At 37.7% G+C, this 60,948-nt stretch overlaps 2 protein-coding genes across 2 annotated transcripts; one reads left to right on the forward strand and one right to left on the reverse strand.

The window, feature by feature from the left end:
* The first annotated feature begins 43,926 nt into the window (after nucleotides 1–43,926).
* Nucleotides 43,927–51,910, forward strand: LOC127075066 (DNA-directed RNA polymerase 1B, mitochondrial). The gene is made up of 19 exons (XM_051016516.1): nucleotides 43,927–44,979; nucleotides 46,177–46,431; nucleotides 46,531–46,667; nucleotides 46,764–46,830; nucleotides 47,074–47,132; nucleotides 47,408–47,525; nucleotides 47,625–47,738; nucleotides 47,972–48,103; nucleotides 48,203–48,619; nucleotides 49,221–49,271; nucleotides 49,528–49,598; nucleotides 49,802–49,886; nucleotides 50,024–50,176; nucleotides 50,258–50,332; nucleotides 50,416–50,505; nucleotides 50,633–50,680; nucleotides 50,790–50,904; nucleotides 51,004–51,107; nucleotides 51,195–51,910. Exons 1-19 carry the CDS (start codon nucleotides 44,170–44,172, stop codon nucleotides 51,303–51,305), a joined length of 3,012 nt encoding a protein of 1,003 aa, XP_050872473.1. The 5' UTR covers nucleotides 43,927–44,169; the 3' UTR covers nucleotides 51,306–51,910.
* Nucleotides 51,911–52,014: 104 nt separating this feature from the next.
* Nucleotides 52,015–54,155, reverse strand: LOC127075067 (amino acid transporter AVT6A). The gene is made up of 5 exons (XM_051016517.1): nucleotides 53,624–54,155; nucleotides 53,291–53,443; nucleotides 52,980–53,183; nucleotides 52,431–52,896; nucleotides 52,015–52,344 (listed from the first exon to the last, which is right to left on the reverse strand). Exons 1-5 carry the CDS (start codon nucleotides 54,054–54,056, stop codon nucleotides 52,167–52,169), a joined length of 1,434 nt encoding a protein of 477 aa, XP_050872474.1. The 5' UTR covers nucleotides 54,057–54,155; the 3' UTR covers nucleotides 52,015–52,166.
* Between the last annotated feature and the right edge of the window lie 6,793 nt (nucleotides 54,156–60,948).

A 60,948-nucleotide genomic window follows, 5' to 3' on the forward strand; every position in this document is an offset into this window, starting at 1 on the left:
TCTGCTACTTTGTCTTTGTAGTCATTTGTTATTTTGACCTTGTGTCTAATGCTTTGCTCTAAGTTAATCAAGGAATGTTTCATCTGATACATGAGAAGACAAAGAAGACTGCTAGCTATGGGAATTGCTTGCTTGGATGTGGCTATCTTTATTTGATGCCTTGATCTTCTTAATATATGGATATTTCTAATTGCTCATTGATTATTACTTGATTCAAAGTCCAAAGGGAAAGTTGGTTTTCTATATGACATTCTTGTATGTTGGATTGCATCCCATTGGTTAGATCTTTTCAACTCTTAACTTTTAATTTGTGCTTAGGATAACTTCTTTATATCCTCCCACTTCTTAAATTTCAAAATCTCTCCCCCTTTTAAAAAAAAATCTTTGCTTGTGATTTCAAACTTATACCTTATTTTAAATAGAAACTTTGGTCTTATGCCAATGGACATCCAAACTTTTTTTTAAATCAAATTTGTAAATGAACTTAATCATATTAACTTAAAATTTCAAAAGAAAAAATAACTAACAACTTCATTCAAATTTTTAGCCCTTTGTTCCCTTTCCATTTAAACTTTTGATTAAAAGCAATTCACCAACTTTGAAATTGTTACCACAAACTACGAGGTTTTGATCCCTCATTTTTATGTTGGTACGTAGGCACAAGTCCGAAGGTCTTGTCAAACACAAAAATATAATTAATTAATTCTTTTCTCATCTCCACACTCTATTTTTCTCAAATATCTTTTATACCAAACACATATGTACACATAAAAAAGGGCTCCCTAGGAGTACCTAGGATACTTTTGGTGCTAACACCTTCCCTCTGTGTAACCAACCCCCTTACCTGTAATCTCTGGAATTTTATTAGTTTTGATTTGAAAACTTCTTATCTTTGGGTTTTGTTCGTACTTTTCCCTTTTCCTTTGGAATTAATAAAAGCGCGGTGGCGACTCTGGTTTTATTAACGTTAAGCTTATCCATAGCTTGATGGTCATGAATTTACCGCTACATATGGAAATGCATAAAACTTTGTGCTTGATTAGTGATTGTGAACATGATCATGATGGTTGTGTTATCTACAGTGTTAATACACGAGGATGTATGATTATCAAGAGGGACATTCAGAAGTTGATGGATGAAGGTGTGATTCAGATCAATCAAGATAGAGATATGGGTAATGATGTGAATGTAATTGTGCCAGTGTTCAAGACTCCGGAGCGAGTAGTAATCCAGTTTGACAACATCAAAAGAAGTGATAGATCGGTATCACCGTTGGTAATACGGTTAGCAGGCCCAGTTCCGTATGCCTCCGATAAAGCTATACCTTACAAATATAATGCTACTATGATTTAAAATGGGTAAGAGGTTCCTCTTCCCACAACAAATTCAGTAGTGAGCATTGTTGATGTTGTTAAAGTGACCCAAAGTGGTAGAGTATTTAGCCTTGTGTCCCTGAAAGTTGTGGAGGATGTTGGGGTTGTAGCACCTCAAATTTGCACATATCATTGTACATACATTCTTATATTAGGTCATAACATAACATGGTCCACTGCATAACATTGCATTGTCCCCTTTGCCCCAGGTGCAAGTCATCAGAAGAATTAGGTCAAACTGATCAGGAGATCAGTCAGTCAAGCAAGCAAATGCATTTCTCAGGGAGCCAAGGCCCTAGGGTTGGTCCAACATGTTCACATGACTTGGGGATCCATTTGAAGAGTTTTGGTCAAGGATTGGATGTTCAGAAGTCATTAGTCAATGCACAGTCAGTCAGAAACCCTAAAAAAGTCAAACTTGGTCAACTGTGTTTGATTTTATGGTTTTGATGGATGGATTTGGTTTGAGAGAGCTTATTCATGTCCAAATAGGCCTCATGTATCATGTCAAACAACATCATTGAAGAATTTGAAGCCAGATCAGAAATTTCCAAAAAGGGAAACTTGACCTGTAACTGAAATTTACCAAAAATGGAAAGTCTTGATCCTCAAACTTACATCATGATACAAGCTTCAAATGAATTTTTGCCCAACATGAAAGTTGGAGATCTTGTTCTCCCATTTCCAAAAAGTCCAAGAACACTCAATTCCCATGTATGGTTGGCAAGTTATGATCAAATCATTTTCAGAAATTCTTGAACTTCAAAAGGCCATATCTCTCAAACCATTTGGCCAAATTTGGTGAGGTTTTTTCCAACAAGTCACATTTGACCTCCTCTTTCCAAAAATGTAACTTTCATGTACCAAAACCTCATGGATCAAAATGGCATTTTTGAACCTACTTGAATTAATTTTAAGTGAGGTGAAAAAGTGAAGTTTTAAATTAACCATTCCCAACCAATTTTGCCATTCAAATATATTCAGATACATTGTTTATGACTTGTTGCAAGCCCATTTTCGTGCAGTACATACACCCATGCCAACTTGCTTGAAAATTGGAAAAAAGTACACTTTTCACCAACTCTACTCCACATTTTCATGAACCATGATTAGCATTCCACTTAGCAACATCAAACAGCATATATATTCAACATATTCTCTCTGAAACCCTAGCAGCAGCCACACAAACTCAGATTTCATTCACTCTCTCAAACTTCATTTTTCTTGCCATTTCCAAAATCCTTCCAAAAGCTCCAAAGAACTCGACCTGGCCATTGTTGTTTCATCATCCAAACAACATTTTGGACTCATTGCAACCTCATTTCACCATCTGTAAGAAGCTTTTGCCCGACTGGTTTTCAAAACATCATCCATGACAGTTGGGATTTTGAGAAGAACCAAGCATTATTGAACTTCATTCCTTCGTCCATTCGTCTACTGGGGTATTGAAGAGCTTCTATTTTTATCTTTCAAGGCTAAAAGACCCCAAACCCATCACTGCCATGGATAAAGCTTCAGGAAAAGGTCAGAATTCGTGTGGCTCATTTCTTGTTTTTAAGCATGTAATCATGAAGTTCCTTTCACCCTGATTCCGTTGATATAAAATTCAATTGAAATAGTGCACTGTAGGCGAAGTTAGGTGCGTTTGAAGTTTTGGTACCATTTTTTTCTTCCCTTCGATTTGAGAAATTGGTGTTGAATTAGAGTGATTGGGCCTTGGATTTGGAACCTAGGGTCGATAACCTTTCGTTTGGTATATTTATTTTAGGATTCTGGAAAATTTTAGAAGAGGAGCACTGTTGCTCCGCCGTCTCCACGAAGGAGACGGTTGTTTCAGCCGCACCGGCCGGCGCCTGCAAACCAGAGCCACTGTGCTAGGGCTCGGTCACTGTTGGGCCTACGTGGACGCCCAGTGGCCATTCCATTGGCCCTGCGTCCGTTGACCAGGCCACGCGGGATAAGACCATTTAAGTGGTCGCCACATCAGTAAGTGGATTGGATTCGTTTTGGCCCCCAGCTTCTTCACTTAATTACAATTCTGCCACCGTTTCCATTTAATTCTCTTAATTCATTTCATTTCAAAATTTTTATTTCATTTTTGTCACACAACTTTGAAAAATCATAGAGCCTTCAATAATTATCCAAAATTCATGGGACTTGTTGCATTGTGATCATATGGATCCCTAGTTTTTTATCATGATTTTTGCTGATTTTTTGGATGAGTGAATTTTAAATGGCATTAGGGTTTTGTTCATGTGCCCAATTTTTGTACATTTTGCCAATTCAATTGTGAAATGATGATGATATATCCAATGGACCTGAAATTTTTTGTGCATAAAGTAGACTCATCCATGTTTATTTTGATGTAAAGATCATGAATTTATCTTATGTGGTTTGAGAGTTGTGAATTTTTGAAGTAGGGTGTGACAACTTGTGTCACACCATTGATGTGCAACTTGCTGATTTTTGTATCCATGCTTCTTGACCTCCAATTGATCTAAAATTTTGTATGAACCTACTCTTGTATGTCTAGTTTGTATGTGATTTTTTGTGGAATTGTTTGTGCCATTTTCCGTTTGTTTGAGATTTTTTCCCCTGTTTGACCAAAATGTTGACCTTATGTGATGCATGTTGCCATTTCATTTGTGAAATTCTCATACTTTATTAGATGGACATGAAATTTTACATGAGATAACTAGACATCCTCATATTTGCCATGGTTTTAGTCCCATTCATTTATCATATGCCATCTCTGATTTATGAATTTTTCAAGTTGATGCGTGATTGGTTGACTTCTTTGAGCATGTTCAAAATTGCTTTGACTTTCTGATTTTCATTGACTGCCTTCCACCAGTCCAAATGAGATGAAATTTGACATGCTTACCATGCTGTGGGTTGTGATTGATCATGATTTATTTGATGATTTTTGGAAATGTTTGAGATTGGTTTTGATGCAAGTCTTGCTGTTGACTTCTTTGAGCTTCTAAATGCCATGTTTTGACCTAAATTGTTCATGAAATGATGATAGTGATTGATATGAATGTGAACCCAATTGGTATTGATTCTTGATTGCTTGAACATGATTTTTGTTGTTTGCCCTTTGCTGTTTTGACTTTTTCATCCCTTTTTGACCCTAGGCTTGTCCTAGTGGTCTTGTGACTTATGTTTGAGTTCATGTTTTCAGGTTAAGCTACAAATGCTTCAAAGAGATCATTACAATTTGATTGAGTTCATTCGATTATCATGAGCTAACCTCTTTGTTTTGTAGGTTACTTGGCTCATATGCCTTGAGCTTTGTGCTTTGCACATTTGCCTGTTTGTTTTGACTGTTGATTCCTACTTCCTGTTGCTTTAACTTTTGAATTGTGTACTGATCTGTTTGACTATTTCAGGTACCATTAGTTGCTTAGTTCTTTGAACTTGCTTTGCTTTGTTTATATAAGCAACTTGCATTGAGGTATATTTCTAATCTTCATGTAGTCTGGAAGACCTGGTCTGTTACTTGGCCAGGCAACTGTCTGAAGTCCTCCTTAAGAGGCAATGTTTGTGGATGTTTAATTTTGTCCTTGTATAGAGTCAAAGACCTCCTAAGTGAAGAGGCAATTGGCAGAACCCAAGGGATATGCAATCTATCCCCTGCAATTCTGTGTGTCATCTGCTTTGCTCACACCACTGTGTTGATGCATTGTAGATACAAACCCAAGATCTTGTACAATTGTACAGTTGAGTCAGTATCAAATGTGTAGAAGGGTTCCCACTTTCTGAACCCACACATTCTTGTCTTGAGCTCTCCCAGGCCAGGGATAAGAGCTGTGAAGTCTTATCTTCACTCACCTTTCATCTGCTTCACCTTAGCCCCTCAATGGCAAGGTTAAGAGCACATTCACCCAGTTCCAGAGGTTTGTTTGTTGAGGTTGATATGACCCCTCGACTAAAACCTAACCCTTGTTTGAGCCACTTGCTTGTGTATAGTGTGTGCTACCTGTGCTTGTATGTTTGTTTGACTTGCTTCCTGTGCAAGTTAGGGTTAGTTTAGACTTGTTTCCTGTGCAAGTTAGGTTTTGCTTGGCTTGCTTCCTGTGCAAGTTAAGTGCGGGTTTGGCTTGCTTCCTGTGCAAGTCATGTTTAGGATAGGCTAGCTCCCTGTGCCAGTTAGCTAGAAACCTTAACTTAGGGATGATTTTGCATGATAACATCTAGGCTCGAGTCGTAGTCTCCCTAGTTGTGTCTCCCTCTGTTATCTGGTTAGGCTAGTCCTGTATCCCTCCGTAGGGGAACTACGTCGCCCTGATCCTCATACCAGATGAGGTACGTAGGCAGGAGATGAGCAGATCTCTCCGGGCGCCTGTGTCTTTGTTTTGCCTTGTCGTGTGCTTGGAAGCTGATGTAAGTCCATCGAGTGGCATTCGGGTTCCAGGGTGGGTTTTTTGGTTCGGATGCCGACGTAAGTCCAGTGATTGGCAGTCGGGCTCCATGTTTGCCTTCTTGAGTGCGGTTTGGTTCGGATGCTGATGTAAGTCCAGTGATTGGCGTTCAGGCTCCATGTTTGCCTTCTTGAGTGCGTTTTGGTTCGGATGCTGATGTAAGTCCAGTGATTGGCGTTCAGGCTCCATGTTTGCCTTCTTGAGTGCGTTTTGGTTCGGATGCTGATGTAAGTCCAGTGATTGGCATTCAGGCTCCATGTTTGCCTTTGCCTGTGTTTGTTTGTGTGCGTGTCAGCCGAGCTACGAATGCTCTGATTCTTCTCTCGTCCGAGAAGATACGTATGCATAGGATGCGACATCCTAGCGAGCATGTGTCGTTTCCCCAGTCCGAACTACTTCGACTCTGATGTCTATGCCTGATAGACTAAGTAGGCCCAGGATGCGACATCCTGCCGAGTCAGTTTCAGTCAGTTTCCTTTGTCTCTTTTCAGCCAGTGTGTGTGAGTTTGAGCAGTGTTTAGCAACCAATTTTCCTTCCTATTGTGCGTGGATCCCGTCGAGTACGACGGATGCGTAGGGGTGCTAATACCTTCCCTTCGCATAACCGACTCCCGATCCCATTCTCTTTGGTCGCGAGACCATGTTCTTTCCTAGGTTTACTCTGAGCGTTTCCTTTCCCTCTTTTGGGATAAATAACGCACGGTGGCGGCTCTGTTGTTCTTGTTTTCCCGCCGGTTTTTCGCGTGATGCGACAGGGGTTGGTAAGAAGGTGGGTGTTCCTTTGGTTAATCTTGTTAATGCTCTAATTTGTCAGTATGGTGAATCCAGCGGGTTAAAGGTTAAGGTTGATGATGACGAGGTTCTCCGATTGATTAAGAAGAGTGAGTTTAATGTTATGGAACAGCTGCTCCAAACACCTTCCAAGATCTCTGTCTTATCTTTGTTGACGAATTCTGAGGCACACCAAGAGGCATTGCAGAAGGTGCTTGAGCAAGCATATGTGGAACATGTTGTTATGGTGGATCAGTTTGATCATATTGTTGCTAATATCACTTCATGCAACAATTTAAGTTTTTGTGATGAAGAGCTTCCCGAGGAAGGCAGGAATCACAATCTGGCTCTCCATATATCCATGAATTGCAAATAATATGTGTTGTCAAATGTCTTGGTAGACACCGATTCATCATTGAATGTGCTACCCAAATCTACTTTGGCAAGGTTATCTTATCAGGGCGCACCCGTGAAGTACAACAGTGTGGTTGTGAAAGCGTTCAATGGTTCTCGAAAAACTAATATTGGATGACTGACTCATCAACCCATAGTATTCTTAAGAGAAACTCATCCGAGTGTAGTGTCGCATAACAACTGTTATTAAGTCTACACTTGAACAATCTTCGTACTACGTCCTAAATAAGCCAAATTGGGTTAAATGTTCTACAGTTCGCAGCTTCTCGGACTCCCAGGTCGAAGAAAGTAATGCATATCCACGACTTACTCGTGTGACATCAGTAACTCAAAAGGGGTCTCCATTGAGTGGATGAATCTCAAGCCAACTCGTTAAGGACTACTCCACACGAGTCGAACATGACTATACCATCTTCCTATCTTAGATTGCACTCAAGTTCGGGTATAGAACTTATCTCACCACAAAGAGATCACCAAGCACAACAGACAGACAGTATCATACAATATATACAAACACACAAACATCAATAATCAACAAATATAGTACACATAAAAAGTAGGCTAAACCCACTGAGGACTACTCCCAAACATAGTCGACACTTTCTTTCTGTAGCAGTAAATTCATGACCACTGAGTTATTGGTTAGCTCAACGTAAATAAAATCAGAGTCGCCACCACGCTTTTATTATTTCCAAAGGAAAAGGGAGAAAGTACAAAAAAACCAAAGATAAGAAGTTTTCAAATCAAAACTAATAAAATGTCAGAGATTACATGTAAGGGGGTTGGTTACATAGAGGGAAGGTATTATCATCCAAAGTGTCTTATGTACTCCTATGGAGCCCTTTTTGTGTGCAAGTGTTTTGGTTGAAAAAAGATGTTGGTTTTGAAAATAGAATGCGGGGATGAGAAAAGAATTTATTATTTATATTTTTGTGTTTGACAAGACTTTTGGTCTTATGCCTTCGTACCAACATAAAATGAGGGATCAATTCGTGGTAAAAATTTCAAAGATGGGTGGATTGATTTTAACAAAAGCTTAAAGGTCTTTTATTATCAACGGGAGAATACTCAACCAAACATCCACCGATAATGGGGGCTTTACAACATTTAAGAGGGAGGGCTCCAACTTGGATTAAATCAACAAGTATGCCACTAACCCCTGGTAAATGGAAAGTCTTATACTCAAAATATCATGGAATGGGAGAATTACATCTCAACTAAAGATAACTCAAATCTAAATGCTTTCTTTTGAAAAGTTTAAAAGGAAAAACGCGCAAATTTGCCAAAATGACTAGATGAGGTTGTAGTTCTTTTTTGTCTTTTTGAAAATAAAGTCAATATGATTAAGTCTTTTTATAAATTTGATTAAGAAAATGGTTTGAAGATCAATGGCATAAGGCCAAGGTTTCTACTTATTAAAACATGTTTAAGTTGAAAAATAAGCAAAGAAGTTTTGAAAATGAAAGGGAGTTTTTGAAATTAAAGAAGGAGGAGGAGATGAAGGGACTATCCTAGACAAATTAAAAGTTTAGAGTTGAAAAATCTAACCCATGGGAAGCATCCACCATACAAAAGTGTCAGATAGAAACCCATTTTCTTTGGATTTTCAAGCAAACAACAAATCCATAATCACCCAAGCAATTAATAAGAAGACCAAATAATACCAAATAAAGATAACCAACCATAATCTCTAAGGCTTGTATTAGATGAATGACATTGACCAAGTTCTCTGTCTCAAATTAATGGCATTGGCCAAGTATTTCCCATAGTTCAGGGATGTTGTCTACTCTAAGTCCATAGGTCCAAATCAAGTCAAAGACAGAGGTCCAACAGTCCACCAATTATTTTTTAGGGTTTTTGTTTTTATTAAGTATTTTAAGGTCCTAATACCACAAAAAAAACAAAATCACAAGCACAAACATATCACAAGCACAAATACAATGGCTCAAGTGAGCAAAATGAAAATGACTGAAGTATAAACACAAGCCCAAATGGGTAAAGAGTAAATATGATATGAGATGCTAAAATAAAAGTATAAAGTAAATAACAAGAAATAAAAGCAAGAAGTAAATGACATTAAAATAAAGCCAATATAAAAAGATGTTAGTAAATGTTAGTGAAAGGATAAAAGATGTATAAGTCATTTTTTGGAGAACACTCAACTATCCACTCACAAGCATGAAGATATGAACTTATGTATCATTCATGAGAAGGGTTCCAACTTGAATAAAATCAACATGTATGCCACTAGCTCTTACAAATGGAAAATGAGCAAAATCTTCACACAAGACCATGAGGAATATGAGACTTACAATCTCACTTACAAAAATGTTATTTCCTTTGGGACAAATTTAACGTTATGTTAAGCAATCATAATTGAATTTATATAGAAGTCACAATTATCTGAGGTCATTCAATAATAATATCGGTGTTGATGCATGCTAGATACAAGGTATAAAGACCAAGCTCCCAAAGCATACCACATATAAAAATAAAAGGGGATGTGCCTATCTCAATCAAGCTCATGTTGATTCATCTGACACAAGGTCATTGCTGAATTAACTAGCATTTGATCCTAGAGAAGTCATTGGCCAAGAAATGATTGGGGAAGAAATGAGATGAATATGAAAAAATGAAGTGAAAAGGATCCCAAATTGGTCAAGGGATGAACCTCACTTGATCAATATCATTCATTCATCTTGAGGGATAAAATTCAAACTTCATCAGCCCCCCTAAATCCAATGGTATTGACCAAGTCAAGGTCCAATTCAACCAAGACCAAGGCCAAACAAAAGTAGAGTCAACACCAAGTCAACACAAGAGCGCAACAAAATATTAAAGCAATTAAAACAATTTAAATCAATTTTTAAAATGAAGAAAATAAATTTATAAAGGTCAAAAACCTAAAACCCCTTCAAATCACTGAAGAAATGGTCAAGGGATTTATCATAGGTCAAACAATGTCAAAGGACCATTGACTATTTTTTTGGCATTTTTGAAAAGTTAGAAGTATTTAAAAATTAATTAAAACAAATAAAAAATCACAAAATTCACTAAGAATATCAAACTCAATCCAAAAATTAATTTTAAATCAAAAATGGGAAAAGGGAATTATTTGTGAAATTTTGGTGTTGGTCCCATAATTTTTGTATTAAAAATGAAATTATAGTGAATTTTGAAGAAAATGTTAATTAAAAAACAATTTGGAAAATTAAAATAAAAGGAAAAACATGGGCCATCAGATCTCCCTCATTAATTGAGGTGGCAAATCTGATGGCCACACGTATGTGTTCCATCGTTTGCCTGAGTCAACGCATCATACGCTTGGTAATTAAAAACAAGGGACCAGATTAAAATGTGGGATCAAGATTTGAGGGTGGGGATGAGCCAACACACCCCGGAGCCCTAGCTTCGGTCATCTTCTCCGGTGAACCCCGTCTGACTGGTCAGACTAAAAAGGTTCAAAAAATGAATGGATCATATACCATTTTAAAGAGAAAAATGTAAGGAAACCGAATATGACCTCCAATTCTTCCAACTCTCATTCTATAAGTAGAAAAGTGGAGTTGAAATTTGAGGTGTCAAACCTGAGTTGCTTCAATTCAACCTCAAAATAACTCAGGAACATTGCCTACATTGGTAGGACTTCAGCCATCCACAAATTGAGTCAAGATCTTAAGAAATGAGAGAGAATCAAAGAGTTTAAAATTGAGAAAAATCACCTTTGGGTAACAGCTTTGGAGCTCGATCCTTGATGCAATTCCACTAGGTTCCTCTTGCTATTGCTTGCAGGAGTTGAATGGAATCAAAATGGCAATGAATCCTTGGAGTTCTTGTTCACAAACAGAAACTGAACAAGAGATCGATTTCAAAGTAAGATTCAAGGTATTCTGTAGAGGGAGGCTATGGGATTGATTGGCAAAGCTGGGGCAAGGTTCATTCTTCAGTCTGAGGCAATGCACTTCAATATTATAGGCCAAGCATTTGATTTCCACACCATTCAAAGTTTGAACCAAAAATAGCAAATCAATATGCATGGGTGCATGAGTGCATGTTCAGGCCCAAATGATGATTGCTATCCACTCAAATTCGTGCCAAAATTCTACTGAGGTCATCACATGAGGCCATGCAAAGTTGTATATCAGTCGGAGTTCAAAAGTTTCTAAATTAAGCCATGAAAAGAACCTATGTCTAAGTCCTCCAATTCTCATCCAAATGGAGTGATTTTGGTCTCTTTGAAAAGATACCATTATGGGGAAAAGATTTTATGTTGGGACCTTTTCCATTTGAATCTTGGAAAATGGAGAATTATGGCCTTGAAGCTAGAAGAATCAAACATACTTAGAAATTTTCTAAGTTAAAAGTCAAATGAATCCTTTTTCCACCTTGAATAACTTTTTATATGAGCTTCCAATGACTTTTGTTACTTATCCAAAGTTGTATCCCTTTAAAATATATTCAGTTTTATCACAAATTTTACACCATTTGGAGCTTGCATGATGGAGTTATGGATTTTAGAAGTTGAGGAAAATTGCTTGTTCAATGATGAGGACCAAAATGAACATATAATGTTTCCTCATGGAACATGGCCTTGCAAATGGAATTTGACATTCCTCAAAGAATAAAAGTTGAAGAATACATATTTAAATTAATCATGAAACTTGTATCATCTTCATATAATAAAAATTGAGGAATTTATGGTTCTTGTAAGTTTACCTTCTATCTAGGGCACAAACAAAATGACCTATAATCTTTCACCATAAAAAATGACTTTACAAGAAAATTTAGCTCTTGATGCCAACACGAAAGATGTTTGGAATGTCATAAATATTAACTTTTATCTTGGAATCATTTTCATATGACAAAAATTGTAGGAGATAAGGTCTAGGAAACCCTAGATTTGACCAATTGACTTTTCTGGTCAACCTCCTTGAACCAACTTGCAAACTTGAAGTTAATTTGATCCTAGAGGCTCATGGAGGATCATATATGCTTATGATGATGTAAAATGAAGTATATCTTGATGTATTTGACCAATTGTTGAATAAACTTGCTGAGGAAGGCACACAAGATACTCATATGAATTAGGGCTTCCTTGACAAACAAGCTTCAAACTCTTGACGAGTTATTATTCAAAATGACAAATAAAGAACATGGGGATACAAATATGATGCTTATAACCAATGTGCACCTTTTCTTGCATGGTCCCTTGCACTTAGGGTCTCAAACCCTAATTGTAAGCTTGAAGATGCACAAATGGGCACACACACTACCTACAAAAGAAACAAAACTACACTAGACATATATTTTGTATTTTGGTTAGTAAAAAAGAAAATAAAGTATGATACAAACAAAAGTGCTTGGTGATCTCTCCCAGTGTAAACCCAATGAATGACAGGTGAGGAGGATACCAAAGTGTGATCCTAATGCCAATGAAAAGTTTATGAGATGGCGTGAGGGATCTTAGGGGTCAAAATTGGGGTCTTTCAGTACCTCTGTCAGATCTTTGCATCATGTTTTATTTAAATAGTTGATGTAGGTTTGGTGAGTCCAGAGGTTTAGGTAACCATTGTTTCAAGAACTTCATCCCCGTCATCTGTGCCTGAGGGACGATATGAGGTTTTCGTGCCTATTTGCAGAGTTCCCCACCTGTCAGAGTGTGCTAAAGCCAAGATTCAACTGGAAAATCCCCTTTAAGTCTAGGTTTTACCTAGCAGGTCTACTCTTTGTTTTTCCTTATGAAAATGTTTGTGTCCTTTCGTCAGTTACTTAAGTTTTGTAAGTACTCCCCTGCCTTTTTTATGGGAGATAGTTCCCTCCTTGCTTACCTTTTGTGAGTCCCCTTTGTGCCTTTTGCATAAAGACTATCATCTCCAGCTGCTTACCTTTTGTAAGTCTCCTCATCCTTTTGCTCAAGTATTTCTATTCATAAATATGCTTACCTTTTGTAAGTATCCCTTGCCTTGTGCATTGGAAATCTTCTCTTAATAAGGAGTCGTTGCTACCTTTTGTATGAGATGATTATCCTTTCCAGCTTTCTTCTTAACCTTTCATTGAGAAATTTCTCATTAACTTTTGTATGATAAATCCACTCCAATTTTCTTCTTAACATTTCATTAAGAAGTTCTCACTACCTTTTATGTGAGAATCCCCAACAGACCTTGTGTCTAGGAGCTCTCGTTACCTTTTGTACGAGAATTTCATCCCCAACTTTCTTCTTAACCTTTCGTTAAGAAGTTCTCACTACCTTTTGTGTGAGAATCCCTAGCAGACCTTGTGTTTAGGATCTCTTATTACCTTTCGTACGAGAATCTCATCCCTAGCTTTGTTCTTAACCTTTCATTAAGAATTTCTCACTACCTTTTGTGTGAGAATCCCCAACAGACCTTGGGATAGGAGTTCTCGTTACCTTTTGTATGAGAATCTCATTCCCATTTTCTTCTTAACCTTTTGTTAAAGAGTTCTCACCACCTTTTGTGTGAGAAATTCAACCATTCTTTCTTCTTAACCTTTTGTTTAGAATATCCCTTTGTCTTGTACTAAGGAGCGGTTGCTACCTATTGTACGAGAAAATCGTATTCCCCAACGAGGTCATCCCTCATTCCCATCCCCTTCTTAACCTTTTGTTAAGGAGTTCTCATCACCTTTTGTGTGAAAAGTCTATCCCTTTTTCTTAACTGTATTTGAAGAATTCCCTTTCTCTTGCTATGGAGTCGTTGCTAAGACGCTCATTTTGCCTAAGCCGCCCTTTTGGATTTTCAACTTAGTGAATTATTCTTTTATTTTTTCTAGGTGAAGTATTTCTTGACTACATCAACATTCACAAGACGAGGGAGCTCCTCACCATCCATAGTTGTAAGAATCAATGCACCACCAAAGAAATCTCTCTTAACAACATATGGCCCCTCGTAATTAGGAGTCCACTTGCCCCTAGAATCAGTGTTGAAAGACAAGATATTCTTGAGCACAAGGTCACCTTCTCTGAATACATGAGGTCAAATTTTCTTGTCAAATGCTTTCTTAATTCTCTTTTGATATAATTGGCCATGGCATAAAGTTGTCGTTCTTTTCTCTTCTATCAAATTTAACTGATCATATATGCTCTGATAACATTCAGCCTCAGACAAACTGGCTTTCATCAGGACTCACATTGATGGGATCTCAACCTCCACAGGGAGCACTGCTTCCATGCCATACATAAGAGAGAAAGGGGTTACCCCTGTTGAAGTGCGGACAAACGTACGATATCCATGCAAAGCAAACGGGAGCATCTCATGTCAATCCTTATACGTCACAACCATCTTCTAGATAATCTTCTTAATATTCTTATTTGTGACTCCAACAACTCTATTCATCTTAGGCCTGTAACGAGAAGAGTTATGATGTTAAATCTTGAAGTCATCACAAAGTTCATTCATTATTTTATTATTCAAGTTCGATCCATTATCAGTAATGATCTTACTAGAAACACCATATCGACAAATAATCTGATTCTTGATAAATCTGACCATAACCTGCTTGGTCACATTAGCATAAGATGCTGCTTCAACCTATTTGGTGAAGTAATCAATGGCTACCAGGATAAAACGATGTGCATTCGAAGCTTTTGGCTCAATCATATTAATCATATCAATTCCCCACATAGAGAAAGGCCATGGGGATGAAATAACACTGAGAAGCGTCGGAGGCATATGAATCTTATCAGCATAAATTTGACATTTATGGCACTTCTTCACATATTTACACCAATCATACTCCATTTTCAGCTAATAGTAACTTGCCTTTAACATCTTTTTAGTCATTGTGTGTCCATTTACATGAGTACCAAAGGATCCTTCATGAACTTTTTGCATTAACATGTTTGCTTCGTGTTTATCCACGCATCTGAGCAAGACCATGTCAAATTTTCTCTTGTATAACACATCTTCATTCAGAAAGAAGATGCCAACTAGTCTTCTCAAAGTCTTCTTATCTTTGCTAGATGTCCCAAGCGGGTATTCCTGACTTTGTAGGAAACACTTAATGTCATGATACCAAGGCTTATCATTCATAACTTCTTCTGCTGCAAACACATGGGCAGGTCTATCAAGGTGCATAAGCGTGATACTCGGTGCGTCACTCCAATGATTTACTTTATACATAGAAGACAAAGTAGTCAGTGCGTCCTCCATCTGATTCTCTTCGCGAGGTATATGATGAAACTCTATTTTATTGAAGAAAGTCGACAACCTCCTTGCGTAATATTTGTAAGGAATTAAACCAGGATGCCGAGTCTCCCGTTCTCCTTTAATCTGATTAACCACCAAGGCTGAATCTCCATACACATAAAGTATTTTAATTCTCAAATCAATGGCCTCTTCAAGACCTATGATACAAGCTTCATATTCTGCCATATTATTCGTACAATTAAACATCAATCTTGCATTAAAAGGGATATGAGAACCCTTAGGAGTAATAATTATTGCCCCAACTTCATTACCATAAGAATTAACAGCTCCATCAAACACTAAACCCCAACGGGATCAAGGCTCTGGACCTTCTTCAAGCAATGGTTCATCGTTATCTTTAGCTTTTAAGTACATAACGTCTTCATCAGGGAAGTCATACCTGATGGATTGATAATCATCAATTGGTTGGTGAGACAAATGATCTGTGAGAATACTTTCTTTGGCCGCCTTCTAAGTACGGTACTCAATATCATATTTAGACAATGACATTTGCCAACGAGCTATCCTTCAAGTCAAAGTAGGCTTTTCAAAGATATACTTGACTTGATCCACTTTGGATATCAACCAAGTGGTATGATTAATCATATACTGGCGTAAATGTTTGGAAGCCCAGGTCAAAACACAATAAGTCTTCTCAAGCATGGAATATCGAGACTCGCAGTCTATAAACGTCTTATTCAGATAGTAGATGACACGCTCCTTCCTACCAGTTTCATCTTGTTGTCCAAGCACACAGCTCATGGACTCTTCTAACACAGTCAAATACATAATCAAAAGTCTTCCTTCCATTGGAGGAGACAAGATAGGGGGTTCAAGCGGATACTCTTTGATTTTGTCAAAATCTTTTTGGCAGTCTTCTGTCCAAACACAACCTTGATCTTTACGGAGAAGCTTGAAGATTGGCCCACATGTGGCAGTCATTGGAGATATAAATCTGGATATGTAATTTAGACACCTGAGGAACCCTCTGACTTGATTTTCTGTCTTTGCTGTATGCATCTCTTGAATAACTCTGACTTTATCAAGATCTACTTCAATACCTTTCTGTCTGACAATGAAACCCAATAGTTTTCCCGAACGGACACTAAAAGTACACTTATTAGGATTCAACCGGAGTTTAAACTTTCTCAACCGCTGAAACAACTTCAACAAATACTCAACATGATCTTCTTTAGTCTTTGACTTAGCAATCACATCATCGACATAAACTTATATTTCTTTGTGCATCATGTCATGGAAAAGAGTAGTTATGGAGTCGCACCTCGGAGAAACACGCATACAAAACAAAGTCGCCACCAATATTATTTATCCCAATAGAGGGAAAGGAAACACCGAGTAAACCTATAAAGGGATGAATCTAATGGTCTCGCGACCAAGAGACGGGTAACAGAGTCGATTACGCAAGGGAAAGGTATTGGCACCTCTCACGTATGTAGTACTCTACATGATCCACTCTTGTTGTTCTAATCAAAGGGTGTGTCAAGTCCAAAGCTAGGTTGCAAAGGGAATGCATGAGAATGAATTATTAATAGAGAAAAAGAAAATATTTTTATAATTGCGCTCACTTAGGCTTTGTAACCCAATGCCTATGTATCTCAAAAGAATCAGAGCACCATAGTTCTTCTAAAAAATTTGGTTTGTTGGTGTTTTTTTATGGGTAACAACCCTTATTGAAAATTTTCATAAGAAAATCCAACTAGCAAAATGAGTTTTGATTGGTTGGGTATTTTTGTTGAAAGAATACATCAGATGGTCCCTTAGAAGGTGGGGGTATCTGTGTACTTCTTTATTAATTACGAAAGAGTTCCAATAATGTTAGAGTGTTTTTGAATTTTTTATTAATAAAAGGTTTTAGTTTTGGAATGGATGAAAAGGAGAAAAACACTAACAAAAGAGGAATCTCAATCCTACTTGTTGTCATGCAATGTGGACCTAAAGTTAGGATCAAGAAAACTTCTACCTAATGTTGTCATGGATGGATATCAATCCTAAGGTCTACTTAGTTCAATCTTGACCAAGAAAGAACTAAAGAGTCCTATAAGGGAGCATGCAATCTCACAATGAAAGGAGAAAGAAGAAGAGGAAAGAAAGCAAGCAATCAAACACTTAAACAATGTAATGAAAGCAAGCAAATAACACATGCAAAGTAACCACTTACTCAACAATTAGGCACTTAAACAAGGTACCTAAAGCATACCTACTTAATCAAGCAAGTATCAAAGGAAGAACATGAAATTAGGTAAACACCTATGCAAATAAAAAACCAAGACCATAGATAACACAAAGAGAACTTAAACAAGTAGCATTCATGTCATCAAGGCAAAATAAGAGAAGAGATGACAATTAAGCAATCATTCATCAAATGAGAAGTAAACACTTACTCAGACATAAGCACTTAAACAAGACACTAAAGCATATATACTTAAACAAACAAGCATCAAAGATGGAAAAACATGACATTAGGTGAACACCTAAGCTAGCAACAAGGTATAAGGAAGGATGATTATTGAACAATCACACATTAAAAAGAAGGAAAAATTCAAGGCATGCAAGAGATGAACATCTCCTAAACTAAGAACTACCCTACTTGAACAAGTAAGGAAGCAAAGCACACCAACAAAAGGTTAACCAACCAAAATAAGATGTTGTGAAAACACAATAACAACTTGAATATACTGGTCCAAACATTTTATCAACCTATTCCTACCTTAAACAAGGTAACACATGTCAAGAAGAAAAGAAAATCACCTAACTAGGCAAGTAGGAGATCAAACAAGCAATTAGAAGTCACAACTTCAAATAATGCCAAAACAAGCAAGAAAATAAAATACAAGAGGTAGACACCTAATTCTAAACATACTTTAAGATATCTCAACTTATCCTAAACATTTAATGTTACACATCAAAACTTAACTAGTCATGGTAATGGGAGACAAGACTCAAGCAAATTGCAAATAAAACTCAAGCAAAAAGCATGTCATCAAACATTCATGGGGCAACAACTTATCATCAAAGTAAGCACTTAGACTTTTTAAACAAAACTATAAGGTCATGCACAAGAGGTTTTGGTATTATAAGGCCCGAAATAAAGTAAGCACTTAAGCAAGTTAACATACAAGGCTATAAGTGTTGAGTGATTAATTTAGCATGGCATGTGAAGGTGAATTAAAGTGAAAAGGATGAGAAGACATACAAGTCAGCAACTAAGGCACTATAAACTCATCATCATCAATCAATCATGCCTAAGAAAAAGATATCACAAATTTGCACAAATGTATGGTCACAAACAACTCTAATTGGTAGTCCTCTAATGTAGATGCTAACAAGAAAAGAAAAAAGAGAAGGGACACGGTGAAGAAAAAGAGACAAACATGAACAATATATTCAAATTAAACATGCCTCTATGGCATACAAAGATTCAAACAAGACTTGAGTTCAAGAGCATAAGTATTAGAGTAAACAATCATTCATCCAAGTCAACAAGAGAAGTCAACTATTCCTAACCAGGAAGGATGGGCACATGGCATATAATTAGACAATTAAACAAGATAGGTCATTAGATTAGACATGGAATATTCACACATGAAATACTTATAATCATCACAAAAATATCATATCAAACCATACTAAAAATGGGAGCAAAAGATGAACATAATGAAACCTAAACATGCCTCTAAATGGAACATAGCATCATGTTAAGAAAAAATGAGAATGGAACATGGAAATGAGGTATCAAAAACCCACAAGTCATAAGCAAATAACATATAAGTCAACCAAGCATTAAGAAGCAATAACACAAGATATGCTCAAGGAAAGGTCACAAGATTGACAAACAAACATTAGGAGTGACACTCAATTGTAAACACAATCAAAAGGACATGGAATAACCCACAAAACATAGTAAATGTGATCTACCTCATGGTATCCCAATAAAGAACAAGAGGGAAAAACAAACCCTAAATGGTTGCATAAGTGCATCCTCTAAACAAACAATCAATGTAAGCAAAAGTTAATCAATTAGGCATGCATTGTACCACATAAGAGAAATATTTAGGAGGCTCCAAAAATGGGTGAAAAGCTATCGAAACATCATGAAGTCAGCCACTTACAAGTGTCCTAAAATTTTCCTAAGAGAGTGGTCAAGAAGCAACTCAAACAGTCAACAATTATCCACAAGTACCTTAACAAGTAAGCGTGCAATTGGGCCTCATTAAAACACAATAGCCATGTGTAGCACCTCAAATTTGCACCTCCCATTTGTACATTCATTTTCATGATAAGGTCATTAACATAACATAGTCCACTGCATAGCATTGCATTGTCCTTTGCCCAAGTGCAAGCCATTAGACAAGATTAGGTCAAGATGATCAGGAGAATCAGTCAATCAAGCAAGTAAGTGTATTTCTCAAGGAAACAAAGCCCTATGGTTGGTTCATCAAGTTCACATGACCTAGGGACCATTTTGAAGTGGTTTGACCAAAGATTGGATGTTCAGAAGTCATCAGCCAAGCTGGTTTTCATCTGAAACCCTAGAAAGTCAACTATAGTCAATTGTGGTCAACTGTGCCAAAAATCAAGGATTTGAAGGTGGGGGTTGGTTTGAAAGGCTTCATTCATGTCCACACAAGTCTCATTTGACATTTCAAAGATCAAGATTGAAGAATTTGAGGTCAGGGGAAAAGTTTCCAAAAATAGTAAGTGACGTGTAATTTCAAATTGCCAAAAATGGAAAGTTCTTCTCCTCAAGTTTACATCATCACACAAGCTTCAAATGGAATTTTGTCCAACAAGAAAGTTGAAGATCTTGCTCTCACCTTTCCAAAACGTCCAAGAACACCCATTTCTCATGTGTGGTTGGCAAGTTATGATCAAATCATTTTCAAGAAAAGTTGAACTTCAATGAGGCATAACTTTTGATCCATTTGGCCAATTTGAGTGATTCTTTTTTGAGCAAATCCCATTTGACATGCACTATCATAATCCATCATTACATTTCATCAAAAATCATCACATAAAAAATGCATTTTTCAAGTGATCAATTTAAATTTTGGTAGGAAAAAAGGTGAATTTGAAAAGTATGTGCAATTTTCACTCCAAACCATTTCCAACAGCTTCTAAACAGAAATTTGGACTTGCTTCAACTGGTTTTTCACTGTTCCATTGGTCATTTGTGCATAAGGGCATTTTGGCATTTTTGCATAAAAGCTTCATTACACTAATCTCATTGCATTTAGCTTAATCATGTTTAACCAAGTTGATTAACACATCATATATATTCTTAATTGTAACAGAATTCACATTAACACAATCACTTTTTCAGATCCAAACAGAAAAATCACAAATTCTCTCAAATCCTCAAAAACTTTTCTTCAATTTTTTCCCTCGAATCTTGATTTCTCTTGCAGGTTATCCATTCCAATCATCAATTCATGCACGATTGAAGTTCTGTTGAAGCTCATTTTGGAAGAATCATTGAAGATTGCAACTGTTGAAGCTTGAGCATGTTCATGGCATTTTGAGGTTTCTTCGAGTTTAGGCACTGTTGAGCTGAAACCTTGCTAACATCAATCTTCTACATCATCATGGAGTATCTGTTTTCACCATTGGAGCTTTGAAACCATCAGAATCAAGATATGCATCTCCAAGAGGTTGGAACTCGAATCTTTCAATTGCTAGAATTATGATATGGCTTTGATAGATCTTATTGCATAGAGCATACTGCACTTTGTAGAATCGAATTCCATTAAGAATTGAATGAGATATCTTGATTTGAATGTTTGATGCCAAAACTTCTTTCGATCGATCCCTTTGATATGGTTAGAATTAGATGAAATCATGGTTATATTGTTGATCTATGTTGAAAGACGAGTCAATCCATATATCATTTGTCCATTTCTATGAGATTTGTTCTTGGCGCTTATGAACAGCATGAAGATCGTGATGAATATTTGAATCTCGTGTCCAGAACGTCCTTAGATCCATTTTGCTTCTGTTTGCATGCTTTTAGCTGTTAGCGCGCCATGCACCAATCACGTTTCGCCACGCAATAAAATGAAACGCAGCGTTTCATCCTTGCTGCATCCTAATTACCGAATTGCCATTATGTCCAAATAAATCCATTTATTTCATTTTTTTGATTTCATTTTTATTTCATTTTGTATGCTGATCTTAGAAAAATCATAAGTTCTTCAATATTTGTCCAAATAATGTGGGATTTTTTGTGAAATGTTCCTCATGATCTCTAGTTTTTTATGGTGATTTTTCCAGAATTTATGCACGTGTGGATTTCTGTTTTGCCTAGGGTTTGTTCATGTGTATCCAATTTGTACCTTCCATGCCATTTTGCTTGTGAAATAATGATGCTTAATTGGATGAGGCTGAAAATTTCTGTGCTTATTCTCGACACCTTTAGGAGCATTTTGATATGTGGTTTGTGATTTTTGAGTTTCTGGATTGAGAGATATGATTTTTTGAATAGAGGTATGACAATTTGTGTCACACCATTCATGTCCAATTTGATGATTTTTGTTACCATGCTTATTGAACTTGAATTGAGCTGGATTTTTGCATGAGGATACTTATGAATGTTGAGAATGCTTGTGAATTTTCCTGGAATTTTTGAGTACATTTCCAATTTGATTGATAATTTCTCCCCTGTTTGACCAATTGTTGACTTTTTGTGAGTCATGATCTTATTTGATTTGGGAAATTCTGGTGGTTAATTGGATGGACTTGAAATTTGGCATGTGTATTATAGAAATTTTGAAGTTTGCCATGGCTTTGATTTCATTCATTTATCATGCTTGGTCTCTGTTTTATGATTGCTTGAAGTGGATGCATGTTTTGATGCTTTGTATGAGCTTGTTTGAACTTGGCTTGACTTTATGAATTTAGTTGATTTGCTTCCCTTGGTCCAAATAACTTGAAATTTGGTATGATTGTCATGTTATGAATGCTGTTTGACCATGAATTTTTGGGGGATTTATTAAAATGTTTGTGAATTGATTTGAGTTGAATCTTTCTGTTTGGTTCTTTGAGGTTCTAAATTGCATGTTTTGCACTCTTTGCCTTATGAAATGATAATGGTTGATGATATGAATGTGAAACCACTTGGATTTGTTTCTTATTTGATTGATCTTGATTTTTGATAAGTTTCATGTTCTGTTTTGACTTTTTGATCCCATTTTGACCCTAGTCTTGCACTAGTGGTTTGTGTTCTCACATTTGAGCTTTATTTCAGGTTAAGAGCACAATTGCTTATGCTTGATGACGTGCACTCAATTGGAGTTGGCTTGTTGCTTGTTTATGGCTAACTTTGAGTTCATTTTGTAGTTTTTGAAACTTGAGTTTGTGCCTTATGGCTTGCACCTTTGTGCATTAACTGTTGTTTGACTGTGTAGTTAACTGTAGACCATTGTCTGTTTGCTTTTTGTTTGAGCTGAGTACTGATTATATTGGATTGATTTCAGGTACCTTAGTTGCTTAGTTCACTTGTGAACTTGTGTTTGCTTTGCTTGCTAGCTTGAGCATTGAGGTATAATGATCTCTTCTCCATGTAGTCTGGAAGACCTGGCCTGTTACTTGGCCAGGCACCCGTCTGAAGTCCTCCTTAAGAGGCAATGTTTGTGCTTGTTTATTTTTTGTCCCCAAGCAGGAAAAGACCTTTGTTAAGGCAATTGGCAGACACAAGAGGTGTGTAGTCCACCTCCTGCTATTCTGTTGAGTCGTCCCTTGGCTCACATCACATGTTGATGCCTTGTGGACATTAACCCAAGTTCAGTTGAGTCAGTGTCACAAGTGTAGAAGGGTTCCCACTTTCTGGACCCACACTTCATTGTCTGAAGCTCTCCCTGACCAGGGATAAGAGCTGTGAAGTCTAATCTTCATTCACCTTTCATCTGGCTTCACCTTGACTCTCAATGTCAAGGTTAAGAGCTAACCTCACCCTGATACAGTGGCTTGTTTGTCGAGGTTGACATGACCCCTCGACTAAAGCCTAGCCTTGATGTTTGAGCCCCTTGTTGGTGTGTTTACTTCATGTTGTATGTGTTTGTGTGGTGTGATTGTATCCCCTAGGTTCGCTAGACTCCGTGTAGTCTCGTTTGCATGTCAATTAAGGTAGCACGGTTCCTTCGTATAGGACTTCCTTTCTTGGTTGAGCTTTCCTAAAACACAAATAAACATTATCCCCTCTTAAGGATGCGTCAACTCCTTCTACTACAGGTGAGTAAGTCTCCAAAGGTCGAGCATCCGGTAGATTGCGTAGTGACGTTGTCCACTTAAAAAATACAAACCAACAGGAATAGTTTAGCCGAACTACGGCAACTCTGATTCTCATGTCCAGATGAGATACGTAGGCACGAGATGCGATGTCTTGTCGAGTTTGACTAACAACTAACACTAATTCTTTTCTCTCGCCCTCGTTGCGATTGAGACCTTCCCTTTCTCTTGCCCTAGTTGCAATCGAGACCCTTCCTCTTGTTGTGTGCTTGGAGTCCGGTATAAGTCCATCAAGTGGCATCTGGTTTCCAGTGTGGGTGCGTTTTGGTTCGGAATCTGATGTAAGTCCAGCGATTGGCATTCGGATTCCACGTTTGCCTGTGTCTGTTTTGTTTGCGTGCGTGAGCCGAGCTACGGATGCTCTGATTCTTCTCAGTCCGAGAAGATACGTATGCATAGGATGCGACATCCTAGCGAGCATATTTTCCCCTAGTCCAAACTACTTCGACTCTGATGTCTATGCTTGATAGATTAAGTAGGCCCAGGATGCGATATCCTGCCGAGTCAGTCTTGTTTGTTTTCCTGTGTCTCTTTCAGCCTGTGTTTGTTTATGAGCAGTGATTTGGCAACCATTTTCCTTCCTTTTGTGCGTGGATCCCGTCGAGTACGACGGATGCGTAGGGGTGCTAATACCTTCCCTTCGCATAAACGACTCCCGATCCCATTCTCTTTGGTCGTGAGACCATGCTTTTTCCAGGTTTACTCTGAGCGTTTCCTTTCCCTCTTTTGGGATAAATAACGCACGGTGGCGGCTCTGTTGTTCTTGTTTCCCGCCGGTTTTTCGCATAATGCGACAGCTGACGACTTTGCTGGGGACTTAGAAGTTGACCTCTTGCTGGTCCATCTTCCCTAAGCGAGTTTCTCCTAGCGCTCTCTAGGTTAGGGTTTTGGTTGCTATTTGCTGTTATTTATTGCATGCATGATTATTATGTTGTATATATGTGCATATCTGTTTGCATGCATCATACTGTCATTGAGTTGCCTTCTGTGCAGGTGGTTCCTCTGTTTGGGGTGGGTGTTCTGAGTGGGACTAAAACCCAGGCCCGAGTATACACCTAGGATTAGTGTGGTCTCGCGTTTCCTCACTTGCTGTATCAGCATGTTGTTGCGACGTGTCACCACAGTCGGACGAGGTTCATTTGAGGGAGTCCTTCCGTTTGGAGTTATTCCACTCAGGTTGGATGATCTCATCTGAGCTGTTGACTTCGGTGACCATTCTTTCCTGGATCTTTGATTGAGACGATCTTAAGAGAGCTACAACGGCACACCCGAAAGGGCAAACCCGTTGAGTATCTTTGCCCGATTGTCGAGATCATTGTCCGCCTTAGGATGACCTGATTAGAATTTACCTGTGAGAGGAGGGTTGATTCTTACAGATGCATGTTCTGATGGTGACTTTGTTGGTGACTATTGGTTGATCAGAGTCCTATTTATGAGTCGGATTTATGGATCTATTTCTAGACGCCGGAGGTTTGATCCTGGTATTGATCGGAGGGTTCCGTTTATTTTGGATCCTTGGGCTGAATTTGAGGATGCTCAGACGTGGATATGGTTCAGTTGACTTGGGTTCAGATGACTTTGGGTTTCAGATGAAGTTGTAATACCAGAGTTCAAGCCGAAGCTTCGACCCTCATTTGCATCATAGCATGTTTATTTTCAAAAAAAAATATGTATAATAATGCATGAAAAAAGTAACCTGCATACACATCACGCGCATCATATACACATCATCTTGCATAACAGGTGTTCTCGTTCCCGACTTCTCACTCCGGTTCCTGTGTCAGGCAGGATAGCTGATCGAAGACCGCACCGGTATTCTACCAGACTCAATCAACAGCGAAGTATGGATCAGGTTCAGAACGAGTTGGCTGAGATGAGGGCGAACATGGCCCAGTTCATGACTATGATGCAAGGGGTTGCTCAGGGTCAGAAGGAGCTCCGAGCTTTGGTTCAGAGACAAGAGACGGTTATTCAGGCGTCTAACCGTGGTTCACCTGCTGGTATCCCCGCACCTGAGAACGTCAATGTTGCTGCTGCTCCCGTTCATGACTATGCTGTGGCAGATGAACTCAGGGGTATAAAGATCAATGGACAGCCTCTTGCTGCAGAGACTGTCAATGTTAGGGCCACCTGGGCTCCGGTTCGTCATCCAGCTCCTATTGTCGACCGACAAGAGGACATGTTCACATTGCTGAGTGAAGATGATGGGGATGTTGGTAGAGTTGAGGATAGGGATCGTAAAGTTGATGCCCTGGCTGAGAAAATCAGAGCGATGGAGTGCCAGAATTCTCTTGGGTTCGACGTGACCAATATGGGATTGGTTGAAGGTCTGAGAATCCCATACAAGTTCAAAGCACCTTCCTTCGACAAGTATAATGGTACTTCTTGCCCTCGCACCCACGTGCAGGCCTATTATCGGAAAATCTCTGCATATACTGACGATGAAAAAATGTGGATGTACTTTTTCCAAGATAGTCTATCTGGGGCTTCTTTGGATTGGTACATGGAACTGAAGAGAGATTCGATCCGATGCTGGAGGGATCTGGGTGAAGCCTTCTTAAGGCAATATAAGCACAACATGGACATGGCGCCTAGCCGGACTCAGCTGCAGAGTCTATGCCAGAAATCCACTGAAAGCTTCAAAGAGTACGCCCAGAGGTGGCGTGAGCTGGCTGCGAGAGTCCAACCCCCTATGCTGGAAAGGGAGTTGACGGACATGTTTATTGACACACTTCAAGGTGTTTTCATGGACCGAATGGGGAGTTGCCCATTTGGAAGCTTTTCTGACGTGGTCATATGCGGAGAGAGGACTGAGAGTTTGATCAAAGCTGGAAAGATCAATGATGCTAGTTCCTCATCGTCCAAGAAACCTTTCTCTGGGGCACCTCGCTGTAGAGAAGGTGAAACTAATGTTGTTCAACACCGCCGAGGTCAGAACAGAAATCAGTACCGTCAGGTTGCTGCAGTGACCATTCCTGCACCTCAACAACGTCAACAACCGCAACAACAGAGAGTTCAACAACAAATGCCGCAACAGCAACAACAGCAACAACGTCCATATCAGCCGAGGCAGAGGATGCCTGATAGGCGTTTCAACCCACTACCCATGACTTACGCCGAACTGTTACCCGAACTGCTCAGACTAGGGTTCGTCGAGTTGAGGGCCATGGCGCCATTGACAAAAATACCACCTGGGTATGATGCCAATGTGCGTTGTGACTTTCATTCTGGTGTGCCTGGCCACCATATAGAGAATTGCAGGGCTTTCCACCATAAGGTTCAGGACCTGATTGATGCCAAGACAATCAATTTCGCTGTTATGCCAAATGTGGTGAATAACCCTATGCCTGCGCATGGTGCTCGTCGGGTAAACTATATTGAAGAGGGAGAAGCTGAAGATTTGGTTGTCAGGGTTGATGATGTTCAGACTTCTCTGTTGGTTGTCAAGGGCCGTTTGTTAGATGAGGGTGTCTGCCCGGGTTGTGATAAAGACTGTGTTGCGTGTGCAGAATCAGATAATGGTTGTGAACAATTGCGGGCCGATATTCAGAAGTTGATAGATGAGGGTTGTGTCCAGTTTGGCCGGGCTGATAATAGAGATCGGGGGGCAGTGTCAACTGTCACAATATATTTCAAACCGTCTGAAGGACGTGGGCCGGGGACTGCTGTTAGTGCACCTACAACAAGTGGTACTCCAGTTACCATTTCCGCACCAATAATTACCAACAATCCAACTACAATCATCACTTCGGTCAGAAGGGCTGAGAATAGTAAGGTTGTGCCTTGGAGATACGACAATGCCTACCAGAATAACAGAAGGGCTGAGAATCGGGTCAGGCCAACCAATCAAGCACCTGTAACTATTGTGGCACCTAGTAGAGTTCCGGCAGTTGTGAGTCCAGTTGTGGATAATGTCGGTGAACCGGGAGGCTTTACTAGAAGTGGACGGTTGTTTGCGCCTCAACCGTTGAGGGATGCCAATGCTGAGGCATCTGCCAGAGCGAAGGGCAAACAGGCAGTGGTTGAAGAGGAACCTGCTCAGACAAATGTGCCTGGTGGCTCGTTTGAAAAGGACGTGGAGGAGTTCATGCGAATAATTAAGAAGAGTGATTACAAGATTGTGGATCAACTCAACCAAACTCCGTCCAAAATCTCTATTCTTTCCTTGCTGCTGTGCTCTGAGGCACATCGCAACGCCTTGTTGAAAATGTTGAATATGGCGTATGTACCTCAGGAGATCTCTGTCAACCAGCTTGAAGGGGTGATTGCTAATGTGAGCACCAGGCATGGCTTGGGGTTCACTGATCTCGATTTGACACCAGAGGGGCGAAACCATAATAAGGCCTTTCACATCACCATGGAGTGCAAGGGGGCTGTTCTGTCACATGTGTTGGTCGACACCGGGTCTTCTCTGAATGTCTTGCCCAAGAAAATTCTGAAGAAGATATCTGTTGAAGGGGTTGTGCTTACTCCTAGTGACCTGATTGTGAGGGCATTTGACGGATCCAAGCGTTATGTCTTTGGTGAAGTCACCTTGCCTGTGAAGATAGGTCCTGAGACTTTCGACATCATCTTCTATGTCATGGATATTCAACCCGCCTACAGTTGCTTGTTAGGGCGTCCATGGATCCATGCAGCAGGGGCAGTATCGTCGACTCTCCACCAGAAGCTCAAGTATGTCTGGAACGGGCAGATCGTGACCGTGTGTGGCGAAGAAGATATCTTGGTGAGTCACCTGTCCTCGTTCAAATATGTCGAGGTGGATGGCGAGATCCACGAGACTTTGTGCCAGGCATTTGAGACTGTGGCTCTTGAGAAGGTGGCATACGCTGATCAGAGGAAGCCAGGCGCTTCGATCGCTTCGTATAAGCAGGCCAAGGAGGTTGTTGACTCCGGTAGAGCTGAAGGCTGGGGCAAGATGGTGGACTTGCCGGTTAAAGAAGATAAATTTGGCATTGGCTATCAACCGTTCCAAGCAGAGCAGGGTGTGCCGGCAGGTCCAAGTACCTTTACCAGCGCTGGGCTGATGAATCACGGTGACGTCTTTGCAGCTGATGTTGAAGATAGTGACAGTGATATTGATCTCGACTGCTGGGTTCACCCGTGCGCGCCAGGGGAGCAGATCAACAATTGGACTTCAGAGGATATAGTCCAAGTTACTCTTCAAACAGAGTAATTTTCTTTTGTTTTTTTTCATTCTGCACAAAACCCTACGTTCTGCCCAAGACGTAGTGGTTCATTGTAGGGCCACATCATGTTTTACAATTTTTATCATTAATAAAGGACGTTTTGCACACAATTTTGTGATCCCTGTCTTTCTATTTTTGTTTTCACTTACAAAAAAAATAAAAATGGCAATGTTTTTGTTTTCGTGACTTTATTGAAATCTTTTTCTAAAACAAAGCATTAAACATGCAGAAGTGATATCACGGCATCCGCTATGAACAAATCTGTTATGGCTCAGTACGATTTCGACAATCCCATCTACCAAGCTGAAGAGGAGAGTGAGGAAGACTGTGAGCTCCCGAAAGAATTGGCTAGATTGTTGAAGCAAGAGGAAAGGGTCATCCAACCTCATCAGGAAGAGTTGGAGATTGTTAATCTTGGTACTGAGGACGCCAGAAGGGATATCAAGATCGGGGCTGCTTTGAAGCCAGATGTCAAGAGCAGGCTAATTGAGATGCTGAGAGAGTATGTAGAGATATTCGCCTGGTCTTATCAAGATATGCATGGGCTGAATACTGATATTGTGGTTCATAGACTACCTCTCAGAGATGATTGTCCTTCGGTCAAGTAGAAGCTTCGTAGAACGAGTCCTGATATGGCAGTGAAGATCAAGGAAGAGGTTCAGAAGCAGTTCGATGCGGGTTTCTTGTCAATGACAACTTATCCCCCGTGGGTGGCCAACATCGTTCCAGTATCGAAGAAGGATGGCAAAGTCAGAATGTGTGTCGATTACCGGGATCTGAATAGGGCGAGTCCGAAAGATGATTTCCCATTACCTCACATTGATGTATTGGTGGATAATACGGCTCAATCCTCGGTATTCTCTTTCATGGATGGTTTCTCGGGCTATAACAAGATTAAGATGGCGCCAGAGGACATGGAAAAGACGACATTCATTACACCTTGGGGCACGTTTTGCTATAAGGTGATGCCATTTGGGCTGAAGAATGCTGGTGCTACCTATCAGAGGGCAATGACGACTCTCTTTCATGACATGATGCACAAAGAGATTGAAGTGTACGTGGATGACATGATCGCGAAGTCGCAGACAGAAGAGGAGCACCTGGTTAATTTGCAGAAGTTGTTTGATAGATTGGTAAAATTCAAATTGAGGCTGAATCCAAACAAGTGTACGTTTGGTGTGAGATCAGGGAAGCTGTTAGGCTTCATTGTCAGTGAGAAAGGGATTGAGGTTGATCCAGCAAAAGTCAAAGCTATTCAAGAGATGCCTGAACCGAAAATAGAGAAGCAGGTTCGTGGGTTTTTAGGGAGGTTGAACTACATTGCAAGGTTTGTATCTCACCTAACTGCCACGTGTGAACCGATATTCAAATTGCTAAGAAAGAATCAAGCAGTCAGGTGGAATGATGACTGTCAGAAAGCTTTTGACAAGATAAAAGAGTATTTACAGAAACCTCCAATCCTAATCCCTCCAGTTCCTGGAAGACCGCTGATAATGTACCTGTCAGTGACCGAGAACTCGATGGGGTGTGTATTGGGACAGCATGACGAGTCTGGTCGAAAAGAGCATGCCATATACTACCTTAGCAAAAAGTTTACCGACTGTGAAATCAAATATTCACAGCTTGAGAAAACTTGCTGTGCTTTGGCCTGGGCTGCTCGCCGACTGAGGCAGTATATGTTGAACCATACTACCTTGTTTATTTCTAAGATGGATCCAGTGAAATACATCTTTGAGAAGCCGGCTCTCACCGGACGTGTTGCCCGTTGGCAGATGATCTTAACAGAGTATGATATCCAGTACACGTCTCAGAAGGCTATCAAAGGTAGTGTTTTGTCAGACTATCTCACCGAGCAACCGATCAACGACTATCAACCTATGATGTTTGAATTCCCTGATGAAGACATCATGTATCTTAAGATGAAAGATTGCGAAGAGCCTCTTGTCGAGGAAGGACCGGATCCTGATGACAAGTGGATATTGATGTTTGATGGGGCTGTGAATGTGAATGGTAACGGTGTTGGTGCGGTGCTTATCAATCCAAAAGGTGCCCATATACCTTTTTCTGCCAGATTGACTTTTGACGTCACCAACAATAAAGCTGAGTATGAGGCTTGTATCATGGGGATAGAAGAAGCCATTGATTTGAGGATCAAAACACTTGACATATTTGGAGATTCCGCTCTAGTGATCAATCAGGTCAATGGAGATTGGAATACTAACCAGCCGCATTTGATTCCGTATCGAGATTACACCAGAAGAATACCGACGTTCTTCAAGAAGGTGAAGTTGTATCATGTCCCGCGGGATGAGAATCAGATGGCTGATGCTTTGGCTACTTTATCCTCTATGATAAAAGTTCATTGGTGGAATCATGTGCCACATGTTGCGGTGAATCGACTCGAGAGGCCTGCGTATGTGTTTGCAGCCGAGTCTGTTGTGATTGATGAGAAACCGTGGTATTATGATATCAAGAACTTCCTCAAGAGCCAGGAGTATCCTGATGGTGCGTCAAAGAATGACAAGAAAACCCTGAGGAGGCTAGCTGGAAGCTTTTATTTGAATCAGGATGATGTGTTGTACAAGAGGAATTTTGACATGGTCTTGCTCAGATGCGTGGATAGACACGAAGCAGACATGTTAATGCAGGAAGTGCACGAGGGTTCGTTTGGTACCCATGCTGGTGGTCATGCAATGTCGAAGAAACTGTTGAGAGCCGGTTATTATTGGATGACTATGGAGTCCGATTGTTTCAAATACGCTCGAAAGTGCCATAAGTGTCAAATTTATGCTGATAAGGTGCATGTACCACAAAGCCCGTTGAATGTCATGAACTCGCCTTGGCCGTTTGCCATGTGGGGCATTGACATGATTGGGAAGATTGAACCTACTGCTTCGAATGGACATCACTTCATCTTGGTTGCAATTGATTACTTCACCAAGTGGGTGGAAGCAGCTTCCTATGCTAATGTTACCAAACAAGTGGTTGCCCGGTTCATCAAGAAATAAATCATCTGTCGTTATGGGGTTCCCGAGAGAATCATCACTGACAATGGTTCGAATCTCAATAACAAGATGATGAAGGAGCTGTGTAAAGATTTCAAGATTGAACATCACAATTCTTCTCCTTACAGACCGAAGATGAATGGTGCTGTAGAGGCGGCAAACAAGAATATTAAGAAGATTGTGCAGAAGATGGTCGTTACGTACAAGGATTGGCATGAGATGCTGCCTTTCGCTTTGCATGGGTAGCGTACCTCTGTGCGTACGTCGACCGGGGCAACCCCGTACTCCCTTGTGTATGGTATGGAAGTTGTCCTACCTGTTGAAGTGGAGATCCCTTCTCTGAGAGTTTTGCTAGATGTGAAGCTGGACGAAGCCGAGTGGATTCGAACAAGGTTTAATGAGTTGAGCCTTATCGAAGAGAGACGGCTAGCAGCTGTGTGCCATGGGCAGTTATATCAAAGAAGGATGAAGCGAGCCTTTGATCAGAAAGTGCGTCCTCGGAGCTATCAGATCGGTGATCTAGTTTTGAAGAGGATCCTTCCTCCCGGTACAGATAACAGGGGCAAGTGGACTCCTAATTACGAAGGTCCATATGTTGTAAAGAAGGTCTTCTCCGGTGGAGCCTTGATGCTTACAACTATGGACGGTGAAGATTTCCCGTCCCCTGTTAACTCAGATGTAGTCAAAAAATACTTCGCATGAATGGACCCGCTGGACAAAAAGAATAAAAGAGTCCAGGCAAAAAAGGGGCATCCCGGCGAACCAAAAAACAGAAAGAAAAGGTTCGGGCAAAAATTAGGGATAAAAATGAAAAGAACTTGTACACCCGGTAAGTCGAAAACCCGCAAGGGCGGCTTAGGCAAAAATGGGTATCCCGGTGGATTGAAAACCCGAAAGGGCGATCCAGCCAAAAGAGGGATTAAAGCGAAGACTACAGTTTGAGTTATCTGTACTTCATCGCGCTTCATCGTCTACCATCTCCAAAAGATGTGATCGGTCCAATCATTCGTCTCAGAAAGCAAGGAGTTGGGAGGAAAACTGATGATTTGTGAATTATAACAGAATTGGGAAATAGTGGATGTTGTGTTCACATTGCCATTAGGATAGATTTTTCCTTTTATGCGCAATTACCTCTTTCTAGGAATTGCTTCCCAATGTATTCGCCTTTTCAGGCACATTTTCAATCAATAAAAGTCGTTATTCAGATAAAAAAGCTCCTGTTTTTATTTTACTGTTTTGTTTGCAAAAACGTCCGAATTTTTGATAAACATTGCATATAGAAACATGAAGGCTTAACAATAACTTGCAGAAAGATAAAACATTTGAAAATCATTTTGAATGTTGAGGACACTTGAGCATATCTTGTCCATATATCCCCTGGGGCATTTTGTTATGCTGTTCTGCAGGTCGTCATTTGTAGGGATGTTTCCACAGCAGATACTTCTCCAAGTGAGTTTGGAAGCTGTCAGAGCTATGTTCCCCTGCAGAGATGTCTGTGGATGCTGCCTTCTTCTCCCAACAGATCTAAGGATTGCTTATCCACAGCAGGCATGGAAGTGGGTTTATTCCCCAGCGAATATCTCCCCAGGAGAGTTCCCCACTGAGTTGGAGGGATGCTGTATCCCCAGCGGAGTTGTCAGTGGAGCGTTGTTCCCCAGCAGTCAGGTTTGTAATACTGTTATCCCCAGCATGGTCGTGAGCGCTCATCCCCAGCAGGGTTATGGATGTTTCTCCCCAGCCCAGAGTCTGATACATTTGCTTTCCACACCAGAGTTATGCTCTTCCTCAGCAGAGTTATGCTCTTCCTCAGCAGAGTTGGTGTGTTATTCCTAACAGAGTTGCTTTCCCCAGCGGATCTCCCGAGCAGAGATTTATGTTGTTTGCTTTTCCCCGGCTAGTTCCCCGAGTGGAGCGGGTTCAATGAAATTTATCTCCAGTAGCTATCCTACCTGTGGATTGGATGAGTTTTCCGTAGTGTAATGGTATTTGCATCCCCCAGCAGCTATCCTACCTGTGGATTGGATGAGTTTTCCGTAGTGGAATGGTATTTGCATCCCCCAGCTGAGTCTATCCTACCTGTGGAGTGGTTGGTTTGTCCCCGGCGGAGTAACATTTATTCCCCATAGCAGAGTTTATCCTATTTGTGGATTGGTTGGATTTCTCTAGTGGAGTTGCCTGGTTATACCTAGCAAAGTCGCGTTATTACTCCCCAGCGAGTAGTTTCCCCAGCGAGTTGCTTTGTTTACTTTCCCCAGCGGAGTATTGTTGGTTCCTCAGCGCAATCGCTTCGGTTGATCTTCAGCATAGTTCCCGTTGGGTAATCCTTAGCAAAGTTGTATTGGTTGTTTCCCCAAGCGGGGTCCCCGAGTGGATTGGGTCCTGTGAAGGATGTCCCCAGAGGAGTCTATCTTTTCCCTAGCAACAGTGTTTTTTTTTCTCCAGCATGAGTGAGAAGTCGGTGCTCTCCCCGCAGAGTTTTCCTCAAGCAGAGTCTCCCCGCAGAGGCGGAGTATCTGATCTTTTTGGCTTCCCAGCCAGTTTTGCATTTTGCATATAGTAATCATTGCATCCTCAAAATGCGTAGCATTTCCATTCGATATGGAGCATTACGCCATAGAAAAATTCAAACATATGCATTCATGTGTTCGAAATCAATCAGACCGTATACCCGGCAGAGGCGGATTTTTGATCAACATCTGTACGACACGTTTGCTATAGTTGCTCCTGACAGCTTTCAGGATTGATACCCCATAGAGGTTTATTCCTCATCCGATGGCGAAAGGAAAGCCTGTTTCTCCCTAGTGAGATCCCCAGCAAGTGTTTAGCCTTGCCTTGACATGTGTAGATGTCATCTTGCGATACTGGTCGATGTCATGTTAGCACCCGTGTGTGTTCTTTCTTTGGTGTCGGTAAACACCATCTTTCGGTGTCGGTAAACATCAAGTCGTATTTCCCAGTCATTCATTAATGTCTGGTCGTATTTCTTTGGTGTCGGTAAACATCATCTTTCGATGTTCGTAATACCCTTTTTCTTCCCCAGTAGGGTCACCTCTCCGTTGGTTTCGATAAACGTCGAGTTTTTCCTAGTTATCCATTGATAACTAGTTGTATCCCTTTCACCTCAGATTTACCTCTCTGTTGGTGTCGATAAACGTTGAGTTTTTCCCGGTCGTCCGTTGACGGTTGGTTGTGATCATTATCCCCACAGAGTTACCTCTCCGTTGGTTTCGATAAACGTCGAGTTTTTCCTATTCGTCCGATGACGTCTAGTTGTACCCTTCCCCATGCGGATTGACCTCTCCGTTGGTTTCGATAAACGTTGAGTTTTTCTCATTCGTCCGTTGACGTTTGATTTGTATATCCTATCCTCCAGTCATTCGTTATGTCTGGCTGGTTCCCAGCCAGAATCCCCAGTAGAGTCGTCGGTGGACGTTCTATTCAGTTTCCGGTTGTTATACCCCTTCCTTAGTGAAGTGGGTTCTCCTTCTCCGTTGGTGTCGATAAACGTTGAGCTTTCTCCTTCTCCGTTGGTGTCGATAAACGTTGAGCTTTCTCCTTCTCCGTTGGTGTCGATAAACGTTGAGCTTTCTCCTTCTCCGTTGGTGTCGATAAACGTTGAGCTTTCTCCTTCTCCGTTGGTGTCGATAAATGTTGAGCTTCCTCCTTCTCCGTTGGTGTCGATAAATGTCGAGCTTCTCCCGTTCGTCCGTTGACGTCTGGTCAAGTCTCCCCAGTTCATCCGTCGTCCGTTGATGTCTGGTTACCTCTCTGTTGGTTTTGATAAACGTCGAGTTTTCCCTAGTTGTCCGTTGACAACTGGATGTATTTTCTTCCCTAGTAGAGTTACCTCTCCGTTGGTTTTGGTAAACGTTGAGTTTTTCCCATGTCGTCCGTTGACGTATGGTTGTATCTCTTCCAGTCATTCATTAATGTCTGGTTACCTCTCCGTTGGTCTCGGTAAACGTTGAGTTTTTCCTAGTTGTCCGTTGGCATCTAGTTGTGATTCCCATTCCTATTCATCGTGTTGTGATGTCTGGATGTGACAGTACATTTGAAAAAAAAATCAAAATCCTCAGTAATAAGTATCAGATCCCAGTGGACGTTTCCGTTGGTGGATCCCCGCATTGTGCAAATTTCTACGGTTCTTGGTATTCAATCCCTGTTTACCCTGAAGGTCTGACAGCCGTTGCTCTCATCCATTCGGGTTCCCAGTTGATTGAATAGGGGCAGCTGTAGCACCTCAAATTTGCACCTCCCATTTGTACATTCATTTTCATGATTAGGTCATTAACATAACATAGTCCACTGCATAGCATTGCATTGTCCTTTGCCCAAGTGCAAGCCGTTAGACAAGATTAGGTCAAGATGATCAGGAGAATCAGTCAATCAAGCAAGCAAGTGTATTTCTCAAGGAAACAAAGCCCTATGGTTGGTTCATCAAGTTCACATGACCTAGGGACCATTTTGAAGTGGTTTGACCAAAGATTGGATGTTCAGAAGTCATCAGTCAAGCTGGTTTTCATCTGAAACCCTAGAAAGTCAACTATAGTCAACTGTGGTCAACTGTGCCAGAAATCAAGGATTTGAAGGTGGGAGTTGGTTTGAAAGGCTTCATTCATGTCCATACAAGTCTCATTTGACATTTCAAAGATCAAGATTGAAGAATTTGAGGTCAGGGGAAAAGTTTCCAAAAATAGTAAGTGACCTGTAATTTCAAATTGCCAAAAATGGAAAGTTCTTCTCCTCAAATTTACATCATCATACAAGCTTCAAATGGAATTTTTTCCAACATGAAAGTTGAGATCTTGCTCGTACCTTTCCAAAAAGTCCAAGAACACCCATTTCTCATGTGTGGTTGGCAAGTTATGATCAAATCATTTTCAAGAAAAGTTGAACTTCAAGGAGGCATAACTTTTGATCCATTTGGCCAATTTGAGTGATTCTTTTTTGAGCAAATCTCATTTGACATGCACTATCATAATCCATCATTACATTTCATCAAAAATCATCACATAAAAAGTGCATTTTTCAAGTGATCAATTTAAATTTTGGTGGGAAAAAAGGTGAATTTGAAAAGTATGTGCAATTTTCACTCCAAACCATTTCCAACAGCTTCTAAACAGAAATTTGGACTTGCTTCAACTGGTTTTTCACTGTTCCATTGGTCATTTGTGCATAAGGGCATTTTGGCATTTTTGCATAAAAGCTTCATTACACTAATCTCATTGAATTTAGCTTAATCATGTTTAACCAAGTTGATTAACACATCATATATATTCTTAATTGTAACAGAATTCACATTAACACAATCACTTTTTCAGATCCAAACAGAAAAATCACAAATTCTCTCAAATCCTCAAAAACTTTTCTTCAATTTTTTCCCTCGAATCTTGATTTCTCTTGCAGGTTATCCATTCCAATCATCAATTCATGCACGATTGAAGTTCTGTTGAAGCTCATTTTGGAAGAATCATTGAAGATTGCAACTGTTGAAGCTTGAGCATGTTCATGGCATTTTGAGGTTTCTTCGAGTTTAGGCACTGTTGAGCTGAAACCTTGCTTTCATCAATCTTCTACATCATCATGGAGTATCTGTTTTCACCATTGGAGCTTTGAAACCATCAGAATCAAGATCTGCATCTCCAAGAGGTTGGAACTCGAATCTTTCAATTGCTAGAATTATGATATGGCTTTGATAGATCTTATTGCATAGAGCATACTGCACTTTGTAGAATCGAATTCCATTAAGAATTGAATGAGATATCTTGATTTGAATGTTTGATGCCAAAACTTCTTTCGATCGATCCCTTTGATATGGTTAGAATTAGATGAAATCATGGTTATATTGTTGATCTATGTTGAAAGACGAGTCGATCCATATATCATTTGTCCATTTCTGTGAGATTTGTTCTTGGCGCTTATGAACAGCATGAAGACCGTGATGAATATTTGAATCTCGTGTCCAGAACGTCCTTAGATCCATTTTGCTTCTGTTTGCATGCTTTTAGCTGTTAGCGCGCCATGCACCAATCACGTTTCGCCATGCAATAAAATGAAACGCAGCGTTTCATCCTTGCTGCATCCTAATTACCGAATTGCCATTATGTCCAAATAAATCCATTTATTTCATTTTTTTGATTTCATTTTTATTTCATTTTGTATGCTGATCTTAGAAAAATCATAAGTTCTTCAATATTTGTCCAAATAATGTGGGATTTTTTGTGAAATGTTCCTCATGATCTCTAGTTTTTTATGGTGATTTTTCCAGAATTTATGCACGTGTGGATTTCTGTTTTTCCTAGGGTTTGTTCATGTGTATCCAATTTGTACCTTCCATGCCATTTTGCTTGTGAAATAATGATGCTTAATTGGATGAGGCTGAAAATTTTTGTGCTTATTTTAGACACCTTTAGGAGCATTTTGATATGTGGTTTGTGATTTTTGAGTTTCTGGATTGAGAGATATGATTTTTTGAATAGAGGTATGACAATTTGTGTCACACCATTCATGTCCAATTTGATGATTTTTGTTACCATGCTTATTGAACTTGAATTGAGCTGGATTTTTGCATGAGGATACTTATGAATGTTGAGAGTGCTGGTGAATTTTCCTGGAATTTTTGAGTGCATTTCCAATTTGATTGATAATTTCTCCCCTGTTTGACCAATTGTTGACTTTTTGTGAGTCATGATCTTATTTGATTTGGGAAATTCTGGTGGTTAATTGGATGGACTTGAAATTTGGCATGTGTATTATAGACATTTTGAAGTTTGCCATGGCTTTGATTACATTCATTTATCATGCCTGGTCTCTGTTTTATGATTGCTTGAAGTGGATGCATGTTTTGATGCTTTGTATGAGCTTGTTTGAACTTGGCTTGACTTTATGAATTTAGTTGATTTGCTTCCCTTGGTCCAAATAACTTGAAATTTGGTATGATTGTCATGTTATGAATGCTGTTTGACCATGAATTTTTGGGGGATTTATTGAAATGTTTGTGAATTGATTTGAGTTGAATCTTTCTGTTTGGTTCTTTGAGGTTCTAAATTGCATGTTTTGCACTCTTTGCCTTATGAAATGATAATGGTTGATGATATGAATGTGAAACCACTTGGATTTGTTTCTTATTTGATTGATCTTGATTTTTGATAAGTTTCATGTTCTATTTTGACTTTTTGATCCCATTTTGACCCTAGTCTTGCACTAGTGGTTTGTGTTCTCACATTTGAGCTTTGTTTCAGGTTAAGAGCACAATTGCTTATGCTTGATGACGTGCACTCAATTGGAGTTGGCTTGTTGCTTGTTTATGGCTAACTTTGAGTTCATTTTGTAGGTTTTGAAACTTGAGTTTGTGCCTTATGGCTTGCACCTTTGTGCATTAACTGTTGTTTGACTGTGTAGTTAACTGTAGACCATTGTCTGTTTGCTTTTTGTTTGAGCCGAGTACTGATTATATTGGATTGATTTCAGGCACCTTAGTTGCTTAGTTCACTTGTGAACTTGTGTTTGCTTTGCTTGCTAGCTTGAGCATTGAGGTATAATGATCTCTTCTCCATGTAGTCTGGAAGACCTGGCCTGTTACTTGGCCAGGCACCCGTCTGAAGTCCTCCTTAAGAGGCAATGTTTGTGCTTGTTTATTTTTTGTCCCCAAGCAGGAAAAGACCTTTGTTAAGGCAATTGGCAGACACAAGAGGTGTGTAGTCCACCTCCTGCTATTCTGTTGAGTCGTCCCTTGGCTCACATCACATGTTGATGCCTTGTGGACATTAACCCAAGTTCAGTTGAGTCAGTGTCACAAGTGTAGAAGGGTTCCCACTTTCTGGACCCACACTTCATTGTCTGAAGCTCTCCCTGACCAGGGATAAGAGCTGTGAAGTCTAATCTTCACTCACCTTTCATCTGGCTTCACCTTGACTCTCAATGTCAAGGTTAAGAGCTAACCTCACCCTGATACAGTGGCTTGTTTGTCGAGGTTGACATGACCCCTCGACTAAAGCCTAGCCTTGATGTTTGAGCCCCTTGTTGGTGTGTTTACTTCATGTTGTATGTGTTTGTGTGGTGTGATTGTATCCCCTAGGTTCGCTAGACTCCGTGTAGTCTCGTTTGCATGTCAATTAAGGTAGCACGGTTCCTTCGTATAGGACTTCCTTTCTTGCTTGAGCTTTCCTAAAACACATATAAACATTATCCCCTCTTAAGGATACGTCAACTCCTTCTACTACAGGTGAGTAAGTCTCCAAAGATCGAGCATCCGGTAGATTGCGTAGTGACGTTGTCCACTTAAAAAATACAAACCAACAGGAATAGTTTAGCCGAACTACGGCAACTCTGATTCTCATGTCCAGATGAGATACGTAGGCACGAGATGCGATGTCTTGTCGAGTTTGACTAACAACTAACACTAATTCTTTTCTCTCGCCCTCGTTGCGATTGAGACCTTCCCTTTCTCTTGCCCTAGTTGCAATCGAGACCCTTCCTCTTGTTGTGTGCTTGGAGTCCGGTATAAGTCCATCAAGTGGCATCTAGTTTCCAGTGTGGGTGCGTTTTGGTTCGGAATCTGATGTAAGTCCAGCGATTGGCATTCGGATTCCACATTTGCCTGTGTCTGTTTTGTTTGCGTGCGTGAGCCGAGCTACGGATGCTCTGATTCTTCTCAGTCCGAGAAGATACGTATGCATAGGATGCGACATCCTAGCGAGCATGTTTTCCCCCAGTCCGAACTACTTCGACTCTGATGTCTATGCTTGATAGACTAAGTAGGCCCAGGATGCGATATCCTGCCGAGTCAGTCTTGTTTGTTTTCCTGTGTCTCTTTCAGCCTGTGTTTGTTTATGAGCAGTGATTTAGCAACCATTTTCCTTCCTTTTGTGCGTGGATCCCGTCGAGTACGACGGATGCGTAGGGGTGCTAATACCTTCCCTTCGCATAAACGACTCCCGATCCCATTCTCTTTGGTCGTGAGACCATGCTTTTTCCAGGTTTACTCTGAGCGTTTCCTTTCCCTCTTTTGGGATAAATAACGCACGGTGGCGGCTCTGTTGTTCTTGTTTCCCGCCGGTTTTTCGCGTAATGCGACACCATGCATCAATTTAATATAAAAGGACCTCAAGTACACACTCAAACCCTAAGCATATATGTGTCTAAAAAGGCCCCAAAGAAATGGCTCAAGAGCAAGTTCAAAATGGTATCAAACATCAAGCACCACAATCCACTATTGATCATACAAGTTAAGCATCAACAATAGATCCAAACATGAACAAAGATGAATGATCAAGTCATCAAATTAACACTCAAAGGTCCTATATGCAGGTGCCTAAGTGTGTGAAAAAATTGGGATTAAAACTCAAGAGGAAACATAAAAAATCAAACCCTAATTCACAAACTAGACCAAGCAAAACACATTTCATGGTAAAATTAAAATAAAATGCCAAAACAATTAGAAAAATAAAATAAAAGTTATAGGAAATTAAATAACATCCTAAAATATATTCATAAATTTTGGGGGAATTTTTGGAGTATTGGAAGTATTAAAATAAAATCAGAAATGAAAATAAAACCAAAAGAAATAAAATGGACTTAAGTGGCAAATGGGATGCATCAACAAAATGAACATGAACTGGAGAATAGTTAAACACGTAGATGGGCCAAAAACCGGGGGTGGGAAAAGCAAACACGTCTGGCCAATGATCCAATTCCAATTAAAATTAGATTTTATTAAAGTGACATTTAAATAAATATTAAAATGAACAAAAATCATGTGAACATGACGTCAACCGGTCACTCCCCCACTTAAGTCACAAAAAGACAAAATTAAGCCTAACCAATCAGAAAAGGACACGCCATCGTCTTCAACCTCACACCAAATTCATGCACGACCTAAACCCTAGTTCCATGCATTCAACATAGTAACTTCAAGCTTACATAACTTTCTCTACAATCCATGAAGTCAATTAAAATAAAAAGAAAAAATGTAGATCTTATAGAGTAGAACATAACCATGTCAAGCAAATCTCAAAATAATGGACTAAACATGGAGAAAGTCAGCGCGAAGTCAAGCAATCACAATTGTTTTCAAAATTTAAGCAACTTCAATCATCAAGTATCCAAGCAAGCAAGCAACACTATTATCTTAAGCCATATGCAATGAATATGACATACTCGTGACATTTTTAGATATAGAATGAAGAAGATAAAGAGAAGAGAAGCTTACCTAGTGGAGAAGGTCCACTGCCTCTTGTGCTTGCTTACAGCTTCAGAAATCCCACCAAAAATGTTCTATGATCTTCAAATAATAGGAATTAATCAAGAGAAATGAGGAGAAGAAAGCTTCAAATGAGAAAATTACTTGAAAGCTTGGAATGATCATATCTGGTTTCTCTCTCTCTTTAAGGGTGTGTGTGCATGAAATGAGGGCAAGACAATGTTATATGGAGTGTATAGAGTGAGGTGAAGTGTTGACAAAGATTAAAAAATCTATTAAGGGGCAAGTTTGGAAAATTGAGTGAAAATGAGAGTGAAGTAGCTTGATGCATTTCATGCTGATTCAAGGGATGTTTGGATGCATTTTAGACAAGGGAAATGGAGTGGAGAAAACATGAGCAAGCTGGCACGCGAGAGAGAGTGGAGTTTGCACACTTTCTATTTTCTCCTTTTTGGCGAAATGAATGGAAACAACGACATGCATGAAATGATTCTTGTTTGGGCCTTTTAAGGAAAGAAAAGAATGGTGCGTGTGATGGTAATGAAACATGTCTGGCCATTTGAAACAAGTTGTGCAGAGCTCGGTTGATGCATGCATTCATCTCAAGGTTAATGCATGGTTATACAGTCATCTTGGCATGACTACATCTTGATGCATGTTCACCCAAACTTCACAAACATGGTATCAATTGAAAGAGGAAAGATCAAAGAATATCTTTCATGTTGAATATATTTTGAAATGAAGTCTCTAACACTCCTTAAAACTGCCATGAACTTGCTTGCAAATTTCTGACTTGAAACACTTAGAAAAATTCTAAGTGTTGAGCATTTGATGAACTTAAAACACCCACCTACTAATGGATTTTCTTAAATCGAAAAATTGATTCCAAAATTGTTTAAGTATCTCATCTCCCGTTTCTTAGATCAAAATATGAAACTTTCATAACTTTAAGAATCTTCATCACATCCCTCGTTCTACCTCAAACAAAAAAAAAACTTAGGATCAACCTCACTTTTTATCTTAGGGATAATTTTTATTCTCATTCAACATATTCTTGAAATTATTTTTTTTTGCTACGTGTTTATTCAATTTTGATGTTTCATTTTTACTTTGAATATTTTTTTTTGGTAAAATTGGGTATTCTTTGTAGGGGTGAGAATAGGCTGAGCCAAACTAAGCTTTTTCAAGCCTAAGTCTGACCTACTAAAAAAATCAAAGTCTAAACCTGATATATGATCCATTATATACTTATTTTTTCAGCATAAACCCGACCTTTTCGAAAGCATGATTAACTTATTAGTCTACTTAAAAAACATATATCATTTGAACATATATAAATAATCAATTTAACTAATGATTAAATACACTAGAGAATCATAAGTACAATGAGACTAAATATTTGTTTGCATTGACTTATTTAAGCTTATATAATAGTATAAGTTTTATGAGATTATTTTTTTGAGAGAACTTATTAAAACAACTTATAACATTATTCATAAGATTTTTTTAAATATACTTTCACATGTTCTTCAAGATAATTAAATTTTACTTTTATATTTTAATATAATGTAAAAAATACAACATAAAAAACTAATAAATTTATTCATATTTATTAAAATAGACCGACTTAATATGTATTTTTATAATTAGTGACTTTCCCTATTTAACTAAATAGACTTATAAAAAAGTCTAACCTTTTTTACTTAATTTTTTTTTTAATATGACCTTAACTAGACCATAGACCTTGTTAATTTATTTGACATATTCCCACCCTTAATCCTATATGAACAACTACATAGATGAATCACTCAAACATTATAAAAGCATAATAAACAACAAACTCTTCCTAAAGATTTAACATTGCTGCAACCCAAATCTTCTAATTAAATTATTCATCTCATTTAAGTGCCAATGAGTTACTTTGAATAAATGAGATGAATAAAATTATGGTCGAACCACTCAATAAGCAAATTATAGATAATATAATTAAACGACCGGTTTGGTTAAATATTTCAAAACATTCTTACCAAGTAGTAGTAATTGTTAATTTTGGGAAAATCCGAAAAGTAATTCCGGGTCATAATCGAAAAGCAAGACAACAAACATCATAGGTTTATCAAGGGTTTTACGTTCATGGCGGCTACTGCTACTCACCACTAACCCTTCCATTCCCAGATCTTCCAAAACCTCAAATTTCTTCGTCAAAATCAATTCTTTTTCTCATGTCACAAACACCTTTCTCTCACAACTGAATTCTCCATTCCTCGCTTTCATCACCAACAAAATGTTGTCCAAATTAGCCAAACGCGCTTCCTCAAAAAAGTTCAACTTATCCTCCTCACAATCCATCTCAATTTCACGTTCTTCTACTTCACACAGATTTTCTCACCATAACAATTTGCCCGAGAAAATCTCGCCCCAAAGGAACCCGTTTTTGTGTTTCAGTCAAGTTGGTATTTTTACTTCAGCAAACAAACTGGGTCGATCTGAATTTACGTTTTCTGAACACCCTTTTAGTTTTTCTTCAACGATATTGAATCATATTAGAAGTTACGGTAGTGTTGCTGAAGCTATCGAATCGACTGATACAGAAGAAGATGATTGTTCAGGTTCAGGTTCAGGTTCAGAAGAAGTTCAGGAATTGTTAGAACAAATGGTGAAAGAAGAGAAAGAAGAGAAGAAAAAGCCTCTAGAGATGAAAAAGAACAAGAACAATAGTTACAAGTATAAAATGCTTAGGAGGAGACAGGTGAAGATTGAGACTGAGGCATGGGAGGAAGCGGCGAGAGAGTATCAGGAATTGTTGGAAGACATGCGCGAACAGAAGCTATCGCCGAATTTGCCTTACATGAAGTCATTGTTTCTCGGTTGGTTTGAGCCTTTGAAGAATGCGATTGTGGCTGATCAAGAGCTTTGTAAAGATAGTAAGACTAGGTTGAGTCATTCGCCTTTTTTCAATGAGTTGCCTGCTGATATGATGGCTGTTATCACTATGCATAAGTTGATGGGGCTGTTGATGACTAATAGTAATGGGGTTGGTAGTGCTAGAGTCATTCAAGCTGCTTGTCAAATAGGTGAAGCCATTGAACATGAGGTATAGTTTTATGCTTTTGTGTATAATGAATTGTGAGTGTGAATTGAATCGGAATTCATCATAGTAATCAGGATTTAAAATGAGATTTATATCCTAAGCCTAAATAGATACACTAGAGATTCATAACTATTAGGTTTAGCGTATATTTGGTTTAGATTTTGGAAGAGGCAAAATCATTTCTAGAGGTGTAGAATTGATTTTGGAATGATTTTGGAATGATTTTGAGGTGTTTGGTTCTTCTAAAGTAGAATTGATTCAGCCTCCAGAATTGATTCTACTTGAAGCTACAATTTGTAACTTTTGAGTTAAAACATGATTTTTACATTGAAATTTAGTGTTCAACTCAATTTTGCATAAAGTAATTCAAACATAAATCACTTTACATTCAACTCACTTTTTACCAGAATCAATTCACTCAAAATCAATTTTTTCACCACACAACCAAACTTACGTTGAATCAGTTGCTTGAACTCTATTATGCACCTTCTGTTCTATGCTTTTGTATTCAATATAATAGTTTTATGCTTTTATGTTCTATGCTAATCAGACTTTGATTGAATTGATTTTAGTTAAAACTTAAAAGTGTGCGAGCTCTAGGTAAAACTAAAATGATTCATGTTTGGATACATTCACGTGAAAATAATTTGAACAATAAATTTGAGTGTAAAAATCATGTTTGGAGACAAAAGGTACTAATCTCATTTTCAGGTTAGAATCAATTCTAGAAGTAAAATCAATTCTAGTCGACAGCCCTCAAACAATGCAAAATCAATTTAAGTCTCTAGAATCATTTTGGCTCTCCCTAAATCCAACACATGCAATATCGTCTTTGGAGGCAAAAGGTGCAAATCCTAGTTTCGAGTTAGAATCAATTTTAGAAGCAAAATCAATTCTAAATGACACCCCTCAAACATACCAAAATCAATTTAAGCCTTTAGAATCGCTTGAGAGTAGTCCAAACATGCAAGTTTGGTATTAAAAAGGGTAATTACTACTCACATGAATGGATCAACTCTAATCCTTTTCTTCTGATTGAAACAAATGATATACCACGTAATCTAGTATGGTCAATTTGAATTTATTTTTAGTAATAATGTAGTTAATTCCAGGTTTTTTATTGTTCAAGTCTGATATTAGCGTAATAGCACAATATTCAAGTGTTTATTAACTTAAACTCTACTCTCAAATGTGGATTAGGGTAGGATATACCGATTTATGGAAAAGTCAAAGGCGAAGAAAACAGCCACTGACAAGTCTGATAATGAATCTGTTCCCGAACCTGTAAAAAGTGACAACCTGACAGCGGAAGAAAAAGAAAAACTTGATAAAGAGGAGAAAAGAATTAGGAAAAAAGTTGCTAGTTTAATAAAAAAGCAGAAGAAGCAACAAGCAATGGGGATAGTTCGGGGAAGAGATCAAGCAAAACCTTGGGGACAGGAAGCTCAAGTAAAGGTTTGTAATTACTAATATTTGTTTGTATTGTACTTGTACCTGTAGGAACAAGGAAGGTTCATTCTTTTCGTGTTACAATATAGTTCCTGCATATTCCAGGTTGGCTCTCGTTTAATGCAACTGTTAATAGAAACAGCCTACTTACAACCACCTGCCAATCAATTCGGAGATGGTGGTCCTCCAGATATTTACCCCGCATTTAAGCATACCCTCAAGACAATTTCTGGTGATTCAAGGTGAGATTGATAGTACCCTTTCACAATTATTATCTGTAAATTTAATAATTTTTTTTTCCGTTATTGAATAATTATAAACACTCTTTACTTGATTAGCAACGGAAGTAGGAGATATGGCGTTATTGAATGTGATCCTATGATACAGAAGGGCCTTGAAAAGACTGTAAGTGACTTACCTATTATCCTCAAAGAATTGTTTGTACTTAGTTCAAATTCCGCTCCACAACATTGCTACAATGCTACTATAGCTGATATTTGATGATATTTTGTATTAAATAGTGTATTGCCGAACATAGCGATAGACACTGTCTAAAAACATTGCTATACATTTAAGCAAATTTTTTGCTTTCTTGTGCCTATATTCATGAAACTGATGTTAACATCAAAATGTGTTTTACTTTAACAGGCCAGGCACATGGTTATCCCCTACATGCCAATGTTGGTTCCACCGAATCTCTGGACAGGGTATGGCACATATTCAAATATTTTTTTTATAATTTGAATTTTTTCTATGTTAGCTAAGTTCTGTTGACTTGTATAATGCTTGAAACTCAGCAATCTTTGAATCATAAAAATATGTTCAAACATATTCTTACTTTGCTGTTCCATGGTTTTACTAAGTTAAATTTCTAATCGGATTGTATTGGCGTACACATTTGACGAATGAATTGTGGCTAAGTTCTTCTGTTGTTTTGTTTTAAATTGTTAATTTTCTCATACATATTGCAATACTATTGTAGGTATGACAAAGGAGCATACTTGTTTTTGCCGTCATACGTAATGAGAATACATGGAGCAAAGCAGCAACGTGAAGCTGTAAAAAGGGCTCCCAAGAATCAACTTGACCCTATTTTTGAGGTTGGATTTTTTTTTCTTTTTATGTTTGTACATTTGAATCTCAGTTCACGGTCCCAAGTCGATACTTCTTGAAATTAATTCTGGGTTTGTTATGCTTAGGCACTTAACACTCTCGGTGATACCAAATGGAGGGTAAACAAAAGTGTACTCGGCGTGATAGATCAAATATGGGCTAACGGAGGCCGTCTGGCTGACTTGGTGGATCGTGATGATGTAAGTACCAAACAGCTTGTTGTTAAGTTATTTATTGAGTTTCCACCTTCCCTCAAAGAAGTGATCTTCAACTAAAGTAGCTTATACACTGAACTTTTGAAAAAAAATATTGCATGCTTTTTATCTAGGTCATGTCCAAATTTAGCTCTCTTTTCTTTTTGCCCCTTTCCGATCCGTTAATGTCTCTCTTCATTTCCAATTGCGTTTTGAATGACTGTCCTTTTCGTTTAAAGCTGCCCCTCCCAGAGGAACCAGACACCGAAGATGAAGCAGAAATCCGAAAATGGAAGTGGAAAGTTAAAGCCGTCAAAAAAGATAATAATGAGAGACATTCACAGCGATGTGATATAGAACTTAAACTGGCTGTAAGAAGCCTTCTAATCTTAAATTGACAGAGTTAATATCAAACGGTTTCCAAAAGAGGTTGCATATATTATTTTGCATTGGCTTTTTTTTTGCTGTAGGTTGCGCGAAAGATGAAAGAAGAAGAAGGCTTCTACTATCCTCACAATCTTGATTTCCGAGGGCGTGCTTATCCAATGCACCCATATTTGAACCATCTTGGTTCTGATCTATGTCGAGGCATACTTGAGTTTGCAGAGGGACGCCCTCTAGGGAAATCAGGCTTACAATGGTTGAAAATACATCTGGCGAATTTGTATGCTGGTGGTGTGGACAAGTTAAGTTATGATGGTCGAATAGCATTTACTGAGGGCCACCTGGATGATATTTTTGATTCCGCAGACAGGCCTCTTGAAGGAAAGCGGTGGTGGTTGCAAGCAGAGGATCCTTTTCAGTGCTTGGCAGCATGTATCAATCTTTCTGAAGCATTGAGAAGCCCTACTCCCGAGTCTACCCTTTCTCATATGCCTGTACATCAGGTATTTTTGCTGTGACTTTCAACATTTGTTTGGGAATACACACCATTTTTAATTGAAAATTTTCATCTAGATGGGAGAACAATTAAATCAATTTTTGGCAGCACTAGAGGTGTTAGCAAGAGGGTGAAAGCCTTTTAATTTGAATTATATCTGGATGAAACATGCGCTTCATTTCTTTTTAATCCCTTTTAATTTACTAAATAACTAACCTGACTAATCACAACTACCTTAACTCCTCTTTCTTATCTTACTCGAGGTTTCATATAATCTAAGAATATGTAATTAAACCAAGCTGAGACGAACATTAGCTGGTTTTTGCCTGGTTTATGTATTGTGACAAGCCGATATAAATTTTTAATGGAAATGAAATGCTTGGTTATAAAGCTAGGTTTCAGGTATCTAATGTGTTACTGATTGCAGAACTCAATAAAGTTTATATTATTGTATACTTGAACCGTATCCCAAAATAGTATTGTTCTGTTTTTTTCTAGTCACTCACCACGACACGTGTTTGACGGAGTTGAGACTTGAAGGCATTGAGCACGACCCATGCTTTAGTATTTCTTTCTCATTTTTAATTTTTCTTTTTCATATTTACTAGGATGGTTCATGCAATGGCTTACAACACTACGCAGCACTTGGGAGGGACAAGGTGATATTTCTCTCTTTATTTTTTTCCGAGTTTTGGTTTGCTTTGTGTATTATATGGGTGGTGGGAGCTCTGAGTTTGATAAATATTTATCTGGAACGTCTTCTATGTAACAAACAAGTATTGTTTTTCATTCATAAAACCTATATGCTCAAACATATGGGGGAACTTATGCGATTTCAGCTTTAAAATTGTATTCTTATTCTCTGTCTCTGTATTCTGCGTTATCATAATTTGCTGCAATTTTTTCTGTTTAAAGTTGGGAGCTGCTGCAGTCAATCTTGTTGGTGGAGACCAGCCTGCTGATGTTTACTCGGGAATTGCAGCCAGGTAGTTATCATGGTGCAAGTCGACGCCTGTTTTATTCTATGGCAGGAGATTATAAATTGTTAATCAAATGAATAAAGTTTAATCAGTACAATATACACTATTCATGTATATTCCAAAAAAAATTTATAAATAGGTGTTTGCACTTCGTATTCATCTTATCACAATACTGTTTTGATGTCGTTAAATTTGGTATTGTCATGCAGAGTGCTTGAAATCATGAAAACCGATGCACTGAAAGATCCCAAAACTTTTCCTCATGCATTGCATGCTAGGCGTTTGATCAGCCAGGTTTTTTTTCACTTTCTAGTTTCAAAACATTAACTCTTTAGTTTATGTTTTGCTGTGGAAAAGATTAAACCTAGAGGGTTTTTTAGAGCTATGATAAATAATCTTGTTCATGAATTATTCATAACTGGCAACATTAGGTGGACCGAAAGTTGGTGAAGCAGACAGTGATGACGTCGGTGTATGGAGTGACTTATGTTGGGGCCCGGGACCAAATTAAGAGAAGGCTTAAAGAGCGCTGTGCGATTGAGGATGATTCAGAGCTGTTTGCTGCTGCTTGCTATGCTGCAAAAGTAAGGGAATTCGATATGCGGAGTTGAATGTGGACGTTTCTAAATATTTTATTATTTTACTTATTATTCACGTATTTTTAGACCACTCTCACCGCCTTAGAAGAGATGTTCGAGGCTGCAAGAAGTATTATGAATTGGCTAGGTGAATGTGCAAAGGTATGAATAGTTTTCTGTTCAATAACATTACAAAAAAGATGTTTAAATGTTGAACATGCTTTAACCTGTTTAAAATGGAATAGGTGATAGCTTGCACGAATCAAGCAGTGCGATGGGTTACTCCCCTTGGGCTACCTGTAGTACAACCTTACCGAGAAATAGGGAGACATCTGGTAATTGTCGTAACAGTAGCCGGATTTTTTCCTTTCCTTTCTTTTTGAATTTCTACAAGGAAAATAATCCAGACGTGGTTTGCAAAATCATTTACGACACTAATATGGAAAATTGGATTTGGTACAGATCAAGACATCGCTTCAGGTATTGACATTACAGCGGGAGACGGACAAGGTAACTATTGATTGATCAAAATCGACCCACCTTGTCTTAATTGACTGTGTTTCATTTCATCATCCAGTTTTAGTTTAAACTATGGAGCAATTTCATACATTTGTTACAGGTCATGGTAAAAAGGCAGAGAACAGCTTTCCCTCCAAATTTTGTTCATTCTCTTGATGGTTCTCATATGATGATGACGGCCGTAGCTTGTAAACAAGCAGGGATGAACTTTGCAGGTGTGCACTGATTTATATATAACACATTCATCGAGCACGGAATATGTGTTCTTGTTGGTATTAGGAATTCAAATTTTGTGAACCAATGTTTAATTGCAGGGGTTCATGACTCTTATTGGACACATGCGTGCGATGTTGATGAAATGAACAGGATCCTGAGGGAAAAGTTTGTTGAACTCTACGATGCTCCGATCTTAGAAAATGTAAAGTATCTTCATTTAGACAAATTCTATAAGATTTTGGATTTATGTTGACTGTTTATGAAAGTTACTTGTTGAATCCTAATGCAGTTGTTGGAGAATTTCGAAAAGACTTTTCCCACATTGAAGTTTCCTCCTTTACCGGAACGAGGAGACTTCGATCTTCAAGAAGTTTTGAAGTCTCCCTATTTCTTCAACTAGACTACACAAAAATCTCATGCTGCTTATCTAGTGGAGTTAAATCCAATATAACGAAGTTTGTAAGATATCTATCTACTTTTGCATGGAATTGCAAAATCTCCAAGAACAAACATTGCAACAAATTAGAGTCCAAAGCAAGATTTCTTGGTTAGAACTGCAATGTTTTTCCAAAGACATCATAAAAAAATAAGAAGAAATCTTGTGATTGAAAAGAAAGAGGGCCATGCATATGTCACTCTACAAGTTGCAAAGTAAGAAGGTTCAGCATATATACAGCAGCCAACCTGTTTTAGTCCATGGTTGGTGCACAACACATACTAATTAAAAAGATGGAAGCACTGGTGGTATCTATATAAGGTGATTTTCTCAGATTAGTGGACACTAGCTTTTAAAAAAAGCAGCCAAATTTGGGTTTTGCTTTTTGTATACATTGTATTTTATTTCATTCTTTTTGGTTTCTTGAGAGGGAAATGGAAGCACATGCAGCATTTTTTTTTTGTCATGGTTAGTGTAATAGTTCTCAAACTTGTTCCATTATTTGAAATAACCTATATTTAATGTAAATAATATCAATAAAAATGTTACTACATGAAGTTTTCATATTATGTGATGTCTTTTTGTTTCATTATTGCCTGTCATTTTTTTTACTGGTTTGGACTTTGAACAGCACGTGTTTGATAATGCAAAATTGATAATGCTTTAGAAAAAGTTAAAACCAATTAAACACTTCTAAAGTTTCTCTTGTCTCTCTCAAAAGTGAAACCAAACATACACTAAAATTATGTTTGAGTATTTTAAAACGAACGGAATAAAAATGTCATTCTATTGCATAAACCTTGGACAGTGTCATACTGATTAAAACTATTGCTGGATCTTCATAGGCCAAGCAAAGTTTCTCTCTAAATTTGAGTTACTTTGGTGTTTTCTGAACAAAGCATCGGCATTGCTGTAAATCGCCACAACATTCGAAAACACAGCCAGAACAATCATGACAACTGATAAAATCTTGTCCTTCTTTGTTGCAATGCTATGTGGATCCCTGGAACAGCAGAATCAAAGGTTAGAAGAGAAAATAAACATATAAGATCAGTACTAATAACATTTCAACTAATTAAGAAAACACACCTCAGAGCAATTGCGGCCGGGAAAATAAACCCGAGGCAAACAGTAGCAGTTGCACCGGTGAATTGAAAAACATCCCAAATGCTCGGTACAAAATTTGCAGCCACATAGAGCAAAGAAATGAGTCCAGTAGTGATCAACGAAAATCTACAATTATCTGATTCGAGTGACTCTGCTGAGGGAAAGACAAGATCGTCCAAATTGAACCGAAGCGAAAAGAAGATAACTGGGAAAACAAGCATGAGATGAAGAGCATAGCTGATTCGAACGATGTCGTTAAGCACATGGCTATAAGGGACGCCGAGATCAGTATCAAAGTTGGCCAGTACATCATCGAGAGTCGACTCACCGAATAGTAGAAATCCAAATAAAGCAGTGAGAATGTATATACTTGAACATAAAACCAGTGATGCAGATATAACTGGTTGTATAGATGAAGAGTCTCCTAGTTCATTGTCTATTGTATGCACTGCAAACAAAGGACAGTACTTTAGTGAAACTTATATATGTTCAAATTTCATAGTAGAGTTCGAGTTCGTCGAGATAGATTACCATTGTAATGACAAACAAATGCTGTCACAAGAACCGGAGCTGCTGTGAAGAGATTCCAAATAGATGACATATCAGTAACATTAGGAAGCAACCTAGGACTCTCTATACTTCCATTGAACAATTTAACGATCGTGATTCCCGCCGTTATGACTAGAAAAACAATTGCCAGAGCCACTGCTAAACCAGAAGTATATCTCAGTGAATCTGCAAGCAAAATAAAAAAACTAAATGGTTATTCACAATGATACTACACTTGCTATATGAGGTAAATCATGTAACATACTTGAGTTTATTGTATTGTCAAATTGTACCTATTCTTTTAAAGAATCCTAATGGCGCAAATACAACAAGGGTTGTCACGAAAAGAACAAAAGTCCGCCCGGTCGACCAGTGTTCGCCGAACCATCCTTCGAGTACACCGAAATGATGAGTTCCAGATGAAGATGTTCCAGACAGTACATCACCTGCAAATCAAGTGTAGCACTCACATCTCTGGAAAAAAGGCGTGTCTGTGCAAGTGTCGGTGTCCGAAACTGACACTTCTGATTATAATCTTTGAAACTACACACATTAAATCCATATAATATATAAAGTTACAAACTTTGATGGATAAAAGATGATATAAATCTAAAATTGAGTTATACCAATAATGATGGTGTAGACAACAAGGATACCAAAGTTGTTCAAAAGAACAGCAATCTGAAAAACCAATCTTCCAGCACTTCCAAAAGCAACCCCCATAACATCACCATAAGACTGAGCCTTAGCAACTTTACTAAACCTCATGAGAATTTCCAAAGAGGTATGAGCAAGAAAAGCAAGGAAGATGATGGAAACAATACCAATTGTTAGACCCAAAACTTTCATGGCTGCTGGCAAAGCCATGATTCCAGCACCAATTATGGTGGTTGATAAATTGAATACAGAACCTGTAAATGATGCTGATGATGATTCATTGTTGTTAGAATTGGATTTGGATCCATCTTCATCATGTTGAACATCAACTTCACTTTGTAGTAATGGAGATTCATCTATAAGAATTTCTTTTGTTCTTGTGGGATTGTTGTGTTTCTTCATATTGATGTTTCTGCTGATGTTACAACTGGCAATGATCTAATGCTTAATGTCTTTCTCTCTCTTACTTGTCATCCTATGATATATATCTCATAATAATACAGATTAATAGAAAAGAAATTATTATATGAGATTTATATGAGATTTAGATTTAATGTTTTGAGATTATTAAATCAAACTCTTACTATTATTTGATTAAAAAATTGTCAAAGTTTTGTATAATAAAAGGAATGTAGATATTAATTTAGATATGAAATTATAATAATGTAATCAATATTATACTTCATATAATAATATTCATTCTGTCACTCATTTATATGCTTTTTCTAATTCAAAATAATTATTCTTTTATAATATTAATATAATATTTATTATTAATTTTTTACTATCATTTTCTTATTTATTAACTTTCATTTTATTCAATCATTTTTTAATTATAATTAATAAAAATATTTTAATAAATAATACTACTTTTATCATCAAAATTAAAATATTTAATTATTTTTGTAAGAATTCTGTATTGTTTAAATAAGATTTTTTTATAAGATGTTATAGAATATAATAAGAAATTTGAATATTTTAATCACTTAATAATTTAGTTTGGATGTCCATTTTTTTTTAATATAAAAAATTCTGTTTGAATGAGAAAATTAAATAAAAAAGATATACCTCGTGTTTGATTTAAAATTTAATTTTGAATGAGCTGTTTATGTAAAATTGACTATGATTAAATTAAGTTGCAAGTCAAATAATTTATATTTAAATACATCTATTCAAAAGTGATTTATATTATAATTTGAACTCACTAAGTATTAATATTAGCTCCTAATGAGACAAAGAATATGAATTGCTCGAATATTTATGTAACCATATATATATATATATATATATATATATATATATATATATATATATATATATATATATATATATATAGTTGTTAACAGATGAATTAGAACGGTGACAAAATGATGTGTTGTCACTTAAACAAATATCTCTGTCATCATATAAAAACAATTATTTAATTCATTGGTGTCAATAGCAGCTACCCCTATGGTTCATTCATTATTATCTTTGTTCTCGGTTCGTCATTATAATTATAATGTCTTTTAATATTTTATTTCTTTATCTATTTTAATTAACTATTATTGTAGTAGTATTATAATGTTCAAATATTCAAAATATAATCTCTCGGTAAATTTTAAAATCAATCAAATATAGAAGGGGAAATAGTCTGATTAGGATTTGAATTAAATAAATATTTTATAATTGAGATTATTGTAAAATAATAATTCAAGTTATAATTAATTAATCACAAATTATTTATCGACGAAAATTAGGTTCTTTTCAAGGTTTAAAATGACGATTAAGAAAATTTTCGTAACATCTTCAATAACAAAATGCATGGATACGATATCTTACACGTTGAAATGATTCACGTAAAATAGCATAAATAAGTAAGGAGAGTCAAATCTCGAATAATGATTTTCACGAATCATTAAACGAGGTTACGCCGACCTTAATTATTTATAGTATGAATAATCTATGACAATTTGAGGTTGTATTATGCTTGCATTATTTGATTAATTATCTGAATATTTATTCATTGATACTTGAATGATTGTGATTGTTAGACTAAAATAATGATCTATTACTCAAAGGTGAGAAACAACAACATCGTTAGATATTAAGTGTTAGATCTCCAATAACAGAAGAGAAGTTTGATACATTGAGTAGTTGTATTTGATTGGATTATGGATAAGAAAGACTTATCCGACTATGTCCTTTACGGTCCGTCTCTCTTTCCTGAGAAGTCAACCATACATTATTCATTACACGAATTGAACCTAGTGTATATATGTAAGATTTGTGAGAGGAAAGAATTATAAAGACGAGATTATTGATGGTAATTGGCACTCAACGTATGTGTCTAGTATATGTAAGAACTAAAATGATATATTCTTGAAGATTAAATTACTACTTAGAGTTAGAGTTTCTATAACCTGGTTGAAAGTGCATATAGATTATATTTAGAAATGTATAAGTCCATTGTCGTGTGTATGGGTGCATGAAGTTGACCAACTTCCTGAGTCCTGACAACGAATATTACAACACATTTGGTAAGATAATGAGATATTGACTTGTTTTCTTAAGGGAAATCAACTTATAACACTTGGACTCCATGTGAGTCATGTCGTGTTGCTTTGGGTAAATGGGAGAACGTTGGTGGCATGTGGTCTCATGACATGTGATCTCGATAATTGGGAGAATGTTCGTGACAACATTTAATGGCTTGAGTCAACATATAATTTTGAAATGCATCAAAATAGATAGACCCTAGTTGGGAAATAAACATTTGAGGATGATACACTTGATTGATTAATCGTGCTTAACATATATATTTTTATTTTACACCTCATCCCAATTTTCTATACCTGTACGAAAATCTTAGCCATGTGTTCTCTATGTTGATATTTGTGGTATAGCCTTAGAGATGGTAGGTCACTTTCCGACCCATATCAAGATAGCCCAAGGTTAAAGATTATGGAGCACTCTTGAGATTGAGTAGAATGAAGGTGACGAGGACGAAGAAGGATGGAGGATAATGGTGTTACTAATACTCTGAAATTCACCGACCTAGTGACTTACACATATCAAGATCCGAGGATGTATGACGCTTTCTTTACCACTCCCGTCTAGATTACCCAGAGGTTACCATTCCATCGTATTTGGGATAGCCATCGCGATTTCCATGAACCCACACCACATAACCTGGGCAGAAAACATGTAGGTGGGAATTCTTGCGCTTACCATTGTCTGTTTCACCATGTATAATGTGGTCGAGGCCGTGGACATGGAATAGGAAAAGTGTCAAGGGATCAACCGACCTTGACTGAGGATTCAATTTTTTCATCTTATCACCCATCAGATCCCTAGATGTTTGTTCTGATAGAGGTAGAACACTGAATCTTTCGGACATGGGAGCATTTTATTTGTACAATCAGTATAATGTCCGTCTTTTTGTTTAGTCGATTGTCGTCATCTTTTGTGGGTACTTTTAGTTTAGCTTTATACTTTTTTGTTTTATTTATTTCTCTGTGAAAATGCCACGGTTAACCATAATATAACTATGAACAAAAGTTTTATGAATATATATGAAGTATGTTATATTTTATTTTACTTTTTCGTTTTAAAAGTTTTTCTTACTATGAAATTAGATTCGATTAATTAGAATTCCATTAACAGAACATATGTTGTAAAATGAGATAACTTACGCCCCATTGGTGAAATTCTAATTAACCAGATCTAAATTCCTTAGTAAGAAAATATAGAAATTTTTTAAAACAAAGAAGTAACATAAAAAAACATAATTCATATATATTCATTGAACTTCCATATATAGTCATATCATGGTTAACTGTGGCGCTGCCACGCATAAAGAAACAAAACTAAAATTTTTAAAGCTAAATCTAAAGTACCTACAAATGATGATGACAAACGATTAAACAAAAAGACGGGCACTATACTAGTTGTACAAACAAAATTCTCCCATGTCCAAAAGAGGCATCATTCTACCTCAATCAGAACAAACATCTAGGGATCAGATTAGTGATAAGATGAAATAACTGAATTCTCAATCGAGGTCGATTGATCCTTTGACACTTTTAGTATTCCATATCCACGACCTCGCCCATGGTAAACTTGGAAAAATAGACGATGGTAAGAGCGAGCATTTCCGCCTACACGTCTTCTGCCCAGGTTCTGTGGCGTGGGTTCATGAAAATGGCGATGGCTATCCCAAATACGATGGAATCGTAACCTATGATAAATTTGGATGGGAGCGGTAAAGAAAGCCTCATATATCTTAGTAATTCACTATGTGTAAGTTACTAGGCCGATGAATGTTCGATCCTCCATCCTTCTTCACCCTCATCGCCTTCATGGTACTCAATCTCAAGGGTGCTCCATAATCTTTGACCCTGTGCTATCCTTATATGGGTCAGAAAGTGATATGTCATTTGTAAGGTTGTACCACAAATACCAACATAGAGAACATAATGCTAAGATTTTCGTACACTAATATAAAACTAGGATGAGGTGTAAAATTGGAATATATATATATATATATATATATATATATATATATATATATATATATATATATATATATATATATATATATATATATATATATATATATATATATATATATATATATATATATATATATATATATATATATATATATATATATATATATATATATATATATATATATATATATATATATATATATATATATATATATATATATATATATATATATATATATATATATATATATATATATATATATATATATATATAAAGCATAATTAATCAATCAAGCGTGCCATCCTCAAATGTTTATTTTCAAATTAGAGTCAATCTATTTTGATGCATTTCAAAATTATATACTGACTCAAGCCATTAAATACTATCACAGACATCCTCCCAATTACTCAAAACGGATGTCACGAGACCACATGCCACCGACGTTCTTCCATTTATCAAGAGCAACGCCACCTGATTTAACGTGGATTCTTAATGTTATAAGTCAACTGCCCAAGAAAATAAGTCAAGATCTCATTATCTTGCCAAGTGCATAATAATAATCCTCGTCAGGATTCTGGAAACTGGTCAATCTCGTGCGTCCATACACACAACAATAGACTTACACATTCTTAAATTCAATATATATGCACTCTCAACCAGGTTATGGCAACTCTAACTCCAAGTAGTAATTTAATCTTAAAGAATATATCATTTCAGTTCTTACATATGTTAGACGATCTAGAGGGGAGGGGGTGAATAGATCGCAAATAAATTTTTCTTCAATTAAAAAATATTTGTTATGGAAAACGAAATCAATTCTGGATCATGTTTTAAAATATATTTGCTATGGCAAGCGAAAGAAATTCCGGATCGATATCCGTCTATCCCAAACCGTTATCAGAAGAATCAGATATACATATAAACTGTAACAAAACATAAAACAATAATGAGAAAACAAATCAATATGTTTTCCAAAATAACGTTTGAACAAATAACACTTTGTAATCAATTTCCAATGAATTAAGAAACAAAAATTAACTAAGACAATTTATCAAATACTTAGTGTGCAATAAACACCAAACTGATTTTTCTTTGTATTGATGATATGAAAAACCAATTGCAATTATTTATATTGCAATTATCTCTACAAAACACTTTGGAATATTTTAACACAAGCAAAATTATCAGTTTGTCAAATTGTACACTAAATGTATTATCAAATTGAAGATATATATATATATATATATATATATATATATATATATATATATATATATATATATATATATATATATATATATATATATATATATATATATATATATATAATAGTAATATTTAAATTAACCGATTGGCGGCATATACTATCCCATTGCGTTCCCGTCTTCGAACAAAACCACCGAACTCATTCATGATCGAAAGAGAGAGAACACAAAGATTTATGTAAGTAATTCTTCAATTGTCCTCACTATGGGTACGTCTTCCATTCCAAATAGAATTGAGATATGTTTATCCCTTGGTGTAGTATATGTTTGATTCCTTTGACTTGTTGATAGATAATCCCAATGTGATGACTTGAATTGGACTTCTAACATCCAACACCTTACATCTAACTCCAAACCTCTCACACTTTACATTCTTACAATTTCTATTCTTGCAATTTACTTTTATGTCTCATTCATCATCTCACTTTATACATTATTCATCTTGTCTTATTCATCTTATGCTTCTTATCTTGACACTCTAAATGAATCAAAACATGATAAAATATATATACTTGATCCTTAAGACCCATGCTTAACTTGGAGTGATACTTTGGACTTTAAACTTTGGACTTATGACCTAGACCTAGACCTGATTTGGACTCATTGACCCCTTGATCACTTACACCTTGTTCACCTATTGAAGTTTTGAACTTATGACCTTGGCATATTGTTTTTTGTTCTTTGCCTTATACCTTTGCTTATCACATTCATTTGTTTAGGTTAACACACATTAGCACACATATGGCTTACTCTTGGGCTACCTAGCAATGAGGCCTATGCTTAGTACACTTTTGTACCCACATGGCTTACTCTTGGGCTACCTAACAATGAGACCCTAAACTAGTTTTTGAATGATCACGCATTGTGTGTTTTATCCATCTCCTTCCCTTTGATTTAGCTCGATCAAATTCCATTTGATCAACTAGATCCTTTGACTTTGCACACATTCCCTTTGTCTTTGTCAAGTGACCATAAGTCTCTTGGTCACTTGATGAGACTTATCTATATTACTTTGGAGCTCAAGTTTCCCAACAAGTACAAGACCTCAAGCTCAAGTTGAGGCATTAACCATCTGTCTCATCCCCACAAGGCATCTCTAAGAACTTGTTTCAACAACTTGATAGACATTGACAAGGAATGCATATCATGGGCCTTAAGCAATAGAGAAGGGGTGAGAGAGAGCATTCTTATCCTCATTCTGAATAATTTGGATACAAGACGAATGACCCAGTTTCTCAGAGTATTCATCTCTATTCATAGACTTTAGTTCAATTCAAGTCAATTCACTACCAAGTCTGCGGCTAGCCTTGTGGCTCACCATCTCCAGTTCCTTTCTCGGTTCTGACACCACAGTTTGGGTTGACACATTCATGGTTATACACCATTTTCTTGGTTTTGATACCACTTTTATCTTTCTGTTCTTGGTTATGACACCACAATTTGGGTTAATCACCTTTACGGTTAACACCCATTTCTTAGTTTTGACACCACTTTTATCTTTTTATTCTTGGTTATGACACCACAATTTGGGTTGA

The sequence above is a fragment of the Lathyrus oleraceus genome, chromosome 4 (assembly GCF_024323335.1).
Source record: "Lathyrus oleraceus cultivar Zhongwan6 chromosome 4, CAAS_Psat_ZW6_1.0, whole genome shotgun sequence".
In the NCBI taxonomy this organism is placed as follows: domain Eukaryota; kingdom Viridiplantae; phylum Streptophyta; class Magnoliopsida; order Fabales; family Fabaceae; genus Lathyrus; species Lathyrus oleraceus.

What these genes read in the sequence shown, in the direction of transcription:
- LOC127075066 (XM_051016516.1), top strand. Translation starts at nt 44,170, where the DNA reads ATGTTGTCCAAATTAGCCAAACGCGCTTCCTCAAAAAAGTTCAACTTA. An exon ending in CTCATATGCCTGTACATCAG is followed by an intron (nt 48,620 to 49,220) that starts GTATTTTTGCTG and finishes CATATTTACTAG; the next exon opens with GATGGTTCATGCAATGGCTT. An exon ending in GGCTAGGTGAATGTGCAAAG is followed by an intron (nt 50,333 to 50,415) that starts GTATGAATAGTT and finishes AAAATGGAATAG; the next exon opens with GTGATAGCTTGCACGAATCA.
- LOC127075067 (XM_051016517.1), bottom strand. Translation starts at nt 54,056, where the DNA reads ATGAAGAAACACAACAATCCCACAAGAACAAAAGAAATTCTTATAGAT. An exon ending in AGGATTCTTTAAAAGAATAG is followed by an intron (nt 53,184 to 53,290) that starts GTACAATTTGAC and finishes TTTTGCTTGCAG; the next exon opens with ATTCACTGAGATATACTTCT. An exon ending in CCGGCCGCAATTGCTCTGAG is followed by an intron (nt 52,345 to 52,430) that starts GTGTGTTTTCTT and finishes CTGCTGTTCCAG; the next exon opens with GGATCCACATAGCATTGCAA.